Source organism: Dryas octopetala, chromosome 8 (genome assembly GCF_963921425.1).
Source record: "Dryas octopetala chromosome 8, drDryOcto1.1, whole genome shotgun sequence".
Taxonomy (NCBI): Eukaryota; Viridiplantae; Streptophyta; class Magnoliopsida; order Rosales; family Rosaceae; genus Dryas; species Dryas octopetala.
The window spans coordinates 18130357-18202445 of NC_141373.1; the positions used below are offsets into that span (position 1 = coordinate 18130357).

Here is a 72089-nt window from a genome sequence, read left to right on the forward strand (position 1 = left end):
TATTTTCTTTTAGTTTTGTGTTTCTGATTTGATTATAATTATGGATTGAGAATTTATTTATATGATTCAGATTTCGTTTTCTATTTCAATTATGTAGTTTATTATTCTATCTTGCATGTTAGTTATATGTTGATTTTCAGATATGTCATGCTTTAACAAATCGTTTATCCGTCTCTTGATGAATTAATTTGATGTTTGCATGTATCAGATTCTCATTATCTATTTGAATCCGTCACTATTTGTTTGCATCATTTGACTGGCCACCTTAGGGCAATTGCATCTAGTCTATTTGTTAGGTTTAGTTGTGGACTAATCAAAGACACTAAATCATAAGTAACAAGAAAATAAGGGATTATTCTTGGTAATAGTTTTGTAGGACCTCTACAAGGAAATAATCAAAACTTGTATGTTGTGCATGTTTGACGTTCTCATAGATCTTAATGACTCTTGCATGGGTAACAGCTGCCTTAGCTTAGTACTAGAGAACATGTAAGTTAACTGATTAGGGGAGGCCTAAGAAGCTCTTAATTTATGCCTTAGGAGAACAATTGCGAGAAAGTTATTAATCAAACCTTTTTAGCAATCAAACTTTAATATATTGTGTTTGAATTGATTTGTCATTAGCCTTGGATGGTTAGAGTATGCATATTTGATTTGATAGCTGAAAGCTTAACATTGCAAGATAGGATAATGTGTGTGTGCATGTGGTGTGGTGTGCGTGAGTTCTATCTTTCCCAAAACCCCCTGTTTAGTTATTCTATTGATTAATTGAATTGATTTGTTGTGTATTAACCATTCCCTATGAGATCAACCTCGTGCTTGTAGGCTTTGCTACTGATGCGATTCGTGCACTTGCGAGTATACTTAGAATGAGATATGTTTTTATTTTATTCTAAGAAAACAATCAACATATATCACATTACCATAAAAAATATAAGCATAAAATTCAAACTTACATATATAGACCGGATCAACTGATCAAGTGTGGGCTCGCACTTTTTTCAATGGTCAATTGATCGACATGGCATGGCGGCGATGTGAGAGTCTACACTGTGACATCCCCACTTGAACAGTTATATATGTTAGTTTGATATTATATATTGTTGATTTATTTATAACAGTTCAAACTTTAAAGTTTTGGGTTCGGCACAATCGTTGTGTAATATCCGAGTTTTTGTCTAGCAGTATATATATATATAGAGGAAATTACAGATTTGGTCCACTTATTTTATACCTAGTTCAATTTTGGTCCACGATTTTTTTTAAGTTCTGTTTTGGTCCACTAATTGTTTCATTTGTTCAATAAAGGTCCAGATTTGTGACTTTAAATCTTTTGGGTTGTGTTTTCTTCAATTATAATTGAAGTATAAGTTATATTTCATCATTTCTTAGTCATAAAAACAAATTTGGAGTATTATAATTTAAGAGAATTGAGATTTGGTGAAATTTGAAAAATTGACAGTTTTGGGTACCCTACTTTAGGGTCAATTATCTTGAGTTTTAGAACTCCAATTTGAATGATCTTTATATGGTTGTAAAGAAGAAATGCATAGCTTTAAAATAAGTATATATTTGCTGAATTTGGGTGAGATTTGATAGGGTAAAAAATAGGCCAAATTTGAGAAAACAAATCTGGACCTTTATTGAACAAGTGAAACAATTAGTGGACTAAAACAGAACTAAAAAAAGATTGTGGACCAAAATTGAACTAGGTATAAAATAACTGGACTAAATCTGTAATTTCCTCATATATATATATACAGGCTCCTTCTGTTGAGGTATACCTCAACTTATTTATGTTGAGGTATACTCTGTTAGGGCCCACACAAGCCGTTTTGTGTCGATCTGAACCGTTCGCAAGGATTATCTTCATTGATAGATCATTCTTACAAAAAATTAGTCAAATCAGAAATCATTTGCCTATCTAAATTTGATAAAACAAATGGATGGTTTCATTGAAAATATTTTGTTCATTCATTTATTTGATCAAAGTTAGATAGGCAAATGATTTCCGATTTAGCTAATTTTTTGCAAAGATGATCTATCAATGGAGATGTAAAAAATGAACGGTTCAGATCGACACAAAACGGCTTGTGTGGGCCCTAACAAAGTATACCTCAACATAAATAAGTTGAGGTATACCTCAACAGAAGGAGCATGTATATATATATATTGATGTTCGTTTGTCGATCAAATTTTTAGAAAGGTAATATGTTGTCAAATTATGAATTTGAACCTAATATTTAGATAAGAATTAATATAACTAATTACTCAAATCTCAAAGTGCATGCATATATGATTTCGGAGAAGTGGATGTTCGTGGTTATCTTAAATCAAGGTGCATGTAGACATATATCTTCTTTAAATCTTGCTTATATAAAATACATGTCTCTTTTATTGAAGAATTTCTTATTTAAAGCTCATTTCATATTGTAATTAGACGATCAATTCTATTTTTGAAGTTTCTATTCAAGAATCAATCTTGCAAAATTCTTAAATAAAGCAGAAACAATTTAACTGTTTAATTAAATAGTCATCATTTACTAATTTAATAATAGGTAAAATACAATTTGGGTTCCCATATCAAATGCATAAAAATAGCTGCACATATACATATATGTCATTGGAAAAATGAATTACTATTTTCAGAGTTGTCTTTTACTGCAACAACTTGTAGGAAAAAACCATGTCGGTGACTTGTAAGAGCCAGTTGCTGCTGCAGAACTTTGGGCTTAAAATGTAAGGAAGAAATAATAAAATAATAATAATGATGAATAATAATAAAAAAGAAGAGAGGAATACATAGTCATTTCGATATAATCCAACCTTTGCAGTTTGCTGCTTGGGTTAAAATACAAAGTATACTTTGTAATTGTAGTAAATAATTGTATCATATTGTACCGACTACCTCACACACAAGACAAACAAATGCCTGAAAATAGGAAAAAGGTTTGGTCATGCATTGTCATTTGAATTTTTCAGTTCCTGAAATGCAGAAAAACATATACATATGCTGCTATGCACACGTACATTAAATACACATAGCAATATGTACGTGTAGATCATCAAATATATATGTATATAAATTAAAGCTAGCTGGCTCGATCTGCTGGCCGACTTTTATTTATTTACAGCAGCTAAAGTTTACATGTAGACAAAAGGGTTTACTTCACATGGGTGGGCTTGTGGGCATGTGATGTACACTCACATATCTTCTGTCTAGCTTCCATGTGGTTTAACCCTTACATTTTATCTGTCACCAGCTAAGCAACCCAACCCCAATTGATTCTTTCATTTTTGCCGACACCCCCTCTCCTTCTCTCATATATATATTAGCCTCTCCACACTTGCTCTCGCGAGTGTGAAACGGCTCTTTTTATTGCGCAAACACCGATATTTTGATAAGCGTAATTCATTTAATAGGCTTCTCCTATTTCTATTCTCAAATCACAAATACAAACAAACCTAGTTATTCAACCCAAATGAAAGACCTAAAAAAAAAATTGAATATATGAAATTAAGCAAAAATTAATTAAGAAGAGATAATTAAGAGAAAATTAATTAAGGAGAGAGAGGCGGCAAACCAATTCTCATGAGCGGGAAAGTAAATTTGAAAAATAGATAACTGACCATTGGATTTAACCTGAAACAATCTCAGTCATTCGGACCCAGAGATAAATTTTAAGATTCTAAAACCGTTCTGATAATATATAATATATATATTTTTTTTTTTTCTATAAGCTTCTCCCTTTTTACCTTTTTTTTTTGTTTCCTTTTTATGAATGAATGAACAAAACATTATGCATCAAATATTAATTTTCAAGGAGCCCATCAAGAAGAATTTAGGACGCAAGTCACTCGGAAAATATCCTTCGCTGATTTATTTTGTTAATCTTGTGCTTATATTTAAAACGATAGATCTCACTTTAAAGTTTAAGTATTATACGTTTTGGATTTAAAGTTTAACAATTAAAATTTGTATTAGAAAATAATTATATAAAAGTTTAGACAACATAATTTTATACATAAGTACTAAATTAACACCAAAAAATTCGGATCCGCATACTAGTCACTCAACTTAATTCATGGAATTAATGGTTTTTTCTTTTTCAATCATTAATTATCCATGTGAGATGTAAGTAATTACTTGAATGTGACCCATCAACAAGGGGTAGCTAGCTAGGCTAAAATAATGTTCGAAAGAAAATGGCTAGCTCCTACTTTTATCACACATGAATATGATTATGGGTATTGTCACTTTTCATCCAAAGTTGTACCATGTCAAATTTGCTGTAATATGCTTAAAGAGAAAGTATTTAATTTAATGGTGAAAGAAACAATGCAACAGGTGTTACAATGATTAATTTGTATAGTGACCGCCGTTGTTCTTTACCAACAACATTTAATAATTAATTACTATATATTAGTCTTTCCATTAGAACCTTCCTTGTCCAACCCTATATTCATTATATTCCTTGAGAACCCTTTATAAGTATATAATAATTGCAACTTTTGAGCTTCGCCCTAAGTAAATTATTACTTAGAAAGATGATAGTGGAGTAAATTGGAAGCCATTGGAAGAATGCGCGCAACCATGTGCCAAAGACTACCATACACTTAATGGTGTTTTATGCATGCTCACTCACAGCTTTTAGAGTTGAGCAAAGCAACCAAATGCTGCAAACATTTATATTATTGGAACATGAAAGCATGTGCATGCAAATAACTATACAGATTGCTGTGGAAGATCCTAATAAAGGATTCCAACCGATTCTATATTTATTTTTCGAGTTAAATACAAAAATGATCCATGAATTTTATAATCAAATCTCAATTTGGTCTACTAATTATAAAAAGTGTCAATTTGGTCTACGAACTTTTCAAGTTGTACCAAAACAGTATAAACTTTCACTTTCAATGAAAAATTTAACTGAAAATGGTCATGTGCACAGCAAGTAACCACATTTTAAGGAACATTTCAGTCCGTTTATCACATTTTCATGTGACAAATTCCGTTAATTTTCGGATGAAAGTTAACATTGTACTGCTTTAGTACAACTTAGAAAATTCGTGGATCAAATTGACACTTTTTATAGTTAGTTGACCAAATTGAGAATCAGTGTAAAGTTCGTGGACCATTTTTGTTTTTAACCCTTATTTTTCCCTTTTTATTAAACTAGATGAAATTATTCTAATTTAGGACCTCAGCTCTAGGGTTAATTGCTCTTTATTATTATTATTATTATTATTATTTTTTTTTTTGAGAAATTGGAATCTTTCCTAATATTGAGAAAATAAATACTAGAGTAATAGCCAGTTGGTGGGTAAAATGCTATTAATTAAGCGCAAGACTTATAAGTTCTCACAACAATTATATATTTCTATAGAACAATTTTATTCCTCATTTTAACCAAAATGTTATTAGTTTTCATAAAATGCATGTTACGTGTTATATTATAGTCAATCATAATTATCCTATGGTAGTTGATGGACAACCCAGTTGGAAGGGTGTCACACCTCGAACCCCGAGTATGCGACAGAGACACCTCTCTTGAGTATCCCGAGAGATTGATACCAAACCACTGGTGTTAATCCCCCAAGACGCTCAGGAAAGGTTGAGCCTTTTGAGTTTAAATGGATCAGAGTATTCGTTACACAATATGATCTTTTAAGGAAATAGTAAGATTAAAATAAATACATAAATATAAAATAACCAACTCGTTCGGGTGAAATAGTTAAATCAACACCTCAGAAAAAAGGGAATTACCTAAGTATAAGTAAAACCCACAAGTTACAAAATGATTAAAAAAAAATTTCATTGTTCAAAATGGGTTCCCAATGTAAAACGCACATAAGAACACAAGAACCGCTACATAGACATTGAGTCACCCAACAAGAAAATCCAAGCTGTGCACCTGTCACACCCGAACCCCGGGTATGCGATAGAGGCACCTCTCTTGAATATCCCAAGATTAATACCAAACCGCTGACGTTAATCCCCCAAGACGCACAAGAGAGGTTGAGCCTAGCTTTTGTATTTACATGGAGCGGGTTGGATTAGAGTACTCATTACACAACATGATCTTTAAGAAAATAATAAGATCAAAATAAATAATAGATATAAAATAACCAACCCGCTATGGTGAAATAGTTAAATCAACATCACAGAAAGGGAATTACCAAAGTATAAGTAAAACCCACATAAGTTACAAAATGGTTAAAACCAAAATAACATTGTTCCAAAATGGGTTCCCATTATTAAACGCACATGGAAAAGTAAAAAGCACTGTGATAGCAAAAGACATGATAACAGAGACCTTGAGACACCCGACAAGAGAATCCAAGTTGCGCACCCCTTCAGTCAAGATCTCCTCCAAGATGCAAATCTGCATAAGTAATAGAGTAGAAACAAAACCAACAAAGAAAAAGTAGGGAATAAACATCTCATACGGTCATAGCTTCCCTCAGGAGACCTGCTAGGTTTGAAAACGTTTAAAAACATTTCCTTATGAAAGATTGATTTCCAAAATCCCGAAAACATTTTCAAAAAATTGATAACCCCTCAGCTACAGTAGTATAAGGTAAACATGCATAAAAAATCATAACTAATAGTAAATTAGATGGTCAATACACATTAGGTATAACTATGATTTCAGCTGTGAAAAACAGCGACCATAGCGAGAGTGCCCTGATAAACAGAGATAGGAACTCGCAATTGAGAAACTGTATCAACTGCCACTGAATCAGTTATGAGCCCTATCTTCACACAATTACACGATACATGTGACAACATGGCTAAGCACCCCATAACGTAAGTGATCAATTCTTCTAGAAGGTTTAGGGATTTGAACCCAAGGTCACCTACGAGGCTACCCTTACTCTCAGACCAAACACAATAAGCATAATAACATGTTATAACAGTTTAAAAACTACACATACACACACAAAGTCTATAGTCATGAATATAGGATAAATCCCCTTACCTAGAATTCAATGCTCTTCAAGTATTCTCTTCTACAAACCTTCCAAGTTTGCGCATGGTTTTATCTTGGCAAATCCTCTGTAACTAGACAATACGGCAACCTTAACCTCTTAATAACTCGGCAACAAACAAAATTGACAAAAAAAAAAAAAAACAAATTCTAAGTTAGGGACGATTAACAATAAGGGAAGATGGTATGATCTTTTCTTCAGTCATACGTCGCTCGTTTCTAGTCCTAAGTGGACTAAACTCTTTTCTTTAGAGTTTACTTAAGGGTTCACAAGTTTCAATTTTTATCTTAAACTCAAATCAATTGACTAATTGCTTTAACTCAAAACAAATCCTCAAAATAAATTAGATTAATCCAACTTAATTTATACAATTGAAACTTGCTAATCCTAACATGCCAATAACCTTTAAATAAACAAATAAGTCTCCAAAAATAAGGCTAGACATGCTTAATTAATAAATAAATCCTACTTAATTAATTTAAGCATATATCTTAAAATTATAGCGTAATAAATAAATAAAGCAGAAATAATAAAATACTTACCTGGTTGTAGACCTCCAAAGCTAGGGACTCCTCCTTACACTCCCAAAACTTTAAACTATGGGAAGTTTATTCCCTTTCGGTATGTCTCTTCTTAGAGAGACTCCTAAGGAACCAAGGAGTGAGTAATTATAACTTAATTTGGTGGTATAAGTGAAAATGAAGGACAATGGTCTATGTATAGGCACTAAAAGGTTGGAAAAAGTTGTAAATCTCTAATGTGAGACAAATTGCACTAGAAATGCTCAAAAGAAGTCTGAAAATCGAACTGGGTTGTGAAAAAACCCACGGGTGGCAAGCTTGTGAGACTAAATGGGCGGGCTGACCCAATTGGCAAGACACGCGGGTTGACAGGACCGTCCCCAGATTCCACGCTAGAACTCGGAGTGATCCTATGGAGTCCAACATGTAACGACCCGACCCAAATTTTCACTAGAAATTTAAATTTTTATTTAACTATGTTTTTAAGAGATTTTTTTAAGGTGTGGAATTGCATTTTAAAGATTATGAGATTTATTTGGAAAATAAAAAGGGTTTTGATTTAAATATTTATTTTTGTTTTAATTTAAGCTTGACCAAAAGTTGACTTTTAAAATAAATGGGTTTTCGACTTTGACCTTGAGTCCGTTAGATAGGTTTCGACCCCCCGAGTTCATAGACACGTAGCACGCTTCGATCCGAGTTACAGATTGAAAGATATGGGCGTTTGAAGCGAGGGGCAATTTCGTAAAATGACAAATTTGGGGTTTAAAAATCAGATTTTCTAGACTTCTCTCTCTCTCTCTCTAGAACTTTCTCTCTCTCTCTCTCTCTCTCTCTCTCTCTCTCTCCTTTATATATATCTCTCTCTCTCTCTCTCTCTCTCCTGTTTTCCTCCACTCCCGCACCCCTCCCTTGCGCCCACGACCCAGCAACCGACCACCACCATCACCCAGCTCGCCGTCGACCACCACTCGCCGACCTGACCTCTGGCTCCGGCGAGCTTTTCCCCCCCCAGACGCCGAACACCCCCCGGCCTTCTCTCTCCCCGAGTTCTCTCTCCCTTCTCTCTCCTCTGCGCGCGGCCAACCCAGCCAACCCAGCCACTTTTGGCGGCTGTTCCATCGACCCCGACCACCGGCGATCTCCCCCGTCGGCCGATCAGCTCGGCCCGACCCTCCTCCAGTCAGCCCAGCTCTCACACGCGCGAGAACGAGGCCAGAGGAAGCCCAGCCCGCCGCCACTGCTCGCCGGATTCCGGCCAAATCTCAGCCCATTTCATCCCTATTTTTGGTGAGATTTCTTCCTCTTCCTTTAGGTTTTCTTTTTCCTAATTGTTGTTGATTAATTTCGAGTATATAGGAAATTTGAAATTTCTGGGTTTTGAAGCCATTTCGGGTTGTTCTTTAATTTTCGGACTAGAGGGCTGTTTTTGTCGTTTTAATTAATAAATTCTATTCCTAGGAACCACAATTGTGGTTTAAGATTGAAAAATTGAGTGGGTTTGAGGAATTAGGCATTTCTTGGTTGAATTTGGAGTTGGGGCAGCCACTTTGGACGGCTCCTGCAGTGAGTCCGAACCCCCGCTGCCATTCGTGAACTAAGGACTAATTTGGGCATTTGTGGAGTGGGTTGTTGAGCATGGCTACGTGAATGTGATTGGAAAAGCCGAAGTTGTTTGTAAGTTTAATTTCGAACGTCGTAAACCGTCGAGTTAGAACGAGTGTCGGGCGTGATGTTAAGTTGAGCACACATCTACGTTTAAGTGTCTTGAGTCGGAACTAATTGTGTTTCGTTAAATTTCTATTTTATAGGCGAGACGACCGCGGCCCGAAACAATTCGGCGGAGGATCGGAGCTAGGATTCTCACTGTGAGTGGACTTTTATTTTTGAAAATGTTTATGGAAGTTATAATTTAATTTATACTTGTTTGAGAAATAAAAATCTTTGAGTTGGTTGTTTAATCCTTAATAAGTTATAAAAATCGTATCATTTTAATTATTCCGTGATGTTGATTTAATTTGGGATTTGACCAATGACAATGGATTTCGGATTTCAAAATGTGTTCATAAATAAGTTTTAAAACCTAGATTTACATGTTGATTTTTCTGAGTTGTTGGACTTTGGAAAAGAATCTAGTCTCTTGTTTCATTCACGTGGTTTATTTAATAATTTGGGTATTGTCGAAAGTTTGGATTTGTTTCATGGTTATTTGAAATAGTACACTTTGGCATTTTGATTTAAGTTTTGTTGGAAGGTTTCGAAAATATTTGCTTTCGATGAGAAAAGATTTATTATTTGGTTATGAAAAATGGTTTTCAAACCACCCTTTGCAGTACCCTCCATGTTATCAGATACATAGGTCTTTGGGACCCATCACGGCACACATATAGGCTTTGGGCCGTGTGTCGGGATGCTTCGCCCTTTGGGGGCTGCTCTGCGTGCACGTATGACCAGGATTGCCTGCACGTGCTGATTTATTCACACGTGTGTATGGCCATGATATTGCCTGCACGTGTTGGATTTCACTCCACGCGTGTGTATGGCCAGGATATTGCCTGCCTGTGCGAGAATTCCGCACAGGTGTATGGCTAGGTTATTCAGGGTATATAGCATGGTGGAAAATGAAATTGGTACCTTCAAGAGTGTTTTATGGATTTCAAGTGAGAAATATCTTTCGAGTTTTATAATGATTTCGATTTTATTATGATTTTGATAAATTAAATGATTGGCTTTTGAGAAAAGTGTTTTGAGTTATCTTTTCTTTGAGTTCCTTTAGTTTTTATAATATTCTTAAAGTTTGGAAATGATTTTAAAACTGGGGGATTTCAAAAGCAACGTGAGGTCTTAGAATTTAAATCTAGTTATAAAGGGTTTTCTGAAAAGATATTTACCTTTGATTTTCATTTTTATTAAACTGTCCACTCACTGAGTTATCTCACCATTTTCCTATTTTTGTTCAAATTGTTCCCCCCAGGTTGTAGCTTTGGTGGAGGTCGAGCCAAACGCGTCGAGGCATAGCATCCATTTCTCATTCCTGGACCCTGTAGGCGCCATGTTTTATTTTTGTAAAAACCTACTTTAAATGATTAGTGGCTCTGATAACAACTCCTAAGGTTTAAGTGGGTTTTCTTTTAAATTATTTTTATGACTTTGTTAATTTAAATGATTAGTGGCTCTGATAACAACTCCTAAGGTTTAAGTGGGTTTTCTTTGAAATCTGTTGGGTCCGAGACCCTTTATTTGCTTGTGGTAGAGGTGGCTGAAAGAGTTAGAAGTGCTTAACAGGTTTTGAAGTTTCTGGGTTAGTCCATTTTCAGGGGAGATTCTGCCGAATTTTCGGTAGGATTTTCCTTGATTTTGGATTCCCGCAGGACCTCTCCGGGTTTCAGGGTGGAATCCGGGTGCGGTTCTGTCACAACACCAACCGGGTGTTAGGCTAGCTAATCTCCACAGAAATCCCAAAATTTGTATCTGAATTTAAATAGAGCATAACTAAATAGAATTTTTACAACATCAATAAACATTAAAAAAAAAAGGGTAATATATAACATTGAGCCAACAATATTGATGAACGAATGGTAGGGAAAACTAGGGCTGCCCATCGGTCGGTTCGTATCGGTATTGGGGCTTACCAAACCAAAACCAAAAAATTCGGTATTTTTCGATTTCGGTATTTTTTGGTTTCGGTATTTTTTGGTTCGGTAATTTTTGGTAAATTTCAGTTTTCGGTTCGATTTCGGTAATTTTGGTATCGGATATTTTTGGTTCATTTTCGATTTACTTCGGTATATCCTCGGTTCATTTTCGGTTTACTTCGGTATATCTTCAGTTCATTTTCAGTTTAATTATAATAATACTAATTATTATATACTAATATAAATTAAAATTTAATCAAATATGATACATAAAATATAATGTTTGATGAATATATATTTGCACGAGAAATATTAGTAGTTTATTATAGTACTAGTATTTTACCCTAGTAATAATATATACTAGTATAATTAGTTTAATAATATGTATTAGTACATATCCTATTAATTTAGTATGTATATATACCGATAAATATGAGTGTATATATATATATGCATTATTTATCTAAAGATGAGATTTTTATTTTCCTAAAAATAATAACATTTACTTTATTAGAAAATGATTCTATATCTTAAATTCTTAACTCACACTTTTGATAATATTAATATGATAACATTATACAATTATATTTTTTTATAGTTGTTTAAGATATTAGTAATTTAATATTTATTATACCACTAACATAATAGTATTATATAAGCATATATAACTAAATTTCGGTAATTGTTTCAGTTTTTTCGGTAATAATCGATTCGGTATCTTTCGGTAATAATTTTCGGTAATCGGTCGGTTTACCAACTTTTTTCGGTTTTTACCAAAACCAAACCAACTTTTTTCGGATATTTTCGGTTTCGGATTTTCGATTTTCGAATTGTGAAAATCGGTATACCAAACCAAAAAAATTCGGTCGGTAGTCGATCGGTTCGGTAAAAACCAAACCAAAGGGCAGCCCTAGGGAAAACTGATGTCTCGACGTGGTGCGGTCCAACCTTAACAATCTCTAAAACCTGGGGGAAACCGTAAAAAATAAAAACGTGAGAATAATCTCTGTGAGTGGACAAAAAATAAACTTTAAGACAAACCCTTGAAAACCATTTGTAAAACTGCTCGTTTACTTGAACTCATTTCTTTAAAGATCCTCTAGTTTTAAAACCATTTTTTATATTCTATTACCATAATCATTCTTATTTGGACCAATTTAAAAAAAAATAAATAAATATTTTTAATATTACAGATTATTTAATGAACTTTTTTATAAGAGAGCATCTACAATGACTCATTGTATGCCTTTAACAAAAAGTTACAACTCCTTAACAAAAAGTTACTACTTATTGGCAAAAAATTACCATTTCTTGATAAATGTTATCACTTACTTGAGTGATCTATCAAAAAGTATTGGTAACTTTTTGTAAAAAAATGGTAATTTTTTGTTGAAGGCATACAATGACTGAAGTCATTGTAGAATTTCCTTTTTTATAATATCATAATAGTCGCTATTAACCAAAATGAAATTAAAAGAAACTATATATTAACAATCAAACCAAAAACAAAAGGAATTTACAAATCTTGCCACTGTGCTGATATGCTGCTGATATCAGCAATGTCCAATTTTAAAAGTTACATATAAGTCAATAACAACCACACATTGTTTTTAATTAATTGGTAACTGTCACACAATTACCGTTTTTTAATTGGTAACTATATGACAGTTACCGTTTTTTAATTGGTAACTGTGTGGCAGTTACCATTTTTTCATTTTTTTAATTGGTAACTATCACACAATTAACTTTTTTTAATTAATAATTATCACACAATTACTTTTTTTAATTGTTAACTGTCACATAGTTACCGTTTTTAAACTTGGTGACTATGTGAAAAGTCATTATTTTAAAAATTGAATCAAACTATTTTTGAAGGGCATGATAGTAATTTAACATGAGGAATAGTATAGAGCCACCCAAAGTGAACTGGCCACATTGACCATTATGTAATTAGTAAATATGTGCAAGTGATCATTATGAGAACCCAAATTAAATTTTGACTATTATGAAATTTTCAAATATTTTATTGATTTATTTGTAATTTGCTATTCTTATTTATTCAATTTCTTTTAAATAATTACATGTATATTTTTAACAAAATGAAATTATTGATATATTTGTCAGTTTTTGCTCATTATTTTTTATTTTTTTATTAATTAAAAACTATTGTCCATATGATTTGAACTTAGAATTTCTTCTCTGTGTTATCCACAAACTAATGGTCATTATTAATGAACAAAGTAAATTCTATTAAAGGTGTTGAGCAAAATTGATGTCATAATTCCATGGTTAACAAACCGATATACTATCAAGAAGAGAATTACCAGACCTACACCCCGTACTCGTAGGTGTGTGTACCATACACAATAGAGGTTCATTGAGGATGGGCCCCATGTGGGCCAAATCAAAAGCGCACCCAAAAAGCCCATATTGAGCAAGAAAGAGTGGAGGCCCCATGTGGCCCACAAACAACTAGTTAACAACAGTGGGAAAGAAAGGGAGAGTACTAAGAGAAAACAAACACCACGTTCTCACGTCCACTTCTTTGCTTCTTTTACCTCCTTTGTTACTCTCACTCATGTCCACTTCTTTGATGTTAGACCCAAATGGATAAACAAGATAAGCCTTTGCCAATACGCTTTAAAGTTGTAACATTTTGTGCATTATCTTCCAAACACAGCCCATGAACAAACAACAAAAACATACATTAATAATACCACTAATATGCACATAATGTGAAGCAGAGCAATCTTTGTTATGAATTGGAAATTGGCTAAAACACCCAATTCTTGAATTAAGAACAGTGTCAATCAAACCAATTTTTGCACTTTAATCTCAGTACCCAAACTCTATTGGGTTTCCTAAAGGGGCAAGCATTACCATTTCACACTTAAAGTTGGAATTCGACTCTTACCCTTTTTTTCTTTGAAACACGAAAAAATGGGTCCAAAAATTCGACTCTCACCTTCTTTCCCTTCTTTGGATCACAAAACCAGAGGTTCACTGCAAACACTGCCTCTAACTTCTAGTATCCAGAGGTTTACCATGATATTATTTTCATCTGCTATTTCTCATAGGGTCATACACCTTATTTTTCAAGGGGCCTCCTCACAATTTACTATTGGGGATGACATGAATCCAACTTAGCCCATAAAATAGCACCGAATTTTTAGCCAAAGTTTTTAAGGGAAAGGTCCATTTTCATCCCTCTTGCTCATAGCACCCCAACAGCAACAACATAAAGAGGTATTAAATTCAACCCATAGAGGAAGGGAATGAGAACTTACTACACACACATAAATACCAGCCAGTCTGAGAGAATTGAATATTATAAATTTATGTGATTTCTGGAGCTTGAATATCTAATATCTAACATTAAAGAACAAGAATTTCAAAACACCAAATGAAATTACAAGAAACTACCGAAATTCATGACAAAAAAAAAAAAAAAAACTACATGGAATTAATTGATTGATAATTTTCATTACAAATGTGTTTAGCCCATGTTATCTTAGTTATTTTTCATCCATTCAGAGCTTGGAACAAAATAGAGAGTTGTATGTATTTCTCATGAAAATGAATAAACCATGTATACAAATTATGGAAGGCACTTCTTGCTCCAATTGACTGTGGAGTGTGGACCCCTCTCCTGCTATCCTATGCAGATACCTATAGGTAGCATGAAAGCCAATAAACATTATAGAGTTAATAAACAACCGACTTTATTACTTGGGGAAAATGGAGTGGTGGAAATTGAATCTGCTATGTACAATTAAATTTTCCAATAAAGGAGGCCTGTACACAAAAACAGCTTGTTTCAGCTTTCACTGGTACCCTTCCATAACTGAGAGTATAAGACATGATTTCAGTTGCCTAAGGCAGACATCAATGCATGTCCACTGGGTAAAAACAATCCATGTAAATTGCACACCTTCAAGAAAAAGAACTTCAAATTCTGAGAAACCAAGTAAAAGCATCAAACAAAAGTGAAATTGGTTATTGGTTATTGGACAACCATACTAGTAGTAGTAGTACTCATGGAAAAAAATGACAATCAAGGAAATGTCAATCAATTGGAGATGGTTTTGCAAGTCCAATATTTGCATTTACCCTTCAACTTAATCTTCTCATTCATAACAACAATGTCTGTGAATAAATTTTAGGAAAGAAACAAGAATTAATTTTACAAGCTGATATCTCACCACATAATTCAATGAATTGGCACCATTTGAGCCAATAATACCTTTTACTATAGTGACAGAAAACTGATTAGGTTGTAAGAGTTGCTGCACCAACAGTATCAATAGAAGTAGTTGTGAAGATTAACACTCATTAATGTTCAGTTTGGACTTTTTTTAATCTAAGAACAGAAGATTCACACAGATTAAAAGTAACTTCCAGCCTTTGACTACAACTAGGGCAAAACATATTCAGAAGCAAGCCATCTCACATCTACTTACCAGTTACCACAACCATGATCTAGTTGATGTAGAACAAATGGCAGAACGGTTCATGCAACAACTCGACCGCCAGAAACCCAAGAAAAAAAACAAGCTTCAGCCCGGCCCAGTGTCAGAAATGGGCCCATGATATACCGATTCGAAGGGAACGAAGGGCCTATTTTGGCCAAATTCCTTCGTTGAGGGCTTCAAATAAGCAATTTAGTGTTTTTGAATAAATTTCCTAAATTGCACTTTATTTCCATTTTTATTTCCGTTTTGAATTTCAAACGTCTAGGGTTCTAAACGTATTTAAACAACCTTTTGGCTGTTTGTAAGTTTCAGTTTTTATTATTTTCAATCAGAAAAACTTTGAGATTTCTCTCATTTCTTTGGTGGATTCCAGATTCTTTCTTAGGGATTAACGCTGATTTTCCCTAATATATCTTAATTGCGTGTTACGCTGCGTCACTAGTAGACATAAGTAGTATACCCAGAATCGAGATTTCCATAACCTTTCCCTTGATACCAATATTTGGTAAATTTTTCATGAATGATTGTATGCGACAAGAATGGATCATATACACTAATGGAAGAAATAAAGGAGAATTCAAATAGCTTTTGGGATGGCATTAATGCCTACTTTCACTTTTTAGCTTCCACTTAGGACAGTATCCACTAATCTTACTTTATATTACCACTCAAAGCCATTGTCAATCATTAGCACTTGAAAAATACATATAACCACAAAGTGCCATTTATAGCAAAAACAAATTTTGGGTCATAACATGTCATAGCTGATCATCTGAAACAACCAGATGAAGCTGCAGTTACCAAGCAACCATCACATTGGTTATTAACTACTAATATGGTAACTGTATTAAAATTATATAACCAAATTCCCTATAGATACATAAACAAGTAACAAATGGAATCCTCTGTAATTCATTTCTACTACTAGAAAATATTGACATAAATAGTCCATTTTTCATTTTTTTTCTTTTCCATTATCCACAACTATTTTACAAGAAACTTAAGTTTGCTGCTTGTACCTACCATATAATCACTGGGGCATGGTCAATTAAAAATCAATCAACATTATACAGTCAATTAAAAATGGGTTGGTGAAAATTGAATCTCTCCTGTAACATTAAATTTCCAATAAAGGTGGCAGTACATAAAACCTTGTTTTCAGTCATCACTGGTACACTTCCATTACAGAGACAGGATTTCAGTTGCCTAAGGCTAACTTTAATACATGTCCACTGGTAAAAAGGTCATTGTAAATTGCATACCTTTAAGAAAAAAAAAAAAAAAAAAACTTCAAATTTGAGAAACCAAGTAAAATCAGCATGCACTCCAAGTTAGTGACAGTCACAATAACCAAAAGTGGAATTGAATAGTGGACAACCATACTAGGGTACCTATGGAAAAGATGCCAATTAAGGAAATGTCAACAATTGGAGACGGTTTTGCAAGCCCAAATTTGCATTTACCCTTCAACTTAATCTTCCCATTCATATCAATAATGTCTGTCAATAAATATCAGAGAAGAAACAAGGACTAATTTTACAGGCTGATATCTCACCACATAATTCTCAATGAATTGGCACCATTTGAACCAAGAATACCTGTTATTATAGTGACAGCAAGCTGATAAGGTTGAAGAGTTGTTGCAGCAACAGTGTCAATAGTAGTTGTGCAAATTAACACTCATTAATGTTCAGGAACTTTTTTTTGAACTAAGAACAGAGGATTCACACAAATTAAAGTAAGTTCCAGACCTTAATTACAACCAGGGCAGAACATTAACTCACATCTATTTACCACAACTATGATCTAATATGTGTGAATCCTCTGTTCCAGACCTTAACTCACATCTATTTACCACAACTATGATCTAATAAAATAAGTATTGTTCCCTGGGAATGAAATAAATAAAGGTTTATCCCATAGTATATATCTATAGACTTAGCCTTTAACATGTCTTGAGAATAATAACATATTAAACAATTCATGATGAATCTATTATTTGCTACCATGTATTAAAATCATTGGATAGGAGAGAAATGGCTGTTTAGATTGAGGAGAGAGAGAGAGAGAGAGAGAGAGAGAGAGAGAGAGAGAGAGAGAGAGAGAGAGAGAGAGAGAGATTTTCATAACTTTTCACTTAATAATTCCCAATATTTGGTATACACTAGTTGAAGAAAAAAAGGTGAATTCAAATATCTTTTTTGATGAAAGTAATGTCTACTATTCACTAACTTCTACCTAGGTCAGCCTCCACCGATCTAACTGTATATTACTAATCAAAGCCATTGCCAATAATTGACACATGAAAAATCCACATAACTACAAGTGCAATTTTATAGCAAAACAAATTTTAGTTCATAGTCGTAACATGTCATAGGTGACCATCCAAAACAACCAGATGATGCTGCTGTTGCCAACAAAAAACTCACATTAGCTATTAACCACTAACATGGTTATTACTGTATAAAAATTCTATACCCAAATTCAACCTTAGAAGCAGCCTATATCTATGATACAGTAGCCTTTCCAGAAATTTTACACCAAGTTTCATAATTCACAATTCCTGCTACTTTTCACCTGTGAGACCCTCTCACAGACTCTCTTAGTTATGGCCTACTACATCTTCTACAGCATCTTAGATGCTCTCTCTTGCACTACAATTTCCTATAGCTTCATGGACTAAGTAACAATATAAATCTTCCATAAATATGTTCTCCTACTAGCAAATATTGACAAAAATTGTCAAATTTTTCAGTTTTACTCTTTTCCATTATCAACATCTATTGTAAAATAAACTCAAATTTTGAAAAATAAAAACATCTATTGTACAAGGAATTTAAGTTTGTTTCTTGTACCTACGATATAGTCACTGGAGCATAACCATCAAAACAAGAATATGAAAAGAACACTCTGTTCATTAATTTTCTGATTTATGTGGATACGCAAAGCTAATGAAGGTGATATCCTTCAATATCAATCTCTCAAGATCTAAATCTAAGATCCAGAACAATTCATGGGAACTTAAATATAAAGCATAAAAGAGTTTCCAATCGTATGGCATTAAGAGCATGTGCAATGGAGACCAAATGGTAATTCAATTGACATTTATTAACAATTGGAAATAAAAATGGTTTGCAATGGAGTGTCGATAGGCAATAAATGAATTGAAATGGCAATGGGAGATCAAAAAATTGACTTGACAATTGCCAATTGATCTCCTAAATAAAGGAACCCACTATGAAAAAATGTGACAGGAGGAGGGAGAAAGTGGCAAATGGCTGCCCTGCTATGGGCCCCGCTAATTTGCTGCAACATTAGCACATGAATGTACTATATGAGTTAATTACACTTACACTCTCTGAGATTTATCGTTTTTTTATATACACCCCCTGAAATTTATCGTCTTTTCACATACACCCTCTGGGGTTTTAATAATTACACATACACCCCCTGAGGTTTCAAAACTGTTGCATATAACCCCCTAAAGTGAGACGAAAAATAATGATAAATTATGTAAAAAAGCATGCTAAGGGGTTAAATGGCCTAATAAGATTACTCAAAGTGTAAAATTCAACCTCAATACAAATATTTTCTTTTTTATTTATTTATTTTTTTCTCTTGTAGGGGTTATATGCAACAGTTTTGAAACGTCAGGGGATGTATGTGTAATTATTGAAACCCCGGGGGGTGTATGTGAAAAGACGATAAACCTCAGGGGGTGTAAGTGTAATTAACTCGTACTATATTGAGCCATCTTGTTTGTTGATGTTTCAGCTTTGTGAACATATTGGGGTATTAATATGAATTATTATTTTTTATTAAATTTGGATATTAATTTAAATTATTAAAAAATATTAAATAGTGGGTTCATTTTAAAGATCTCATTTGAGATAATTTCAATAATATAATTTTTAAAATAAACAAATTTATAAATTTTAATTTATAAGAAAATATACGAAAATATTAAAAAATATATAGCTATTGATTTATGCAGTTGACTTGAAACCATTGGAACAAAACAAGCTTGTGACAAGTCAATAATTGAAAAAAAGAAATCAAAAAAAGAAATCAATAGGCTTGTATTGAATTGCCTATTGATCTCAACCACTGCACATGCTCTCACGCAAGTAAATTTATTACCTAAAGTCATTAAGAGTATGTAAAAGCTAAAAACATATAACACCACATGGAAATAATTAAAATTAATAATATATACCGCAGAAGATCTATGGACGATAAATCTTTATGTCTTGATACCCTCTTATCATCTTCCCAATTAAAAGTGTCTTAGCAATGGGGCAGATCTTTATACCATTTGTTACTATCTTTTTGCATCAGAAATCCCATTTGCATGAATGTAGAACCCTGTTTGTCTTTGACAGTCTTCTGTTTTGCATCCTCTGGGAATTGTCATTTAAATGCAAGTAGGATTTGGTAAAATTCATGCACTGCATCGCAGGCATCTGATTGGCTCCAAAACATTCAAGACCATATGTTCAAATTACAAAGTTAGGATTGTGAGTCTTGTGACTACCAAGTTTTTAGAGTAACCAGCAGCTAGCAAGGGTTCAGTGATATAATTGGGCCAAAAGACGTTTTTGGTCCATGTACTATGGATGAGTTGCACTTTAGTCTCATCCTTTCAATTTGAATTTTTTAAGAACCGTGTTTCCATTAATGTCGCAATCAAGTTCAATCCGTCAAAATCATCTACTTAAGAGCCAATCAGGTGGTGCCACGTCGGCATTTTCCATCTCGATTTTGACAGATTCGACCTGATTGCGACATTAATAGAAACATGGTCTTACAAACGTGCAAATTGAAATGACGGGACTAAAGTGCTACTTACCCAAAGTACAGAGACCAAAAGTGACTTTACGCCTATAAAGGACTTTAAGAGAGGATGAACATTCTCTCCCAGATTTCTCATGCAGACTCAACGTCTCCCACTGAAACTCTGTGATTGTTAGATGTCTCCTATCAGATAGTGATGAATGCCATAGTTATCTGCTCCATGCGAGAATTCACAAGTAACATGTTGATGTATCCATAAAATAGACAGTAAAGCAATAAGTTACAGACCATGAGAGAAGCACCATTACATCATTGTACATGTAGTTCAATGCAAAAAATAGCAGTACAGCTTAGGCTCTAAGAAGAGGTTACGAAGGGACCCTTTGAAACATCTAGCGTGAATTTTCTGTCCTTGTACACAGCACATGAGAGAGAGAGAGAGAGAGAGAGAGAGAGAGAGAGAGAGAGAGAGAGAGAGAGAGAGAGAGAGAGAGTACCAATCTCTAGTAAAGCTGGAAATTCTTCATTTTCAGGCAGATTTTTGTCAAGTACAATTCATGCCCACCCCAACACTATTAAAAAGACGAGACATATCCCCCATAGAGCTGGCAATCCATCATGTTTAGGCAGATTATAGCCAGCTAGAAAATTATTCCCGGCACAAGATTGCCAAACCCAATCACAACTAATGTAGTAAGGGCCAACTTGAAACCAACACATAGTCCTCTTAATTTCAAGAACGTAGCAATCCAACATTTTCACATGATCCATGTCCCCAGTCCTAACTAGGACACATAATAAGCATATCGAATCATGGTTACACTAAGAAGGGGCCAAAACCACCAATCAAGTAACACGTAAAACTCATCATTAAAAAAAATATAATCCTTCTTTGAACAATTGACTTCTTTTTCTTCTCTTAAAAATCAATTTATAGCCTTACATAGCCATCATAAATCTCTTGCAACCTAAATTCTCTAATCCCCAGCTTAGTAGTCTTAGACCCTAGCCTATCCACACCATCCAGCTATCAAAATTCTATTCCTATTGTCATTCCTAATTACCAGGTGTTACATGTTAGGTATTGCATGACCTCTCACTTGATAATAGGGTAAAAATATGTGAGAAATCATATGCAAACCAGCCCCAATATCTCTTTCCTCAGCAAGATACAGATAGATTTCACTATTCTACTGATGACTATAGTGGCAATTGCAATGACAGATTACAGAAAGCAACTTCAAACAAAAATATCTATAGCCCTTAGATCACAAATGAAGGTAAACAGAAATACTGTATCAAATGCTACAGGCCTTTCAGCACCATGTGAAGATAAAGTGATTGCACCTTCACGCATGCAGCATCTGTTAACTCCAGTATTTTTAATGCAATGAACTCATCACCAAACCACCAAAACAAAGTAGAATTCAGGAGCAGAAATTAGAATATCTACTGAATCCTTAGGTGATGTACGGAAAGTTATATGTTGACTCAACTTCTATAAAAATTTCAATACAAGACCTGAAATTTCTACAGCTGCAACAAAATAAATAATAAACTATCAACAACTCCATTAGAGGCCCCTTAGTTATTCGCACTAACCAGCACTTCAAGATTCACATTCCTGTACCAAAAACAAAGTTCACATTCAACAATGGAATCTCAGGTTCTCCTTTTCTTCTTTTCCAGTTTAAAGTATTTTGAGCCTAAGAAAGCATTTCAGTAGTGTATCAATTGCTAATTTATGTCCCCAGTACCCACCCCTCCACTGGTTTGAGGATTCTCTTCATTCCTCATCCAGTCCAATCATGCACTGACCACTGCCGAGCCAAAAAGCCACAAATTTGGAGGGAGCTGCGCACCTGAGATGTGCAGTGGGTTATTTGACAGGACAACAACCGGAAGATCTTCACAGGGGTAACCACAGCCACCGCCTGCTCTGAAATTTGCACAGTTTTAGTTCTTAGTTTAGCAGCAAGTTTTTCTTGAGTTTCTCCATATTAATACAATGATAAATACAGAAAGAGCATGTAGGATTGGAAGTAACAGCAAATTCTTGACAAACAACTACCTTAACCTCTAGTAATAATCTGTTGAAGGAGCTTATTAAGAGGCTAACATTACTTATTAGCAAAATTCTTTAGAATTTACATACTGTCCGGCTCTAGTATCATCAGAATATAGTAGTTTATACATGCAAATTACTTGTGATTGTCATTATATAATATGCATATCGGTCTTAAAAATAAACATGAAAAACTTGAGATTGAAGAATCGAATATCATTTACATAGTAAGATCTTTTGAGAACATGACTCTTGTATTCTAGAAATAAAAATGGAAACATAAATATATATATATATATATATATATAGAGAGAGAGAGAGAGAGAGAGAGAGAGAGAGAGAGAGAGAGAGAGAGAGAGAGAGAGAGGAATATGCATCTAAAAAGGATGGACATGTAAATCCCCAGACTGCTTGGATCACTTATGGGATATGGAAGGGTTGTAATTCCTACTGAAGAAAAATAAAATGATATGTGAGAGGTCAGAGACTCAAAGTGAGCCCAGAGGGTGCAGAAACTCACACCACATATCTGAAGCATTCCAGTGCTTGTAAATCCTACATAGAGAAACCATATAGCTCTTGGCTTTCAAGATTGTAATGTACTCACTATGATGGTAAAGAAACTGGCTCATAGATTTCCACCTTAAATCAAAATGCTTGACAAGGTCGCACAGTTTTTAAATAAATGATGCAAAAAATTGTGATTCTGAAGCAAAGTATTCCTGGCTAAATCAACTAGAAGAAAACAAATTGTAAAAATCTAGTTCTGCAAGCTGAGAAAATAGTATGGAGAAGCAGTAGACAACTGCTTAAACATATAGCGTTAATTCCATTTAGAGAATAAAAGAGACCTATCAATCTCACAATGTCTAAAACCTTGAAGCATTCCCATCAGCATAACCAACCAGTTCTAGACTAGCAGAAGCATAACAAAGTATCATTTTTAGGTAACATGAGAAATAAAACAGCTTTAAGCCAGAAATTCATAATCCTTGACCTTAAATTAGGCCATGGACAAGAAGTATCTCTAAGTATGCAGCAACATGCACATGAGTAAGGAAAACAAAGCATGCTATAAAAGTTATTTCCAGCACCGAACATGACATGTGTACATATTTATGGATGGATTATAGGATGGGATGCAGAACTTGGTCGTGTGGGCCTCCTAATAACCATCGCACTCTTTTACTTATTAAGAAAAAATATATTACTTAGGACACAGACCCAAAATCATATAAATCACTAGTTTTTAAATAAAAAAAAAAAATTAAAATGACATTGAACATTTATAAGCTTCCAGTAAAAGATGGAATAATTCTGGCATCAAAATTAAAAGACAATTAAATAGAGTGCTGATGTTCATAAGCTAACACTATAAGACAGAAAACCAAACAATGATCCAACAAAGAAAAAGCTCAATAAATCACGCAAAACACCAACATACAATATGCTATTGAAATCTTGTTCATACAAAGTAAAAAGGAACATATTTTTGCCACAAAATATTTCAACCATAGGCAAATATCATTTAACCATAGGAAAAATAATGAAAACTAGATTAACTAGTCATTGATATTGCGACAATCCTAAGTTTTACAGAATACATCCAGTTAGGGTCACAATTCCCAGAAAGCTCCCCCAACCACTATGTGACACTTGAACCAACTGCAGCTTACCAATTTAAAAAGAAGCAATGTTGCTTGCAAGTCCCAATATTGCAATAAAGATTGATCCGAACAGCAACTTAACTAAGTCCAGCACCCATTTCCTTCTGTTTCAATTCTAATGCCATACGCTCATTCTCAAGCCTCATCCTCTCATTTTCCATCCTCAGCTTGTCCAGTTCACGGTCCCTCTTCTTGCTAAATCTTTGCCACTTGAAACGCTGTTTCTCCAATTCTAACATCTCAACTTGAATTTGTAGCTTCTGTTCTTCTAACTGAAGTGAACGAGATTCAATCCACTGCTTTTGCAACCAAGCAGTTTTTGTGCCATCAGGTATGGCTTGATTCATATCAGCTTGGGCACTTTGGGGATGAGAATAAGAACCTTTGTTACAGTCCTGGGAATTCAAAGAACCACCAAAGTTAAAATCTTCACGGCCTTGTCTCAACCTCTTTACTGGGTCCCCTAAAACCCCATAAATTCCCCTGTTATCTCCATGTGAAGCATTATTTTCGTCAAAGTCTTCATGCTCATCAGTTTCCATATCTTGTTCATCTTCATCAAGATCATCATGGTGGTGTCTCCTCAGATCATCATTGTCATGATCATCTCTACTTCTAAGAGCCAGCTGCAAGGAACGCTGCAATGCTGGATCATGAGGCAGATGCAAACGATTCCCATTATGGTAAGAACACATCTCCTCATAAAATAAGTGCTTCGAGCTTAATATTTTCCTAACATCATCTTTTTCTTTCTCTGTTAGGTAATCTATCACATCCAAAAGTGTAGGGTTCTCAACAACCTGGCAAGAAGTGCCCCTTCCAAGCATATCATTAAGTTTCTTATACCTTTTATTAAGGTCATTGAACTTGTCCTCACACTGCTGCGGAGAAACATGATAAGCCCTTTCTGCCATGACCTTGGAAACAGATTTCCACTTTCCCTTTTTCTGTAGAACAGAAGATTTCCTTCTTCCCCCACCACCACAATCTGAGCCTGTATCCTCGCCTATATAAGATACGGCAGTGATCAGAAGCCTCACCATCTTATCTGTCCACTTCACACGCTGCCATGGTGACCCCTTCTTCCCTCTATTTGCTTCAGCATGACCATCGATACCCTCTTCCGTATAACTTGGCTCGTCCTCATCGCTCCCTGAGTTCTTGCATCTCTCTCCCTTATTGTAATCAACCATGGAAATGGTTTGATCACAACTATGCAATGTTCCCATTTTGAGAGGAAAACCCTCGTGAATCGAGGGGTGGACCAAGGATCCTTGACGAGGATGAGGATGATGTTGCTGGTGTATGGTGTGTGGGTGCTGGGTTTGATGATGAGCCCTCATTGATCCTTGCAAATCAAGACCACCATAGGAAGCCCCACCAGGAATCATACCTCCTTGTGATAAATGCCCTTCCATTCCTTATTGTAAACAACAATTCAGATCAAGACCATGAAACTTTTACCACCCTAAAACCGAATTTTACATGTAAATCCAAGGTCTGTAGAGGCCATTTGCACAGACCTCATGCATTCATAGATAAAAATCAATCATGCTCATTGTCTATTTTCCCCTCCCAGAGCAATTTCAACCTCTTCTTCAGCCACCTGAAGCTATTTAGACCGTCAAGTATGCATGTCCAATTCCCCCAAACACCAAACCAAACAGAAACCCATTTCCTAAATTTCAATACCAAGCAAAAATTTCTACAAACTAAATCGAAACATTCAAAACCCACTAAGAAAACTACCCAGTTCACCCAAAATCAAAGGCAATAAGTTCCCAAAAATAAAATCATTCCTCAAAGATCAACAACACAGAAGCAAAGCAACTTATCTGCACGAAAAACCCACAAAGCTGAAAACCTTCCCGTAATCAAGCCGAGATTCCTGGGCGAAAGATCACGAAAAACACCTTCTTCTATCTGGCTCAGATGCTACATAATAAAAGAAGGGTTTGGCTCTATGTAACGCTATAGCCTATAGCCAAGTATAAAAAAGACCAATACCAATTTTCCTTTTTCCTCTTTCTCTTTTTTTGTCAAAATCGACTGACGTGGCCTTTTATATAATAAAGTTTTTATATTTTAAAATTTCTCTCTGTAAATTTCTTTTTTCTTGTGGTAACTGTAAATTTAGTATTATATATATTTTTTTTAGAATTTAGTATGATATTAATGTGTAAGTTTGTGAATGTATATGGAAGAAGCCAACAAAGGGCTTTAGCAGGTTCAATGTATAGGAAGATTCCGTGGGTCCTTAGTGACTCAAATGTGATAACCCGTACAGTCAGAGTCCCTAAACAAAAAATAATTGCACTAAAGTCTAAAGTAAAGCAAACTTATTTAGGTAGGTACCATTTGAAAATGAGTGGAAATAATATGATGTTCCGTGACACAATTTGGGAACCTTTTAGTATACTTTAATCATAAAAGGACATTGGCCAAAAAAAAATCATAAAAGGACATTTTGGACCAAGTTCACGTATGTTCTACCTTTACATTATTTAGTGGGGACACATGGGAGGGCTGGGGTCCATTATTTGTATATCTCTTACAATGCTACTATTATTTAGTAAAGTTTTTTTCTTTATCACAATATTCATATTGATTATTTAAAAAACTATAAACTATTAATTGATGATGCTCTTGCATTTGGATACTGGATTACCGGTCGAAAATATGTTGTATCCAAGTGCAAGAGTGTCAATTAATAATTTTTAGGAAGATTTAGAATCCAATTCATTTTATGAGTTTTTTTTTAGGCTAAAACCGATAATGATTTAAATTTTTTAATCGACGTCCTTTTATTATTTTTTTTTTTGACGAATTTATATTATATTTTAACTCTGAAATTTTGGGCTCTATATCCTAAGCGGGGAAATACCCTTCAAATTAGAAGAGGACTTTATTATGAATTAAAAGAATTGTCTTATAAATTTTAAAACACTCATGATCTCTATCTAAAAACTATTTTTCTAAAAGATTCAAGCCTAATTATTTCTAATTTTTAAATAATAAATATAAAGTTCAATTAGATTAAGGTATGTAAGATGTTTAAAGGATAACCTGAAGTTATTTGATTTATGTATGTGCTAATTTCTAGAAAGAATTTGGTTATAACTATTTTTTTTTATTGCATAATAGCAGAATAAAAATAATAAGAAAGAAGGTCAAGGAAAAGGTATATTGGAAAAGATAGCTAGTATTCCTCTCGGATATTTTTACACCTAACCATCCATTTTTCAAAATTGTTAATCGCTTTCAAGTTTCAACCCTGAAAACTCGGTGCTTGCCGAGTTATCATTCAAAATATAAAAGTATAAACTTGTTACAGTAGTAACCATTGTACGCTCTCAATAACAAGTTATGTAATTAGCATAAGAGAATAAGAATTATATGTTCATCCCTTCTTTTCTTCAGCAGCGTAGAGTGCTTTGATTTCCTCAACATCATCATAGCTGCCAAGAAATATTGGAGACCGCTCGTGTATGTTCTTTGGAACCAGGTCAAGGGACTGCCAAAAGAAGATCCATGTTATAATCACTTCGCAATCAAGTTGATCCCCAGTTCAATTAACATGAAAAAAATCTTATTAGACAAACTTTAAGAGACTTTAAGCAACAGAAATGTTCTCTTATCAGGCATTGGACACATTATGTTGCTGACTATCAATATGAGCCATTAATCATGCGGATGATTCAAATTGATAGTCTGATATTAACATAATATATCGTACTGTCTGGCAAAATAATACTACCCTTCAAGTAATTACCATTAACCAATTTAATGGTTCGATAATTCCCATAGGAAATGGATGGAGGTTCGTCGAAATTTGCAGTTATGAGAATGTATGGAAACTTTTGTACGACATAAATTCTTCTGTTGCCACAAAGCTTCATGATAGTGTAGAGAATAGCACCAGATTTTGTGGCATGAATAAGCATAATAACAATAAGAAATGTACTGTATGACATACCCGTTCCTTGCCAGTGAAGGACTGACCTCCTGCCTGTTCCATCAAGAACGACATTGGGAAGACTTCGTAGAGAACACTAATTACAACAGGTTAAAACAAACTTTGTCACTGAAGTCCATACAAGTTAAACCTGAAACTATAGAATATGATGCAAAGTTCCAATAAAAGTTTCAAACAACATTTAAAGCTATAATTGTGATCAACATACCGCAGTTTCCCATTCGGACTCTTCTTATCAGCGGGGTATAAAAAGATACCCCCATAAAGCAATGTCCGATGAACATCAGCTACCATGCTGTCAATCATGATGTTAAATCATAATATTATTGAAAGAAAGCTAAAAGAATAATGATGGTAAATCTATAGCATCTTATTGAAAGAAACAGAGCAATATCCTATGCCAAACGCAAGGTCAAAAGAGCAACCAAATCATTGTTGAAATAAAGCTAAATAATTGAGCTAGAAAGAAGCTTTCAGTTCAGTGTTCTACCAATTTCAGCTTGAGATTGAAAAGTATGAAGCTAGTAAGACAATGACTGAATTTAGACTTATCGAAGTTGTGACAAATGCAGTCCAGGGATAAGAATCAACACACAATAGTGGCATACAGAAACACCAAATTGTTTAATCTAAATACCTTCCAATGTATCTTAGAGACTTTGGTGAGCCATCTTTCGGGAATTTGCACTTCTCCACATACCTGGAAGTCAGAGAGGTCAGAAATCTGCAGTGATGGACCTTAGAGATATGAAATTATTGATTAAGCTTAACATACTTGGCTGTCGGACCATCCCAATTCTTAGCATTCCCTTCATTCACTGAATAGATCTTTCCTTTCTTTGGAATCTGGGCAAAGAAGTAGACATGAAATGAATGATAGACAACTCCAAATAAAGAAAAGTTGCTAATCCCAAGGATAATATATGTCCCCTAACACATTCTCAAGCTATATTTCTCTGATCCTCTCACACACAAGACAAAGACATCACTTAAGTCAATTGTAAAAACGTTATTATATATACATAAACAGGCCGGTTCAATTGCAGACTGTGAGTGAACATTCAAACCCTTGGCACTGGGCGTTAGAACGTTCACTTACAGTCCCCAACGGGGACGTCCACACTGAACATTTTCGTATACATATATACATATACATGAATCGGAGAATAGACGAAAGGGCAGGAGGTTATAAACTAATGCTCATGCATATTAGAGTAATACTCACAATTAAAGAGATTGAATTCCTTATATGTGTGCAACTTATTACAGCAGGAGGTCTATTTTTTGAAAAATTGTCAGGAAAATGAAAAAGGAAAAGAAAATGTACTTTAAGTTCAATGGATAAACTGATCACTAATAAGAGTTCTCCAAGTTTACCCTTGAGTTTTGAGTGGCAAGCAATTACAGAATACGGTATGGATTATGTTGCAGGAGGAGTATTTTAAAAAGAGATTACCTTGATGTCTGGGTGAGTTAGTATGAACTCCCCAAGAGATGGATCAAGGGTGAACCCATGAACTCCACTTCCAGTGCTTAGCACAAACTGTAAAATCATTACTCAAAAAAATCCAATACATAATGGAAGAAACAATTTATTCTCAATTGAAAATGGAATAGCCAGCAATCAGAAAATCATAAAGGGGGTGTGTCCACTACACAAAATCCATGTATCTAAACTAGAAGAAAGGTGTTGTTAGATATACCGTGCAAGAGCTTCCATACATGCAGTAGCCTGCTGCAACCATGTTCTTTCCAGGTTGCAAGACATCATCTAGATCAGGTTCACCGCCATCTTTTACCACATAAATCCCAAAAATCTAGATGAAAGAGAAGACAAAATGTTTCCCACCACAACATTGAGTTATTCTGGAACAAATAATTTCTTTACATACATATGTCAGTACAGACTTTCAATGGAACAACATAAAGGATTGCATATTTTAGTATGAAGAATTATACCGTTCCAATAGAAACACCACAATCAATGTTAGATGAACCATCCAGTGGATCGAATACAACACAGTACCTGGCCCCAGTATAAGTTTAGAGCATTATTCACACGGAGAACCAATAGTTAAATGTCCGAAAAATCAATAAAAAAATTGTCATTGCAACAAGCTCTATTAACCAGCATAAAGCATAGACAATTACTTTCCACGCTTGGATGGCTCCACAAATATCGCCTCTTCATCTTCCTCTGAAACAAGGATACACTGCCATAAAACCCCAAATTGTTAACAGAATATTGGTCCTTCAAATTCATTTTTATAACTCTAAAGAAAACAAAATGTGATGGCTTACAGTTCGGCCACTGCTTATCAGAGCCTTAACAAAAACTTCATTTGAAAGCACATCCAGTTTCTTTTGCTCTTCACCCTTTAACCAAAACAGCAAATAATTCCACATTATAGAATAACCCCTCATAATATATTTAATATAAAGTTATAAACAGTTAGCACTTGAATGGTAGACCATTCAGTATCACTCACTTACCTGAACATTGGTTTCTCCAGCAAGCCCAATAAGTTTGGCCAGACCCGCCTGCCCAAGTCAAAAAACTCATATAAAAAACCCATCTCATAGCGCCAATGAATAGCCCATAGCAGCTCAAAACAGACAAAGTCTTGCATTTAAAAGCTACAATTGCCAAATTAACATAGGGAAACCTTCAATTCCTTAACCAAAGAAATAAAAAACAAGACCCAATTTGGCTTCTAATATAATGTTGCAGAAAATATGAACAAGTGTCTTGTGTAACATGCTATAAGACCTTATTGACAGCAGAGCAGACAAACTTGCAACCAAGAACAATATGACTGAGCAAGATGGTGAAGTCTCCGCGTGACTCAGGGTATTTGGACTGCTCATTCAGCACGAACCTCGTGATGGTCATCAAGTCAGTGCGGTAAGCATCGGCTTCGTGATCCATTTTTGCCTCTATTCCCACAACGCAAAACCACCGTCGCTCAAACTTGAGAGAGAAACAAAGAAGAAACAGAGAATTGTGAAAAAGGTTTGTTGGGTTTGGTTTGGAATTTGGATTAGGAGATGGTGGTGGTGCTCGATTCGAGGCTTTGATGGATTGGGCTAATCTGGTACTAATGGAAGTTTCGGAGACACGTGGAGGGCTTGGGAAGGGGGAGTGAGCTCGTGGTTGTCACTAAGATAACGCCTCTCGTCGTTTTCTTCTCTGATTCGGCGGTTACCAGGTTTTTGTCATCTGAGACGGGTTGTAGATTTCAAGGACATTTTTTCAGTTATATTCCAAGGGAATCTTTTGCTAAGATATCCTTTTCTTTTTATGTTTTTTGTGTTTTGGCCACATCATTATCTTCTTCTTCTAAATCTTCTACACCCAAGTAAAATATTCATAATTTCCAAAAAGTAATACCTTTTCTTTGACCACCCAAAAAACAAAAAGTAACACCTTAAAGCTTCTGTAAGTCTTCATTATTAGAATCTTCCGAACCTTATATTGTCGTAAGGTATTGCCTTGGCCCTTTTTCTTTACTTTTGCATTTGTCAAATTTTTAATCTAGTTCGTATGATTCCCGCCCAAAGAAAAATTAGACTCAAGTATATTTACATCCACCAATTATAGAGTTCATTTCAAATTAGTCCACAAATTATAAAATATTTTAAATTTTTCCATTAACTATAGGGTTCATTTCAAGTTGGTCCACGAACTATAAAACATTTCAAATTTCGACATTAACTATAAGGTTCATGAACTAAAAAACACATACAAAATGGTTGACAAAACCCGATTGACAAAAAAACCGAACCGAACCGGATTATTTATATATATATTTATTTATTATAAAAAGTTATATATTTTGAATAAAAAAAATATAAGGTATTTTTGAAACATGTTGGGTTTGAACCCATGACCACTTGATGGGAGTGAAAGTGTGAATTCTCACTACACTATTTAGTTACTTGTGATATTTAAGTACATGCAATATATTTATAGGCATACTGATACTTGAAATATAATAATTTATAAAATTATAATTGGTATTCTACATCGTAACCTTATACACTAAACCATAAAGTCTGAAACCTTATACCTTAAAAATTAACCCTATACTCTAATAATTTTAGTATATAAATTATAAATTATAGTTTTGGACTTTTAGTAATATTTTTACAATATAGAAAATATAAATTATATAAAATATAAACTAGTAATATTTTTAGACATTTTGCAATGATAATATTTAAATAGAAACCGAAAATAATATCTTAAAAAAAAGGAATGATATATAAAATATATTTAATTTTATAAATTATTATATTTCAAGTATCAGTAAGCCTATAAATATATTGCATGTACTTGAATTTCATAAGTGGTTAAGTGGTGTAGAGGGAATTTATACTTTTACTCTCCTCACAAGGTCATGGGTTTGAACCCCAGCATGTGCAAAAAAACACCTTACATCTTTTTTATTCAATATATATAACTTTTATATAATATAAAATATATAAATAATCCGGTTTGGTTCGATTTTTTTGTCAACCCAATTTTGTCTACCATTCTGTATGTTTTTGGTTAGTTCGTGGACCAACTTGAAATGAACCTTATAGTTAATGGGGAAATTTGAAATGTTTTATAGTTCGTGGACCAACTTGAAATGAACCCTATAGTTAATGGAAAAAATTTGAAATATTTTATAATTCGTGGACCAACTTGAAATGGACCCTATAGTTGGTGGATGTAAATATAGTTGAGCCAAAAATTTATATTCAATCTTTCTATTTTCTGCTTTTTTCGAAAAAGAGTAGATGAATATATAAAATGTAAAAAATCTAATTAGTTGTTAGTTATTAGAGATGTCAGTTTTGTGGTTAGTGTGATAGTGGGATATATAGAGTTTAACTACTCTTATTCATATTAAGAGGAAGCGCACGCTCAGTTTTCAATTTTATTGTTCTTTTACTATTTTATCTTCGGAGGCGGAACCGTATCATTTTATTTTTGACACAAATTTTCAATAAGGTCTATTCTATATAAGATTTCAACGATCTGAATCGTCTATTTTTTAGGGATTCATTAAAGGATCATCTTTGCAAAAAATTAGATAAATAAAAAATCATGTACCTTAAAGATTAAATAGTCAACATTTCATATGTTTATTTTGTTGACCATTTAATTTTTGTAGGTAAATAATTTTTGATGTACCTAATTTTTTGCAAGAATAATCCTTTAATGGAAACCTAAAAATTAGACGGTTCGGATCGTTAAAATCCTATATAGAGTGTTCCCCATTGAAAACTTGTGTCAAAAATAGAATGTAACGGATCCGTCCCCTAAAAAAAAGAAGTAACTTGGACAAAAAGAAAGGAAGTGACTTAGACAAATTTTTTTTGTTGATAACCTCAGACCAATTAATCGAATATTGATTAATACGTAATCGATCAAACACTACTTGAAAATGAAAATGACTTTTCTGCTCAGAAATGAAATGTTCCAAATGTTCCTGTAAATTCTTGCTCCCATCGAACCATTTGTATCTATATGCATTAGGATCCCATTTCATGGATCTCTCAGTTCGAGAAATAAAAATAAGCGGATCGAACCATTTCTTCTGACTCTTTTTCAAATTTGATAAATGTTGGTTGATCGTATGTTTCATTATAGTTCTATGATTCAGAGTATCATTTCCGATTTGATCCATTTGAATTCCACATTCGAAGTTGCGATCGGATCTATTCATTAAAAAGAATTGATTCAATACATTTCTTATGTACCCATAGGTGCTATATTGGAAATTTAGGGGACGGATCAGTGACATTCTATTTTTGACACAATTTTTTACACAAGTTTTCAATGGGGCACACTCCATATAGGATTTCAACGATCTGAATTGTCTATTCTTTAGGTCTCCAATAAAGAATCATTCTTGCAAAAAATTAGGTAAATCAGAAATTATTTACCTACGAAGATTAAATGGTCAACAAAATAAATACTTGAAATGTTAACAATTTAATCTTATATGCTAAATGGTTTCCGATTTACCTAATTTTTTGCAAAGATGATCCTTTAATGAAGAGCTAAAAAAAAGATGGTTCGGATCGTTGAAATCCTATATGGAGTGGGCCCCATTAAAAACTTGTGTCAAAAATATGATGTCATGAATCATTCTATATATATATATATATATATATATATATATGAGAGTTTATGAATCATCTATCAACCTAGAAGGCATTTAATGTGTAACAATTTTAAAATGAGAACATTCATCATAGGGTAATTTCATTAAATAGCCCTTTTTACTACAACAATATCTTTTCTAACCATTCCCCCACATTTATCTTTTATAACTCTTTGTCCCATTTTTGGACAAAACTATCTCTCTCCATCTTCATCCCACCCAAGCTCTCTCTCTCTCTCCCTCCCCTAGCTTTAGATTTCATTGATGAAGATCTGAACCAAAACCAGCACCACTCAAACCCCCAGCACCACTCAAACCTGACTTAGCCTGATTTCCTTGTCGGCAGCAGCGCGACCCTTGATTTGAAGCTTGTTGGGTATTGGGCCAAATTACCCTTGATTCGAAGGTTGATGCTTTTGCATCCGGATTTGGTTGCTAGGTATTGGCTCATTTTTGAATTTGCTTGATGCTTGGGCTACCATGGGCCCCACAGATCACAGATCTGTCACCAAGTTCTCATATTACATCTCCTTTCAATTTTTTTTCTCTCTTTTTTTTCCTTTAAAATTTTGTGGGTTTTGAATGTAATCGGAAAAAAAAATTTATCAAGAACATTGAATTCATTATTGAGCAACAAACAGAAAAAAGCTTGGATTGAGACTTGGAAACTTCAATAAATTTAGATTTTTCTGTCAAATTTTTCATTTTGCTGTTTCAGATATGAAATTTTGATCTGGGTTTGTTGTTTCAGATATGAAATTTGATCGTCATTGACACATGGTCGACACATGGTCAACAAATTGTCGACAAATGGTCGACATATGATCGACACATAGTGCTACAGAGTGTCGACATGGCGACAATGTGGAGACGAGAAGGGCATTTTTGTTCGAAAATGGGCCAAAGAGCTATAAAAGATAAAGATGGGAGGGAAGGGCTAGAAAATATATTGTTGTATTAAAAAAGGCTATTTAATGAAATTTTCCTTCATTGTAGTGTTTTGGTCGGAAATGTCGCTAGTCACGTGTTAAGCTAGGATTCGATCCATGTTCTTTGTTCTTTTTGGGATTAGGCGTTCCACCAAGTAATGATCGTATATACTTGGACAAGTGCAAAAATGATAACAAAGAAATAAAAGTAAAATAAAATGAAATCAAACAATTGTTTAGCTAAGAGAAACCAACTTGGCTATGGTACTTGATCTTGCCTAGGCATTTCAGGACTTTGAGAATGAACAACCAAGATATAAATAAAATAGCAATGTATTCTAAAAGAAAGCTTTAATGAAAAATTGCAATAAAATAAATTCAAAGGACAAGATAAGTTTTTGAAATACCTAAAGTACAAGAAAATTGCATACATATGAGGAAATACAACTAAAAGAAGCTTGAAAAGCTAAACATATTAAAGGAAGATTTGAGAAATAAAAGCTACTGGGTTGAATTTGTGAGCAAGATGCTTGTTGGGATCACGTGAGAATTTCACATTGCGTGAGAATTCAAAGGACAAGATGAGTTGTTGAAATACCTAAAGTATAAGAAAATTGCATACATATGAGGAAATACAACTAAAAGAAGCTTGAAAAGCTAAACATATGAAATTAAAGGAAGATTTGAGAAATAAAAGCTACTGCGCTGAATTTGTGAGCAAGATACTTGCTAGAATCATGTGAGAATTTCATATTGCGTGAGTTTTTGTGGGATTATGTTGGAGGTTGATTGTTGGTCCTTTTCAATTGTCGGTCCTTTTCAATTGTCTTGTCTCTTCTTTTTTATATTCAGCCTTTTACTTTGTCTCAGGATTTGGTAGCTATGTGTGTGGCTGAGAATGACTTGCTTTTGGGAATAGGTAGATAGGTGTAAATGAGTGGTTTTAGTGGTGGATAAATGTAGAATGAGATAAGATTGATGAGTTACTTTTGAGATTGCAAGCATGATCATCCGAGAGACAAATAACCATGGTCAGCCGAGAGGTAAATAACCATGACCAGCCGAGAGGCCATAGACATGGCCATATCCCCGAGATTGCAAGCATGGTCATGCGAGAGATAAATAACCATGGCCAGCTGAGAGGCAAATAATCATGGCTAGTTGAGAGGCCATGGACATGGCCATCCGGGGACATAGCCATTCGGAGACATGGCAGGGCATGCAATTCGAGGACATGGACATTGGAGACATGACCATCCAGGGACAAGGCCATCCGGCGACATGGCCATCCGGGGACATGGACATCCGTGGACATGGAGATCCAGGGACATGGTGTAATACCTTGGATTTTTTCAATCTTCTCGTGTGTTGACACATGTTTTTTGAAATTCTTTTGTACTTAGAAGCTTAAGGTTTTTTAAAGGAAATAGAGTTTTCTTTTTCTTTTGTGTAACTAACTTGTACCATTAGAGGTTTTAGAGTTGAGCTCTAATACCATTGAATGTGAATTTGGTGATTATGAAGTTGAAATTAAATTTTGAGAATTAAATTAATTGGAGATGAATTTTTCGTAATTTTTCTAGAAAAAAATATGTTGTTTTGAGGCTATAGGAAATTAGGATTAATTACTACGTGTCCGTAGGAATTTTCGGGGAATTATTTGGAGTCCCGAGCTGACTGAACTGACACGCGACGCGTGGCGCTACACGATTGGTCCGGAAGCGTTGATACAGCGCTGAACGGGTGATATGCTCATGAATTCAAACTCTTTTATATCCCTTTTATTTGGTTTTTGTAATGAATAAAAGTTTTGAATTTTATATAGTTTTTGTGTTTTTGGCTTCCAAGTAAAAAAATGTGAAATTCCACAATTTATTATCCTAAATTGATTTTGACATGAATCCAATTGGAGATGGAAGCTAGTACCTTGAAGTTTGCCTAGGTTTAATTTCGTGACATTTGAAGACTTCTAAGGTGTTTATTTTGAATTTCAAAGTTAGCCCAGAATTGCACCTGAGAAGAACTAAGTCAGCTGCATTATGTGGAGCATAACTTTTTAGTCTAATCTTGAATTGCGGCATATGATATATGGTTGGAAAGAAGACATCTAGAGATTTCCATTGATATATAAAACGCAAAATTCTGGATTGGTTAAGGCTTCTAAATTGCGCTCCAAAGACAGCTCAGAAATCCTGTCAGCAAAAGGACAAATGGTAAAAAAGGCATCTTTCTATTTTGGGTAAAAGATAGCACATGCTTTCTATCCTCCTCTATGTCCGGCCATTCCTAGCTAAGGCTCTTCCCAACATTGTAAAGGCTCCAAATAAGGCAAATGGGGCATTTACCTACCTCTACAACCCTCAAGGATCAACTCTAGGAAGATAAAATAGAATATTCTCATTTTTGAACTTACCTAACCTTATCACTTCATTTCCTCTCATCCTAGCCACACATCACACTCATCACCATACACAAAAACCATCATCCATTCACCACAACACATTCTCTCTTAGTGTGGCCAAAATCCCTCTCTCCATTCTCTCTAACTTCACTCATCTCTCAATACTCATCCATTCCATCATCTCCTTTCCAACGCCCAAAACCCTAGCCCCTCTCTCTCTCTCTCTCTCTCTCTCTCTCTCCCCTATTTTTAACCTCACATCTTCATGATCTCCATCATTTTTTTTCTCTATCTTTCTTCCATCATCTCTTTTTCTCATAGAGGACAAACACCATCACAATCCATCAACCATCCATTCGATCACCAAATTTCAAAACTCATCATCACCATCATTGCAAGAAGAGCTTGGAGACAGTTGGGACATGAAGCCACTTTGAGCATCCTTGGAGGTGTGACAACACCTTGGAGGCTTGGTTTCATCATCTAGTCTTCTCCTTTTACTTTTGCTTTCATTTATGTTCCATATTGTAATATTGTTTGTACTTTATATAGCTAGGTAGTAGTTTCTTGATTTGAGGATAGGGATGTAGCCCTAGCCCAACCATGTAATGACTTTGTGATTTGTGATATAAATGTCCTTTTGGATATATATGCTCTTATGATAACTTAAAGATCATGATTTGTATGTGTGAATTTACCACTTGTGCATATGAGAAATGTTGTCACATAGAACTTAGAGATTGGTAACCTTTTGTTTCTAAAGCATGTTGCATAAGAGTATGGTAATTTAAAAGTATCTTAGTTAGATTGTTTTAATTGCTTGAATTTCTCATCCTTAGAACTTTATGCACCTACAGTTTGCTATGACATGAATCTTAGGTAATTAGCTATCACCTTGGTTGAGGTAGTTTATAACATGAATGTGGATGTACCTTAATTCACCTTGGCCGAGGGTTAGAAGGGAATCTAATTTATCCAATTTGACATAATCACTAATTGCATTGTTTGTTACATGAGAGGGTTAGTGTGAAACCCATATAACCCCAAATCCTTCATCATCATTGAATTTAACTTATACTTGAATTTTCTTGCATTTCCATTTGTTAACTTCGAATTCTAGTGTTACTTATCATCAATCAACCAAACAACTGAACACTACACATTTTTGCATATACCATTATATTTAGTCTTGGCTTTGCATAGTACATAGTAGGTTGTTTGTTAGTTTTATAATCTTAAAATCAATTTAGCTTGTAGCTGAAGTCTCAATCCAATCTCTTCGGTATGACAACCCCTTACTTTCATTTCCATACTAAAACTTGACAACCTTGCACTTGAGGTAGATAAATAACAAGTTTTTGGCGCCGATACCAGGGATTGGAGTTCTATGACTTTAATTCCAAGTTTGGGTTAGGGTTAATTTTTTTTAGTATTTATAAAAAAATTTCAGATTTTTGTTTTAGTTTTAAGTTTGTTTTTCTTTTGTTAGAAAACGTAGTGTCTTTTTCTGCATTAAACTGCTTTGTTTGGTAGCTGTTTTGTTTTGCAAATTTGATCTGCGTGGCGTTCTTCGTTTTTTCATCCTAAATCTAACCATATAAAGAACGTCAGAATCATACAAGTGGTTTAAAAGTTATAAGCTAAAAACAGAGTAGAGGTCAGAAACTGTATTTTCTTGATTTTCTTTCTTTATCTTTGTGACTTATATATAGTGTTCTCTGCTCTTGTGATAGGTGTATGAGTGGGAATCTCACAACTTCAAGCTCACACATTACTTTGAGAAGTGAGAAGGAACTAGTAGAGTTTATAAGGAGTAGATCAAGATCAAAAAGTATAAGGAAGAAAAGGGAAAGAGCACCTTCAGGGAAAGCAAAAATGGGGGATGCACATCCACACTTCCCACCAGAAGAAGATGATGCAAGGCCTTTGAGGGAATACACACTCCTTCATTTGGCCAATCATCCTACTTGCATTGTGCTTTCACTTTGTGCCAATTCATTATATAAATTAGATTCTCTCCTAACCCACGACCAATGTGAATTAGGGCACATCAACATTCATATTATAAACTACCCCAACCAAATGATAGCTAACTACCTAAGATTCATGTCATAGAAAACCCTAGGTGCATAAAGTTCTAAGGATGATAAATCTAAGCAATTAAAACAATCCAACCAATGTGTTTTTAAATTACAACACTCTTATGCAACATGTTTTAGAATCTAAAGGTTACCAATCTCTAATTTCTACATAACAACATTTGTCATATGCACAAGTGGTAAATTCACACATACAAGTCATGATCTTTAAACAAGCAAAAGAGCATATATATCCAAAAAGACATTTATATCACAAATCACAAAGTCATTACATGGTTGTGATATGGCTACATTTCTAGCCCCAAATCAAGAAAATACTCCCTAACCATATAAAGTACACTACTTGAAAAATCTTGATATACATCACTAGCCTGTTATCAGTTTTTAATTGATGTTATAAAAACTGTTATATCACTTTTTTTTTTTTTTTTTATGCAATATAATCTAATAACACATCACCAACATTTTGGGTGTCATATATATTGTAACACATGTTAGGTTAAAAAGAGTTAAAAAGTGATGTATAAAGGGTGTACTGATGTCTTAGGTTGACGTAAAAAAAAAAAGCGTTAAGTTTTCCACTAACAAAATTTTTTTTTTTTTTTGTCAAACTCTAAGTTACACACCCGAGTTTTCAAGTTTTGCACTCTCACTCCAGACACACTAGCTCACATACCTGCGCGCAGACACACTCACTTCAGACCCTAGCTTTGCCGTCAAAGCCTAATGGTATCCTTGCCATCGGCTTCATCAATCTCGGCCTGGTGCGTGCGACATTGAAAGCATCAGAAGTTAATGGTTTCGGCGCCCACTGGATTTTCCCCAAAAGGTATGGTTAAGGCTTCATATGCGCGCAACTTAGGGCTTCGTTTCGTCTAGCTAGATCTTTCTCTCCCTTTTATTTTGCTCCATTTACTGAGATTAGGGTTTGAAGTTTTATTAATTTGAGTTTTTTTTTCATCTGGGTTCTTGCTAAAATTATCTGGCATTTTCTTCATATATGTGGGGGATTTTATCAAATTACGTTGGGTTTTTCTTCATATATGTGAAAATCCATAGAGCTCAGGTATTTTCTCATCTGCGTTTTTCAAGGGTTTTATATATTCAATGCAATATCCGTTCATCTGGGTCATTTTTGAATGATTTTGATATCACTATGTGTAAGGATTAATTAAATTTACATGTTAATACAAATAGGAACAATATTTTCTAAGGGTTTTGACTGATTGAATATGTGTATGATGTTACAGAGATTTAGAGGGAAGAGGTACAATGTGCATTCAAAGTTTGCCTGTTGATTCTATGCTTTCAGTATGGATTCTTCTACTATATTGTATATATGGTTCTAATAATTATGCTTGAGATCTGTTTACATATAGTTGGCTCTCTATACACTTTCTGATGCTTGAAATAGATAGCTTGTTTATTCATTATATCAAGATTATTATATAACTAAGTAGTGTTATATGAAGAGTGATTTTGTCCTATTTGAATGACATTAAAGCTGAAAGTAGAGAATTCATAATATGTTTTAATGACAGAGGACCAACTTTGAGTGGATATATGCTTCCTTTTTAATAAGTTTGATGCAAATTCCATGTTTAATATGAAATATATGCGTGCATTGGTGTTGAAGTCTGTGCTTAGTTGATGTTGTGGTGGGAATTTGTGAATTTGGTGTTGTTTGCTATAGTTTTTGGCTATTTTACATAACATGTTTTAATCATAGGGGCAACAAGGTTAGTATGTATCACAAGTTCCAAGTTTTATTTTTTAGTAGCTGTATAGTTTCTCTTATAATTTAAATTTCTGTTTCCTTGTGTGAAGTTGATAACTTTGAGATCAATGGATAAATCATGGGTGGTTGCTGATAGAAGAAGTTTGGAGTATGAGGTGGGAGTCGAAAATTTCTTGAGTTTTGCCTTAGGAAATGCTACCAATCCTAAATACATACATTGTCCTTGTAAGAAATGTATGAACTTGAAAAAGTATAATGTTAGGGTGATAAGGGAGCATCTCTACTTTAATGGTTTCGATCAGATATACAAAAATTGGATATGGCACGGTGAACCATCTACTTGTGCAAGTGGAACCTTAAATACTAATGCAGAAAATGGTTTATTTGAAGGTGAAATTGTAGATTTGTGTGAAGGGGCGTTTGACAATTTCTACAATGATTCGGATGGGTTTAGGACTTTTGTTGAGGAGGGCGATATACCATTATATGTTGGGTGTGATAAGTTCAGCAAGTTATCAGCTTAGGTTGTTCAATTTGAAGGCGAGACATGGGTTGAGTGACATTGGGTTCTCTGATTTCTTGGTTGCTTTTGCTGATATGCTTCCAAAGAGTAATGTGCTACCATTATCGATGTATGAATTAAAGAAAATATTGTCAGCTTTAGGAATGGAGTATGAAAAGATACATGCGTGCCCAAATGATTGTATATTGTATATGAATGAATATGTAGATGATACTAACTGCCCTAATTGTGAGTGCTCTAGGTGGAAGGTAAACAAGGACGTAGTTGAGAAGGAAAGGGTGCCGGCAAAAGTAATGTGGTACTTCCTCCCTATTCCAAGGTTTAAATGAATGTTTAAATCTTGTGAGACATCCAAGAACCTAACTTGACATACCGATCATAGAGTGAGTGACGGCATAATGCATTATCCAGCCGATAGTCCATCTTGGAAGTTAGTTGACCATAAGTGGCCAGAATTTGCAAGTGAGCCTAGAAATCTAAGGCTTGCACTTTCAGGTGATGGGATCAATCCACATGGTAACCAATCTAGCCGATATAGCTGTTGGCCCATCATTTTAGTCACTTATAACCTTCCTCCTTGGCTGTGCATGACGAGGAAGTTTATGATGTTAACTTTGTTAATTTCTGGACCCAAGCAGTCAGGGAATGATATAGACGTGTATTTTGCCCTATTGGTTGATGATTTAAAGGCATTGTGGATGAGAATTGATGAAGTGTATGATGGGTTCAAAAAAGAGGCTTTCACTTTAAAGGCGGTGCTTTAATGGACAATCAACAACTTTGCTGCATATGGTAATTTGTTTGGGTGCACTGTTAAAGGGTATAAGGCATACCCTATTTGTGGAGAAAACACAGATGGTGTTAGGTTGAAACATGGTAGGAAAATTTGTTTCCAAGGTCATCGAAGATTCTTACCACGCCTCCACCCATACCAGAAACAAGCAGCTGCCTTTAATAACAAGGAGGAAGATTGTGATGCTCCTATACCTTTAAGTGGATAGGAGGTCTTAAAAAAGGTGACTGGACTAAATTGTAACTTTGGGAAAAAACATGCAAGCAGCAGCTTGGGTGGTGAAGGCCTTACTCCATGTTGGAAAACAAGATCAATATTCTTTTATCTTGAATATTGAAAGTCTTTACATGTTTGGCATTGTCTTGATGTGATGCACATTGAGAAGAACGTGTGTGAGAGTATTATTGGAACTCTACTAAACATTCCCGGTAAGATAAAGGATGGGGTGGCTGCCCGTTTAGACTTTGTGGAAATGAGAGTCATACTTGAATTGGCACCACAAGTTGGAACCAAAAGAACATTCTTGCATGCTGCCTCATATACAATGTCTAAGAATGAGAAACGATCATTTTGCATGTCTTTGTTTAGTATGAAGATACCAAAAGGTTACTCTTCAAATGTTAGAAACTTAGTATCCATGCAAGAGTTGAAAATCTTTGGTCTTAAGTCCCTTGATTGCCATACTTTGATGCACCAATTGCTACCAATCGCCATACGTTCAGTGCTGGCCAAGAATGTGAGGTATGCGATAACAAGGTTGTGTTTATACTTTAATGCTCTTTGCAATAAAGTGGTTGATGTTGAGAGTTTGGATAAAGAAGAAGCCGAACTAGTGAAGACTTTGTGTTTGTTGGAGAAGGTTTCCCACCTTCATTCTTCGATATAACGGTTCACTTAACCATGCACCTTATTAAAGAGGTTCGCTTGTGTGGTCCAGTGTATTATAGATGGATGTATCCATTTGAAAAAGGCCTGAAGGTGTTAAAGGGTTATGTACGGAACCGTGCTATGCCGGAGGGAAGTATAGCTGAAAATTATATTGGCGAGGAAGCTGTGCAGTTTTGCAGCAAGTATTTATCCCATTGTAATGCAATTGAAATTCCTACTCCGCCATTGGGAGGTCCGAACATGAGCAGACCTATTTCTAGAGGTAAGGTACATTATGTACCCCGCAATGAGTAGGAGCAAGCACACCTATTAGTCTTGGAGAATTCTGCTGAAATTGATCTCTATGCCCAATAAGTTTATCTAATTCTCACTTCAACATATTAATTTATCAAAATCTTGAATTAATTGCATCTGCTTATACCCTATTTTAGGCAATTTTGTTTGCAGATTACATAAGACTGAGTTGCATGAATTTTATTCAAGTAAGAAAAAGAGTGAAAAATGGCTTCTTGAAGAGCACAACCGAAAATTCATCTACTGGTTACGTGACAATGTAATATTGTGTAAGTCTTAGAAAGCACAAACTTAGAAAAACATGTCTAATTATATAAACTTTATGACCATGCAGGTGGCAGCTGAGATAAATCATGAGGTGAGGGAGATAAAACCCACTTTGAGGCTACTGGCCCAAGGGCCACCTATGAGTGTGATCAAGTACCAGGGTTATGAGATTGGGGGCTAACATTATCACACAAAGGCGTGTGATAATGTGCGTGTTGTCCAAAACAGTGGGGTAAACTGGTGGCGAGGACAATGTAGGTGGCGAGCGCAAAGGACAAGAACCCTGTCTACACAGACATGTGTTTTTATGGGGTTATCCAAGAGATTTGGGAAATTGACTGTAGTGATTTTAAGGTTCCTTTGTTCAAGTGTGACTGTGTAGAAAATAATAAGGGCATAAAAAAGGATGATTTGGGGTTTCTTTTGGTTAACCTTAGTAGGATAGGTCATAAAAGAGACGTGTTTGCTTTGGCTTCCCAAATGAAATAAGTTTTCTATGTAGATGGCCCATCTAACAGTAGATGGTTAGTAGTTCTTGCAGCCCAAAACAGATTTTATATTGATTGTGCTAGTCAAGATGAGTTAGGGGACACGGTTATGGACCATGAAGCCTTTATTAGTGGTATTCCACCTATTGAAGAATTTGATGATATAATGGGCGAGGATGAGAACACTTATAAGAGAGAAAATTGTGTGGGCATCTGGATAACTCATTCATCGAAAAAAAAAATGCTTAAATCTAGTGCTTAGGGTGTTCTGTTTTTCAAGTGAGATTGGTTTGTAATGTTGAACATTTTAATTGAGTTGCAGATTTCCTAAGTGTTAATGTGGTTGGTTATTTTGATTGCATTATAGACTCAATTATTTGATTTCTATTTGATTGGTTATTTTAATATTTATATATTGTCATGTTTGATTATTTAATTTGCTAAGTGTTTGAGAATGATGGTTAAATCAGTGTTAGGGATTCGTGATGGCTACCCCAAGAAAGAAATTTGCAATTTCTAAGGCCAAGGCAGCAGCAACACCGAAGACTACACGGAAGCATATGGTCAATAATTCCCCAGCATCAAAGATTAAGAAAGCAATGGCTGCACTTAAGATTAAGAAATCCAAGCTACAGGCTGCCTCGAGTTCAAAGGCAAGTATGGATAAGAAACTCTCATCCAAGGCTGCCTCGAGTTCAAAGGCTACTTTTACTTCTGATGGATATAGCAAGGTTTCTAGAGGTGTTACCATGATACACTGTGTGATTGTGAACAAAGCATTGGGCAAGAAGTTGAAGGTGGAGTATGACAGATTTGGCACACCAATCGGAGACAAACGCCAGACGTTGGCTTCCTACATTGGGGTTAGGGCAAGGAGCACAATGCCCATAACTTTCTCTACCTGGCCAAGCGTTGACAAAGACCTCATAAAAAAAATCTGGGAAGATGTTGAGGTGCATGAATTATAACTGGTTTTATTATTCTAACTGGTCTTATTATTCTAACTTGTTTTATTGTTTGTAATTTTTTTATTATTCAAACTTTTTTTATGCTTTCAACTTAATTTATTATTATAATAGTTTTGTGTGGTATCTTCAAGAGTTAAATATGGATTTTAAGTGAGAACTACTTTTCGAGTTTTATAATGATTTCGATTTTATTATTTTTATGATTTTGTTAAATTAAATGATTTGCTATTGGGAAATGTGTTTTGAATTATCTTTTCCTTGAGTTCCATTAGTTTTATAATACTCTTAAGCTTGAAAATTGTTTTAAAACTGGGGGATTTCAGAGAGTGACGTGAGGTCTTGGTGCTAAATGTGGTTTTGAAGGATTTTCTGAAAAAGAAAGTTTACTTTTATTTTCGTTTTTATTAAACTGTCCACTCACTGAGTTTGTCTCACATTTTACCTTGTTTTGTCTTAAATTGTCCCCCCAGGTAGTAGCTTTGGTGGAGGTCGAGCCAATCACGTCGAGGCAGTTACATCCCTATTCCTTCTCGGACTAGTAGGCGTCATTTTATTTTTCGGTGTAAAATTTTTTTGTAGTAGATTAGAGGCTCTGATGACCACTTTAAATTTTAAGTTGGATTTCTGTAAAATTGTTGGGTCTGAAACCCTATTTGGTTGTGGTAGAGGTGGTTGATGATTTAGAAGTGCTTTTTAACAGGTCTAGAGATTTCTGGGTTAGTTCATTTTCAGGGGAGGTTCTGCCGAATTTTTGGTATGATTTTCCTTGAATTTGGATTCCCGCAGGACCTCTCCGGGTTTCAGGGTGGAATTCGGGGGCGGTCCTGACAACTTGGTATCAGAGCATTAGGTTTTAGATTCCTCAATTCTGCACTGAATGTGCATCCCCATTATTGATAAGAGTTTGGTTTTCTTATAGGTATTATGCCTCCTCGACGACGTGGCCGACCACCGGGGACCCACCATAGGGTAGCAGAAGGTGTCGATGAGACGACACAAGGTTTCGAGCAGTCTATTGATAGGCTAGCCGAGGCAGTGACTACTGCCGTTCGTACAAGGGCGTTTCCATAGGGAGAGTACAGCATTGAGCGTGCCCGTAAGCTCGGGGCCTCAAATTTTTCGGGTACTTCGGATCCCAGTGTGGCTAACGAGTGGATGATACAACTCGAGAGGATCTTTGAGGTTATGGGATGCCCCGATGACTGGAAGTTAGTCTTGGCTACTTTCCTGCTTGTGGGTGACTCTTATCACTGGTGGGATTCCGAGCGTTTAGGACTCACCGCGGCGGAGATCACTTGGGACAGATTTAGGAGAGTCTTTTACGAGAAGTACTATCCGCGGGTTTATTGTGATGAGAAGAGAGCCGAATTCCTGAGGCTTAGACAGGGATCTATGTCAGTAGCAGAGTATGAGAGGAAATTCACTGAGCTTTCCAGGTTTTGCCCAGCGCTTGTGGTAGACGAGGCAGATAGATGCTCGAGATTTGAGGAGGGTCTGAGAGACTCTATTCGCACAGTGGTTACCGCAGCTAACCACTCTACCTTTAGTTCTTTGAGGGATGCTGCTATGAGGGTCGAAAGGTCTTTATCTGATCGGAGTAAAGGCGAGGCGAGGCGAGGCGTCGTCATTTTCAGAGTACCTCGATGGGTGGCCCCAGTCAGAGACCATCCAAGAAAGGCAGTTTCAGTTCAGGTTCTTCAGGAAGTGGTGGTTTCAGAGGAGCTAGACATGGCTCAGTGGATAGCCGAGGTTCTGGACACAGTCATAGTTTTGATTATCAGTCAGCGGGTAGCTCAGCTCGTAGCACAGCACGTTTGAGTGGATCTTAGGGTAGTCGGATTCGTGGGACAGGTCGTCCTCTGTGTAGTTCTTGTGGCAGATATCACGATGGGATGTGTCATATGGGCAGCCCTGGGTGTTATCATTGTGGACAGACGGGCCATTTTATGAGAGAGTGCCCGATGCTACAACCGGGTGATGGAGGATCTTCGGGATCGGCCCCCCATCAGGGACAGACTTCAAGGGCCCAGAGTCAGGGACAGAGAGCAGTGGAGACTGCGGGTGCTACGTCTAGTAGTGGTGCCCAGTCCAGCCATGGCAGTAGAGGTGGAGGACAACAGAGGGGCCAGCCAGGACGCCGTAGAGCCCAGGGCAGAGTTTTCGCCATGACGCAGCAGGACGCTTTGGCTTCACCGGACGTCATCATGGGTACGTTATCTATCTTTGGGCATAATGCAATATTTTTGATAGACCCTGGGACACACACACACTCTTGCGTGTCACGTATTATCGTTTTGATTGTCGATAAGAGATAAACTTTCTCGATTGGTGGGTTAGAGTGGTTTTCAAATGATTTAAAGGTTTTAAAATGGATTTATTTCATAATAGTTTTATCCCTAAAAACTTTATCTAGGGTTTGGCGTTCTATCACATTTTTAAGTTTTTATTTTTGAGGCGTACTTAATTTATTTAGGTTCGTTGTGGAGTGATATTTTTAGTTTAAATGTCTTTGGTTTTCTCAAACGGAAGGAAATGTCAAAATTCATGCAAATTTCAACTTATGGTTGTTGAAAGGAGGTTTGATTCGATGGGCGATAAGAATTTTACAACTACAATTCACTTAAATTAAGGTTTTCTACTAAATTTCGAGGACGAAATTTTTGTAAGGGGGGAAGGTTGTAATGACCCGACCCAAATTTTCACTGGAAATTTAAATTTTTATTTGACTATGGTTTTGAGAGGTTTTTAAAAGATGTTGAATTGTATTTTAAAGATTTTAGAATTTATTTGGAAAATAAAAAGGGTTTGGATTTAAAATTTTTATTTTTATTTTTGTTTGGGCTTGACCCAAAGTTGACTTTTAAAATAAATGAGATTTCGATTTTGACTTCGGGTCCGTTAGATAGGTTTCGACTCCACGATTTCATAGACACGTAGCACGCGTCGATCCGAGTTACAGTTTAAAAGATATGGGCGTTTGAAGCGAGGGGCAATTTCGTAAAATGGACAAATTGGGTTTAAAAAATCAGATTTTTTTTAGAACTTTCTCTCTCTCTCTAGAATCTTCTCCCTCTCTCTTTTTATTATCTCTCTCTTTCTCTCTCTCTCTCTCTCTCTCTCTCTCTCTCTCTCCCGCACTCTCACTTCTCCCTCTCTCCCCGAGCTCACTCACCTCCCCCTCTCTTCTCTCACCGGCGCGGCCAGCTCCGGCCTACTCCTCGGCGACCAGAGGCCGGCGACGAGTCCCTCTCGTCGTCACCGACCCCACAGACCCCCCAGTTTTCTCTCTCTCCGTGACTCCCTCTTCTCCCTCCCCCACTGCGCGCGATCAGCTCAACCCAACCCGGCCAATTCCGGCCATTACCCGACCAGCCCAGGCCACCGGCAAGCCTTCCCGACGCCGACCACCTCTCCCAGCCATTTCTCCAGCCAGCCCAGCTCCCACACGCGCGAAATCAGGGCCAGAGGAAGCCCAGCCCGCCGCCTCTCCCTTGCCGGATTGCGGCCAAATCCCAGCCCCTTTCATCCCAATTTTTGGTGAGATTTCTTCCCCTTCCTTTGGGCTTTCATTTTCCTAAATTAATGTGGATTAATTTCGAGTATATGGGAATTTGAAATATCTGGGTTTTTGAAGCCATTTCGGGTTTGTTTTGAAATCTGGTTTTGGGGATTATTTTTGGACAATTGTTGGACATTATTCACCTATATAACTCCAATTGAAGATATTAAGTTAAAGTTTGTGAAATTATGAGTTTTTGTTGAAGTTTGAGTTAGGGATTTGGGGTCATTTTGGGTTTTTATTGGGTTTTTGGATTTGGAGGCTTTTATGGTGTTATCTTGAACCAATTTAGTCCCTAAGAGACTTAATAGTTGTCTAGGATTGAGAAAATTAATGGGTTTGGTTGAAATTAAATAAAATTGGTTGAATTTGGAGTTGGGGCAGCCACTTTGGACGGTTCCTGCAGTGAGTCCGAACCCCCGCTGCCATTCGTGAATAAAGGATTAATTTTGGGCAATTGTGGAGTGAGTTATTGATCTTGGTTAGGACGTTTTTGGTTAGACTGAGCCGGGGAACTTTCGGAGTGTTTATGTAGGAGTTTTGGGTCTACGAGTGGAGGTTGGGAATCGTCGAGCTAGAATGGGAGTCGGGTGGGACGCTTAGGTTTTATTCACACTCTAAACGTCGTTGAATCGAGACTAATTTCATATTTTATCGTTTCTGTTATAGGCGAGACGACCGAGGTTCGTGACGATCCGGCGGAGGATCGAAGCTAGGGCTATCATTGTGAGTGGACTCTTGTCTCTTTAAATGATTTATGAAATTCGTGATTTATTCTAGTTATATAAATTTTAATTGTGAAATTGAAGTTTGAATGGGCTTTTGTTTTTCTAAAGAATTCATGAAAATTTCATCAATCATTTCACACTAAATACTTTGGGAATTTTATCTTGGGATTTGATCATTGGTATTAAATGTTGGATTTCAAATGTTATTTCAAATAAGTTTTATTGCTGGATGTTTGGAAGGAAATTAGTTTCTTATTTTTATTCATATGGATTATTTCATATTTTAGCCTATGGTCAAAGATTTGATTGGTTTTATGTGTTTCGAATGAGATTTATTAAGGACTATTTTACTAGTTGTGTTTATGCATTGTGGATTGAGGACTTAAAGTTTATGGGAACGATAAAGATATTTTCTATCCGTGAGAAAATGATTTTCTGATTTGGTTATGGAAAAATGGTTTTCAAACCACCCTTATAGTACCCTCCAGGTTATCAGATAAATAGGTCTTTGGGACCCATCACGGCACACATATAGGCTTTGGGCCGTGTGTCGGGATGCTTCGCCCTTTGGGGGCTGCTCTGCGTGCACGTATGACCAGGATTTGCCTGCACGTGATGATTTTATTCACACGTGTGTATGGCCAGGATATTGCCTACACGTGTTGGATTTACTCCACGCGTGTGTATGGCCAGGATATTGCTTGCCTGTGCGATGCAGGAATTCCGCACAGGTGTATGGCCAGGTTATTCAGGGTATATAGCATGGTGGAAGACGAAATTGGTATCTTCAAGAGTTAAATATGGATTTTAAGTGAGAACTACTTTTTGAGTTTTATAATGATTTTGATTTTATTATTTTTATGATTTCGTTAAATTAAATGATTTGCTATTGGGAAATGTGTTTTGAATTATCTTTTCCTTGAGTTCCATTAGTTTTATAATACTCTTAAGCTTGAAAATTGTTTTAAAACTGGGGGATTTCAGAGAGTGACGTGAGGTCTTGGTGCTAAATGTGGTTTTGAAGGATTTTCTGAAAAAGAAAGTTTACTTTTATTTTCGTTTCTATTAAACTGTCCACTCACTGAGTTTGTCTCACATTTTACCTTGTTTTGTCTTAAATTGTCCCCCCAGGTAGTAGCTTTGGTGGAGGTCGAGCCAATCACGTCGAGGCGGTTACATCCTTATTCCTTCTCGGACCAGTAGGCGTCATTTTATTTTTCGGTGTAAAATTTTTTTGTAGTAGATTAGAGGCTCTGATGACCACTTTAAATTTTAAGTTGGATTTCTGTAAAATTGTTGGGTCTGAGACCCTATTTGGTTGTGGTAGAGGTGGTTGATGATTTAGAAGTGCTTTTTAACAGGTCTAGAGATTTCTGGGTTAGTCCATTTTCAGGGGAGGTTCTGCCGAATTTTCGGTAGGATTTTCCTTGAATTTGGATTCCCGCAGGAGCTCTCCGGGTTTCAGGGTGGAATCCGGGGGCGGTCCTGACACAATAAGCCCCAAATCCGAAAACCCAAGATAATCCCGAAATGGCTAAAATTCCCAAAATTTCAAATTTCCAATTACTCAAAATTAATCAACCTAAGCTTAAGAGAATGAAAGCCCAATGAAAGAGGAACGAAACCCACCTAAAAAGAATTCGAACGGTGGCCGGAATTGCCGAAGAGAAGGGCAGCGGCTGGATGGCTTTCTGGCGAGTTTTTCCGATGTGCAGGGGAGCTGGGTTGGGTTGGAGGAAGTCTGAGCTGAGCTGGTTGGCGTCGGGGGAGGCTCGCCGGAGCCTTAGGTCGCCGAAAAAGTGACCGGACGTGGCTGGGTGGCTGAGGCAGATGCGTGCAGGGGTGGGTTGCAGGCTGTGTGTTGTGGCCCTCGTCGAAGTGGTGGTTGGCTGGCGAAGGGGGGCTGGTCTGGGGGGTTGGCGCCGACTCGCCGGTGGTCTTGGGTCGTCGGGAAGGTGGCCGGAGCTGGCCGCGCCGGTGAGAGAAAGGAAGGGGAGTGGGCTCGGGAAAGAGAGGGAGTAGTGAGAGAGTGCGGGAGTGAAAGAAATAAAAAGGGAGAGAGAGAAGCTTGTAGAGAATTCTAGAAAGAGAGAAATCAGAAAATTTTCTGATTTTGGGTATTTAAAAACCCACTTTTATAAATTTACAAAATTGCCCCTCACTTCACATGTCCGTATCTTTCAAACCGTAACTCGAATCGACGCGTGCTACGTGTCTATGAAATCGTGGGCTCGAAACCTATCTAACGGACCCAAAGTCAAAATTGAAAACTCATTTATTTAAAAAGTTGACTTTGGGTCAAGCCCAAATTTAAAACAAAAATAAAAATAAAAATTTTAAATCCAAACCCTTTTTATTTACCAAATAAATCCCAAAATCTTTAAAATATAATTCAACGTCCTTTAAACAAACCTCTTAAAAACATAGTTAAATAAAAATTTAAATTTCTAGTGAAAATTTGGGTCGGGTCGTTACACGCTGACTCCGGGAAGTCAGAGTCAATAATGCTGGCAGTAATGCGGAGTGTAATCCTTCCCGTGGACATGAAAAAAGGGATGGCATTGATCGACGCCCAAATCAGCTACCAGAAGGCGGCTGCACTCTACGGAGGTAACCTTCTTACCCTTCTGTTTACACCGTAATTTGGTGTTGGGCCAAAAATATGGCCAAGCCCAAATTCAACAATGCCCAATGATCAGGTTCAGTTCATATTTAAATGTTGGCCCAACTCATGAGCCTAACCCTTGAGGAAGTCGCCACGTGTTGATCAATTGAATGTGTCAAGTGGACAAAATTGTGATGTGTATTTTCTAGCAGATCAAACAAAATTCTTCCTCGACAAGCCTCGCATAGCGAAGCAACAACATTTAGGAGTTTCCTTGTGTAACACCCTGAATTTCGGCTTTCTTAATTTTGTTACTTAAGCCTCTAACCTTATTCTTAAGGTTTGTTTAAAAGAATTAAAGTTTTCATTAACTTTGTTTTAACTAACTTGGACCTTTTGGTTGTGGTTTTGGAGTTTAGTTGATTGAAAGTGAATTCTTGAAGAAGGAAATTCAAGAGTTTGGTGATTATTTTATTTGTTTTTATTTTTCGAAATTAAATTATGAGATGAAGAATTTTCATAATTTTTCTTGAAGTTTTTTGATTATTTTAAGGCTATATGAAATTAGTCCTCATCAATACGAGTTCGTCGGATTTTTTGGGAAATTATTTGGAGTTCCGAGCTATTTTTGGTGAAATTTCGAAGTTGGAGAAAATAGAAAGAAATAAGAAATTCGAAATTTAAGTTTTGCTGCTAACTAGGACTGACACACAAACGCGTGTCGCCGCGTGATTCTCCTGCTCGAGCTGACGCGGCGACAGCTGGCACCACACAAGCGCTAAGTTTTTGACGGGGGCGAGCTCACGCAAGCTCCCGTGTGTGTCTCACCAATCCTCACCCACGTTTTAATCTCAGTCATCCGCCTTCATTTAAGTGATTCAATCTCAGCCATCCATTTTTTATTAATGAACTGGTTAGCATCTCTCTCTCTCTCTCTCCTGACCCGCGTGTCTCATCATGGGTCGACCCGGATCCATTTTGTGAGACAAAATGGATGATATGGTAGGGTCATGCTTACCCAGTTCAAATTTTTCAGTTTTTTCCCTTGTTTTTGACACTTTTGAACATCTTATCCACATTGGAAACTCACTACTTCTTCCCACCTCCTTGTGCTTATAAATAAGGACCCTTGTACCTCATTTTCACTTGCACCACCTAATAGAGTTTGAGAGCTTCTCACTCTAACTTTGGTTTCACTTTCTCTCTCTAGAAAGATTATTATTCTTTCTATTATTGAGCAAACTCATATTTTTGAGAAGCTCCCTTCTAATAAAATATTTTGAGGTCTTCTCTTGGTGGAGAAGACCCAAGTTTGGAGAAGTGCCTTAGAAGTGGAGTCTAGCTTTGGAGGTCTACAACTGGGCAAGTATTTTATTTATTTTTCAGCCTTATGTATTTTTCTTAGGCTTTAATATTAGGTTGCATGCTTAGATTAATTAAGTATGATTTATTTATTAATTAAACATGCCTATGATTATTTTAGAGACTTAATTGCTTAATTTATTTGGTTAATTAAGCATCATTAGTTGTAACTTTAATTTGGAAATTAATTGAAGGTTATTAACTTGTAGAGATTAAATTAGATTTAAGCTATTATTCAAGCTTGATTAATTAATAGAATATTTTGGAGAAATACTAATTAATTAAATACTTGAATAATACTTAGGTTTGATTTATTCTAATCTAAATTAATTTGTGGAATTGCTTTAAACCAAAGTAATTAGTCAAGTGATTTGACTTTGAAGTTGACTTGAAATTTAGAAACCCTAAACAGTAGAGTTTAGTCCACTTAGGAATAGAGACTTTACGGACGTATGACCTAAAAGGATGAGTCATAACAAGATTGTGTTGAACTTAACTTTTGACTAAGTTGTCGTATTGTCAGACACTAGAAACACCAGTTACCGAAAGATTTCTTTGTGACGTGACAAGAAGGCGATTGATTCGAGACGGATGAGAATGCATAGGCTATGTAAGAGAATATGTGAAGAACATTGGATTCAAGGTAGAGGGATTTATCCTACATTCCTGACTATAGATCATGTGTGTGTTTATGTTTTTAAATTATTATAACATGCTATATTTGTATGATTGGTCTGAGAGTTTGGGTAGCGTTGTACGTGACCTTGGGTTCAAATTCCTAAACCTTCTAAAAGAATTGGTCTGTATATTAAGAGGAGTTTAGCCAAGCTAATACATGGCTACATGAGCTTGTGCGAAACGTATGGACCCATGATTGATCAGGTGGCAATAAATACGGTTTCTCAATTGCGAGTTCCTATTTCTGTTTACCAGGATACTCTTACTATGAATGCTATTCTCTTTTATTATAGCTGACCATAGTCGTACCTAACGTATATCGATCATCTGTATTATTGTTATTTATGAATTTTTATGCATGTTTGTCATATTGCTGTATAACCGAGTCATTAATGTCTTAAAAAGAATTTTAAAGGAAATATTTGGAGAACTTGTTTTTGATGATTTAATAATCCAACGAAAAAGGATCTTTGGAGAACTTGTTTTTGCCATATTTGGAGAACTTGGAGAATTTGGAGAATTTTAAAGGAAATATTTGGAGAATTTTAAAGGAAATATTTGGAGAACTTGTTTTTGTCATATTGATGTTTTCGCTGGACAGCCAGACAAAGTATCTCTCTTGTCAGAAATCAGAGCCATCAACGAATGAAATGAGATTGATTGAGTCTTGACACAGGTCCCAAGAACACGAATGGTAGCCCCAAATAATTGCATGAGCAGGAAATCAATTAGAGAACAAGTATCAAGAAAAATATATGTGAAATTGACACTATTTTTAACAAGTTCCAAAGAGTAGCTTCCACCGCCAAACCAACGAGAGTTGGTAGCTGCAAGTTCTAATGTCTAGTGACACAAATGGAGAGTTCACACTTAAAGAGTTCAAGTATAAAAAAGAAGGAATCCAGCATGAAAAAGGATCCACAATCAACACAACAAAAGACAAGTCTTGAAATCAAGATTCAACCTCTCAGTTCTCAACTTCTCCAATTTCTACAAAATCTTCATCTTCATCTTCTCAACCTCGCAAGCTCTCAATTCCTCAATCAATTACTTCAAAGGCTTTAAGTATTTGATTATGTCGTGTTCTTGAGTTTTAGAATTTTTTGTTTGTAGCTCTCCTGATGTTTTCTCATTGGTATTGATTTTCCTTTAAATTTCAATAATTAAGTTTCATGTATTTACCATGAGGTTCATTGTTAGGTTTTCCACAATGCAGCCTGAATCTGATCCCCAAACTCATTTTTTGGGTATAAAATGGGTATAGTTCAGCCACAATGGGCCGGAATGTGATTCCCATAATTTTTTGAGATTCAAAAGCTATCCCAAATTTTGGGTATAGACTATACCCAAAACCAAATTAAATGGCTAGCCCACCAACAAATAAAAGCTATTAAATGGCTGGCCCATCACCAAATTAAATAGCTGGCCCTCAACAAATAAATGAGTTAAATATTAATATCCTCATATTTGGATCTCAACACCATTGTGTTGGTGATCCCCAAAATCTATATTTTTACACTTTTTGATACCCAAAATTGATTTGGGCATTGGGTATTTGGGGATCACCATTGTAGAAGGCCTTAAAACTATTATTGTATCTCGTTTTCAAGATAACCAAATCCAAATATATTAAATTATTAATACATTATAGAAATTATATAAAAAATCCAAACCCCAATCCAAATCCCAAACCGAACCCAATACATTATATAAATTATATAACTTAATAAACATATTAATAATTTATTGGAGTAAACAAATGAAAAACCTATTAAATATGTTATGATTTACAAACTAGACAAATAAACTAGTCTGCTCAGTTAGTTGAGAGTTGAAGCTTCTTCAGTGAGGTCTCATGTTCGAATCAAAACATAGCCAAAATTCTATATTTTTTTATTGACAATATATATGTGTGTAAATGGGCTTTAAACCGGGCTTCGGACGGGCCGTGGGCTTCAAGGGGATGGCCCAAGCCCAGTCCAAAGGATTTTCGGGCTAAGCCATCCCAAATTTTGGGCCTGATCAGACTTCGGGCCCAATGGGCCGGATGGGCTTCGGACTTTGAGCTTTTTGGTGAGGCCTACATATTAGAATGCTTTATGCAATTTCGTAGAACTTTAAAGGAATTGGGAAATAATAAAAGGAGTAGGACCGCAAGTTTTGGAAAGCTCTATAGGAACATATTAATATTATTCAACATAAATTAATCAGTACAATCTAACGTACCAAACGAGCTCTATAAGTTCTTATTTCACTACTGCACCAAAAGAGTGTTCATATATATCAACAAGGCATATATGAAAAAAAACATATTGGCAGTTTAAATTGACTAAATTTAATAAAGGGTTTTTTTCAAATTTAATACTTAAACTTTAAACTATATTCCAACTTCATAGTTAAACTTTTATTTGATCCAATTGAATACCTAAATTTTAATTTTTTTTTGTCCAAAGAGTACCTAATCTAATTTCCATCCGATCTATTATCTGAACCCAGGGGAAAATATGTCCAAAATCATCTTATTTCTCCTCTGCCCCTACCCAACCACGCCGGCACCATCTCTTCCTTCTTTCTTCTGTTAACCTCCAGTGCAACCTACATGCCACCTCCTTCTTCATTTTTTTTTTTTTTTCTTCTGTTAACCTCAACAGAAACTCAGCAACCACTCCCTTCTGTCGGTTACACTCAGCCCTTTACTTCACTCTCACACTCTGCACTCCAATGGCGACATTTCTCTCCAATTCTCTTCCTCCTTCACTGCTCTTCTTCTTCTTCTTCTCATTATGCAATTTTGCAGCTCAGGCCGTATCGCAGAGCAGCGATCAGATGGTGAAGACCTTCATTTTCCAAGTCGACAGGCACTCTAAGCCGTCGATTTTCCCGACCCACTACCACTGGTACACATCGGAGTTCGCCGACCCACACCATCCCATACAAACCCAAGAATTTGTTTCCCTCATTCAGATCCCATCTTCTTTCTTCTTGTTCTTTTTTTTTTTTTTTTTTTTTTTTTTCTTCAGATCCCACCTCTCTTCTTATTCTACAAAACCCCATTCCCCACCCCACGTCTTCAGATCCTTCCTAGGCTGCACTGAATTTTATTTTATGCATTCATCTAATTAGTTTTTCTTTAAATTTTTCCATCCTCTCGAAGGTCAAAATGTAAATAATTGAGGATGGATGTCTCCCTAAGGCTGAAATTTAAAACAGGAGAGAGAGAGAGAGAGAGAGAGAGAGAGAGAGAGAGAGAGAGAGAGACATCTAAATTGCCATGTCAAGTCTTTGTTTGTCTAATTTTTTTAACTTGTAAATCTGTGGAGAGATAATTACAGGTGACTCCCACTGCACCAACTTTGAAACTGTATTTTATGGCCTAGAGTTGTTTTAGGCACTCTTTTATAACATCAGATGTCATGCATGCTATCAATATATTTGTATTCATTTCATAAAGTTTGTCAGCTTGAAATCAGTTTGAAATTTGGATGAGATAATTTGCACCATGGATCACACAAGTTAAAAAACACATTAAATTTTGTCTTCTGATTATACATTCAAGAGAAGCAAACATCTACTAAAATAACCATATTCAGTTCAATTTTGTCATTATTAGGTCACTATATTAAATCCATAACAGCATGTAAATGCAACCAACTCACAGAATCTTGTTTTTATTCTAATTCAACACCTCTCAACAAAATTTGAACAATGTTGGTGAGAACAAAACTTGTCCAACATCAGAGCACAAGTTCAAAAATCATATCCACTGTAAAAGAGTAACAATTAAAGGATGACAAGACCCTAAAACTGCCACTCAGTTACTTAAGCTTTCCGAATAACTTTGGTGCAACCTACATTCCAGAAGGCCATGATCAGCATATGAGCCAGAACAAAATTTTATCCACAGTATAAGAAATATAATGAAGACTTACACATTTGTCAACACAAGATATGTAGTCAAAGTACTGGCCTGTACAATGCTTGTTACCACTGTCATCACCTTCAATCCTCTTAACACATGCCTACAATAAATAGTTGAATAATTTCAGTACAATTATCAAACTGTCCAAAAAACCAAATGTGAAATCCCCTCTTTTTGTGTCCTTTGAAGTACACATATGAATACCAAAACCAAGACCTCTACCTATTATAGCATTCCATTTTCTTTCTAGTTTTTGAAATAAGGAGAAATAAATAGAAAAAAAAAAAGGTTCAAAAATTAATCTTGTTACTCAAAATGCATTACTGAGGGCATGAAACCACTTCAATTATGGCAGAAGGGAAAGGGGTGCAAAATAGTAGAAATCAAAACAAGAGGAAGACATTTTATACATATATTTTTTAAAGTTGAGCTATAATTAATGCTCAGCAGAAATAACTGCCTCATCATCTCCTCTTTGTAAGCAAGAATTAGACCAGTCTATTAAATCTAGCATAATAGTTAAAGTAGCTAGAGACTTCCCAATGTTGGCAATCATTATGATGAATTCAAACTAATGTATTCAATGCAATAACCATGGCATTTCATTGCTCGTATGGATACATGCAGTGTAATAAGTACCTGCAATGTAAGATTCAATTTGCACAAGAAGTCCAAATGTCAACAAAGTTCAAATGTTATAAATTTTGAAAGGACTTCATAGGCTATGTAATCTTGATTTCTAGACAAGAGTTGGACTCAAAGAACACCATAAATACTTCATAGTCTATGCACAATCACAATATAAAACAGCTCTGTTGTCCTTCCCTCAACAGGCTCCGTCAATAGTGGATAAAAATAGATCCTTAATGTATGCTGATTGTAAATTCAATTCTCCATCACATACACTCTAGTTTATCTTTTCACTCTTTTTGCAACTCACCACATCATCTCAACTAGGGGTGGGCACGGTCCAGTACAGTCCAGTGCTCACCCCAAACTGTAAACTGAACTGTGGAGCTAATCCAGTCCAGTCCGGTACCAGAGAACTGAAAATTTTGGCTCAGAACTGGACCAAACTGAACTGGAACAGTTCCAGTTCAGTCCAGTTCACTGTTTGGGACTGGGCCTTAGCCCAATTAAATTTTTGGGCCAAAATAATTTTAAAACATGTTTTTTTTTATAGTTTTTAATAACAACTCACAGTATTTTTTTTTAACAACAAATCAAAACATTTTTTTTAACAACAAATCAACCATTTGTTCAAATCACAATTCACAACAAATCACAACAATTCAACATTTAACAATTAACATATAAGAAATCAAGTCATCAACATTCAACCATTACATTTTTTGTACCATTCCACAACCTACAAGATATCAACCACTAACCATTTCACAACTTTAAAGACTCAAAGTGACAAACCATTTCATCACTCATCAAGTGCAAGTGCAAGTAAATTAAAAAATAACCTAATAACTTACTAACCATACACCATTGTCCAAGTGCAAATGCAAGTAAATTAAAAGATAAAAACCAACCAAAGCTAAAGAAGTACAAACCAAATACAAATTACAAACCAACCTAATACAAATTACAAAGTACAAACCAATTAAATACAAATTGAGTTACATAACTAAAAATAACACAAATGAAAATACCCTAGCCAATCATCAACCCCCTGCCACCAGCCAATTGTCTTCAAATAACTCCTGTCAAAAACCAATTGTCTTCAAATAACTCCTATCAACAACCAATTGTCATCAAACACTATAAATAAATAACTAAGCAACTAAGCAACTAAGCAACTAAACAATAGAATTCAACTTAACAAATTGGGGCTCCATCTCTCCTAACAATTTAACAGACAGATTAACAATCAAAATTATCAAACCCAACAAGTAAATCAGTAAATCAATACACCCAGCAAGTTCCAATTTTCCCAGCAAGTTCCAATTTTCCCAACAAGTAAACCCAACAAGTTTCAATTTTCCCAAACAACAAGTAAATTAGTCAATCAAAATTATCAAACCCAAATTCAAGTAAATCAGAAAATCCAACCCTAAATCCCCAAATCAAACCCTAAACCTAACCCAAAATCAAACCCTAGTTTAGTAAATTAGACAGAATGAGATACTGAGATATGAGAGATGAGAGGTGAGAGAACTTACAGTCGGGTCGAGAGGCGAGATCAAGAGCCGAGTCGAGAGGCGACGGCGAGAGGCGACGGCGAGAGGAAGATCGCGATGGACTGATCACGAGAGGAAGATCGCGACGGCGATGGCGACACACTGAGACGATCGTGGGTTTGAGACACTGAGATGTGAGAGTGAGAGGGGAGAGTGACTGACTGAGACACTGAGACGTGAGAGAGTGACTGCGAGTTGGCGACGGCGACGGCGACGGGAAGAGAGGAAGATGGCGAGGGCGAGAGGCGAGCTGCGAGCTGCGAGACTGAGAGTGATAGATGAAGGATGAGAGGCGAGCTGCGAGACTGAGAGGTGAGAGACCCAGGGACTGAGAGGTGAGACCGTGAGAGGCTGAGAGCTGATGAGATTGGAGATCGAAAGAGGGCGGCGCGACGCGAGCTTAGGGTTTGGAATTGAGTGAGTGACTGTCTGAAATTCTGAATGAGTGAATGAGTTTTGTTATATTGGAGATTGACTAAATTGACTAGATGAGTGCGTGAGTGGTTGTTTCATTTGGGGGTATTGGGGTAATATTTGATCAATTGACTAAATTAGTCTAATTGAGTAATTGGGGTTTCAAACTTTTAATTGAGTGATTACTGATTAGTGACTTCAGTGTTTGAGTTTTGTAATTAAATTGGGGTTTTAATTTTTTAAACACTTAAGTCACTTGGTTTTAATTTTTATTGGGGTTTCAATTGTGGTTATATAGTTATACTTATATAGTTGATTAGTTATATATATTATATATGTATAGAGTAATTAATATAATTTAGGATACATGGTTATAGTTGACTATGAGTCTAATTGGGGTTTCATTGGGGTTTCAATTGGGTATATAGTTACATATGTTATATACTTATATACTTATTACTTATATATAATATATGCATAGAGTAATTAACTAATTAATATATTTTAGGGGGGGTATATAGTTATAATTTTATTAGGGTATAGGGTTATAGACTTATAGTTGACTATGAGTCTAATTGGGGTTTCAATTAGGTTTATATACTTATATAATTATATATGTTATATACTTATTACTTATATATAATATATGTATAGAGTAATTAACTAATTAATATAGTTTAGGGTATATGGTTATAATGTATTAGGATATAGGGTTATAGTTGACTATGAGTCTAATTGGGGTTTCAATTGGGTATATAGTTATATATGTTATATACTTATATACTTATATACTTGTTACTTATATATAATATATGCATAGAGTAATTAACTAATTAATATATTTTAGGGGGGGTATATAGTTATAATTTTATTAGGGTATAGGGTATAGACTTATAGTTGACTATGAGTCTAATTGGGGTTTCATTGGGGTTTCAATTGGGTTTATATACTTATATAATTATATATGTTATATACTTATATACTTATTACTTATATATAATATATGTATAGAGTAATTAACTAATTAATATAGTTTAGGGTATATGGTTATAATGTATTAGGATATAGGGTTATAGTTGACTATGAGTCTAATTGGGGTTTCAATTGGGTATATAGTTATATATGTTATATACTTATATACTTATTACTTATATATAATATATGTATAGAGTAATTAACTAATTAATATAGTTTAGGGTATATAGTTATAATTGTATTAGGGTATAGGGTTATAGACTTATAGTTGACTATGAGTCTAATTGGGGTTTCATTGGGATTTCAATTGGGTTTATATGCTTATATAGTTATTAGTTATATATGTTATATACTTATTGGGTTTATATGCTTATATGTTATATAACTATATACTATACCATAGAACTATAATAATTTTAGTATATAGGGTTTAGTGTATATATAAAGAATATATTAATTGTATTATAAAAGGTGTAACTAAAATTATATACTAAAACATTATTATATATATATAATATAGGCCATAGGGTTATATAAAATATATTTTAGAGTCTAAAATATAGCTAGGTTAATATTAATTTTATTATCTAAAATGTGTAAAATGTGTGTAAACATGTTTGTAAAAATGTGTATAAAAATGTTTAAAAAGTGTATAAAATTGTATAAAAATTAAATATGTATAAAAATTAAAAATATATATTAATTATCCGGTCCAGTCCAGTCCAGTCCAGTTCTGTGAAGTGCAAAACTGGACCGGAATTGGATTGGACCGGTCCAGTCCAGTTCGGTCCCGGTGTTGACCAGTTTTGGTCAAAGCGGTTTTTTACGGTTTTTTTCCCCCCAGTTCGGTCCGGTCCACCCGGTTCCCGGTTTAAACGCCCACCCCTAATCTCAACCAACCCCATGTGAAGCTTATTGTTTAGAAATACAGTAATTCCTTCTTATAAGACCACTGGGTCCCTAATATTAAAAGGGTAAAAATAATCAATCCCATTAAAATTATGTCAAAGAACTTGCTTAATCCCTTTATTACGATATCCTGAATCTGGATATTCTGAGACTCTTATTTCGTGCTATGACCATTGCACAATTAATTTCTGTAATGTTCGCATGATATAGTTCCAAGTTAATAACTTAATATTACTAAGTTTCACATTTGTGATAAATATGATGGCCAAATTTCTTCCACTCAAGGAAAAAAAAATAAGAGAAATACGAAGCTCTCTCTCTTCAATTGGAGATTTCATTCTGGAAGCTTTGTAATTCTCATCACTTGAAGAGTAAGAAGCATGGATGTGGATACAAGACATAGGAGCAACACAATACCAATAAGTTGATATGTCGGGAAAATAAAATATGAACAGCTAAAAATAAGCTATTAATTAAATAAGTAACATATGATCCAGTTGTAAGTTCACATTAGTACTGTTCACATTAGTACAAATTCCTGATATCTTCTTGGTACTAGAAATTATAACGGCCAGATTTTTTGACAGGCCTCTAGGAACTAATACAGAATTACATCACCTGATAATCAAGCAGAGGCGTCACACATCTAGGCTGGCAAGAGTCCTCAAGATACTTCTTTTGTTCAGCAAGTTCCTCATCCGCCCTTAATAGAGTAAATAGAAGGATAGATAGATAAGAGAGAGATCCATGAAGAAATCAACATAATTGTATAAAGTGCAACGGATGACATTTACAAACACATTCTTGCAACTACAACAATGCCTATTCAAATATTGCTAATAAGCAATACATTGATAAGGACAAGTAAACAACAATCCTACCAAACCAAAGTGATTTAAAAAACAAATGGGTCTCTCCGTTTTGTACATAGGAAATCCTGAAAGAAAGGTCAACACCCTAAGATTTGTAGGACAACCCAATATGAAAATTTGGTGTTTCTTGACCACTCAATTTCTGTTAGACTGTTTGGTTAACAGCTTAGTGTTCCGGGTTTTTTAGTTAATTACTCTGTTAATAAGTCCTATTCTTTAGGGACTAGTTGTTTGTGTTTGTGACGGTTTCCTCTTAGGCTGTTACCACGTTTTAGGTTGTTGCAAACGTGGGTTGTTATTTGATTTTATCTCTTTGTAAAAGGCTTTATAAGCCTGCAGTTTGTTATCAATAATAGTACTTTTTCATTCGAGCTTGTGTGTTATAGCTTCTTTGAGTGTACCCAACAATTGGTATCAGAGCTCCATCACAGGGGGCCTGATTGTGAGTGTGTGTGGAAAGAAACCGCAGTTTTCTTTCAGAGCAAGGGAGTAAAGCAGAATGGCAGAGAGCAGTGGTTTTGTGCAGCCGGCCATTCCCAAATTTGACGGACATTACGATCATTGGGCAATGTTGATGGAGAATTTTCTCCGTTCCAAGGAATATTGGGATCTCATAGAGAATGGGATTTCGGTGGTATCGATCGAGGACCAGGGAGAAGCACAACGCAATTTGATCGAGGGGCAGAAGCTGAAGGACTTAAAGGTAACGAATTACCTTTTTCAAGCTATAGATCGGAATATCATGGAGACTATACTCGACAGAGACACATCAAAGAGTATTTGGGACTCCATGAAACAGAAATACCAAGGCTCTACCAAGGTGAAGAAGGCAAAGTTGCAAGCACTTCGGAGGGACTTTGAGACTCTCCCCATGAAGGAGGGCGAGACTGTTGATAATTTCTTTGCTCGTACTCTCACTATAGCCAACAAAATGAAGGCTCTTGGTGAGACAATGAGCCAAACCATCATCAATGAGAAAGTTTTGAGGTCCATGACTTCAAAATATGATTATGTGGTTTGCTCGATCAATTGAAGAATCCAATGATTTGAACACACTGACCATTGATGAGTTGCAGAGCAATTTGCTGGTCCATGAACAAAGAATGAATGGCCATCGAGGAGAGGAGAAGAGGTCGAGGGGCGTTCAGAGGAGGAAGAAGAGGTCGTGGCAGACAACCTTTCAACAAAGCCATTATCGAGTGCTTTAAGTGTCACAAATTAGGACACTTTCAGTATGAGTGTCCCAGTTGGGAGAAGGGAGCCAACTATGCAGAACTAGATGAAGGAAAAGAGATGCTATTAATGTCCTATGTAGAGCTTAACCATGCTAAAAGAGAAGAGATCTAGTTCCTCGATTCAGGATGCAGTAATCATATGAGTGGAAATAAAGAATGGTTCTCGGATTTGGATGTTCAATTCAGGCAAACTGTGAAACTAGGCAACAACTCAAGGATGGCAGTTGTGGGCAAAGGAAACGTTTGAATGCAAGTGAATGGAATCACTCAGGTAATCTCTGAGGTCTATTACATTCCTGAGTTGAAAAAGGCAGCTTCAAGAAAAAGGTGTGGCAATTCTGATTCAACATGGGGAGTGCAAAGTTTTTCATCCTAGTAAGGGTCTAATTATTCAGTCCAAGATGAGCGCGAACAGGATGTTTGTTGTGCTTGCAGCAATGGTGCCTAAAACTACAACTTGTTTTCAGGTTGTGACAGAGAATGAGAGTTATTTATGGCACTGCAAATTCGGACACTTGAGCTTCAAAGGGTTGAGAACCCTTCAATACAAAAAGATGGTCAGTGGTTTGCCTTCTCTTACAACTCCTGCAAAGTTATGCACAGTGTGTTTGGTTGGAAAGCAGCACAGGGAATCCATTCCAAAAAGAAGTCTATGGAGGGCATCACAGAAACTGGAGCTGGTACATGCCGACATATGTGGCCCCATAAAGCCTGCATCAAACAGCAACAAGAGGTATTTCTTGAGTTTTATCGATGACTTTAGTCGTAAGACTTGGATTTACTTGTTGCATGAAAAATCAGAGACTTTTACCATGTTTAGAAGTTTTAAAGCTTGCGTTGAAAAGGAATCAGGTGCCTACCTTAAATGTTTGAGGACTGACAGAGGTGGTGAGTTCACCTCAAATGAGTTTGGGGAGTTTTGTAAGGCAAATGGCATGACCAGGCAATTAACCACAACCTATACTCCTCAGCAAAACGGAGTTGCTGAGAGGAAGAATAGGACTGTGATGAATTTGGTGCGTTGTATGCTCACTGAGAAGCAGGTTCCAAAAGCTTTCTGGCCAGAAGCTGTGAGATGGTGTGTGCATGTTCTCAACAGGTGTCCTACTTTAACTGTGCAAAATAGAACTCCAGAGGAAACATGGAGTGGTATGAAGCCCACAGTAGAATATTTCAGAGTTTTTGGTTGCTTAGCTCATGTGCACGTACCAGACCAGAAAAGAATCAAGTTGGATGACAAAAGCATTCAGTGTGTTTTATTGGGAGTGAGCGATGAGTCGAAAGCTTATAGATTGTTTGATCCGGTCTCTAAGAAGATAATTGTTAGTAGGGACGTTGTTTTTGAGGAGAACAATGGCTAGAATTGGGACATGAGCAGAGAAGAAATGATTTCGGATGTGTTAGAGTAGGGTGATAGTGAAGAAGAAGACGATGTAGCTGAAAATGAAGGGGAACCTGGAGCAGAAGTTAACGAAAATGAAGAAGCTGGCTCAAATGACACAAACGAAGCAAACGAAGCTAGTTCAAGCGGCACAAGCTCACCTTCCAGTGAGTCACATGATGAGAATTCCTCGGGTCCAGTTGAAGGGAGGGCAAGACGAGTTCCACTTTGGATGCAAGATTATGAAACCGAAGAGGGTCTGTCAGAAGAAGAAGACTTGAGAGCCATGATGATTCACACAGAAGCTGATCCCATTACATTCGAGGAAGCCGTGAAGAGTAAGAAATGGAGAGATGCTATGAATGCAGAGATTGAGGCTATTGAACGTAATAAAACATGAGATTTGACTATTCTACCTGAAGAAGTGAAGACCATTGGAGTTAAATGGGTTTTTAAAACAAAACTCAATGAAAGTGGTGAGATAGACAAGTGCAAGGCCAGACTTGTGGCAAAGGGTTATGCACAACAATATAGGATTGATTACACAGAAGTTTATGCTCCAGTTGCAAGACTAGATACCATACGTTTGGTAGTTGCTCTAGCAACTCAAGAAGGTTGAAGTATTTTTCAGCTTGATGTGAAGAGCGCATTTCTGCATGGTGAGCTCAATGAGGAAGTGTTTGTCCAACAGCCTCAGGGATATGAGAAGAAGGGAGAGGAACACAAGGTTTATAAGCTGAATAAGGCGCTGTATGGTCTCAAACAAGATCCACGAGCTTGGTACAGCAAAATTGAGACCTATTTTGCTAAAGAAGGCTTCGAAAAGTGTCATTGTGAACACACCCTATTTACAAAGTCGAAGGAAGAAGGTAAGCTCTTAATTGTTAGTCTTTATGTAGATGATTTAATTTTTACTGGGAATGACAGGGGTATGTGTGAAGAGTTTAAGAAGTCAATGATGTTAGAGTTTGACATGTCAGACTTGGGAAAGATGAGATATTTTCTGGGGGTTGAAGTAATACAAAATTCTGATGGGATTTATGTGTGTCAAATAAAGTATGCTCATGAAGTTTTAGAAAGATTTGGCATGGACAAAAGCAACTTGGTGAAGAACCCCATAGTTTCAGGTTGCAAATTGTCAAAAGACGAGAAGGGAGCTAAGGTTGATGCAAGTGTGCTTAAGCAGGTGGTTGGCAGTCTTATGTATTTAACTGCAACCAGACCTGATTTGATGTATGGTGTGAGTCTTATCAGCAGGTTCATGTCGTGTCCTACAGAGCAACACTGGTTGGCAGTGAAAAGATTACTTAGATACTTGAAAGGAACGACTGATCTGGGAATTTTCTACAAGAAAGGAGGCTGTAAGCAACTCACAGCCTATTCAGATAGTGATTTTGCTGGAGATATAGATGATCGCAAGAGTACTTCAGGGTGTGTATTCATGTTTAGTTCTCGAGCGGTGTCATGGTCATCCAAAAAAAACAGCCTGTGGTTAGCTTATCCACCACTGAAGCCGAGTATATTGCTGCTGCCTCATGCGCCTGTCAGTGTGTTTGGTTAAGAAGAGTTTTAGAGAAGCTTGGTCATGTGCCGGAGAAGTGTACTACAATTTTGTGTGATAACAGTTCAAGTATAAAACTCTCCAAGAATCCTGTTCTTCATGGCAGAAGCAAGCACATTGACATCAGGTTTCATTTTCTTCGTGAATTGGTAAGAGATGGTGTGGTTGATTTGAGTTATTGTAATACTCAAGACCAGGCTGCTGACATTATGACAAAGCCGCTCAGGTTGGAGGTATTTTTGAAGCTTCGAAGATTGCTGGGCGTGTGTGAAGTTCCTAATATAAACTGAATGCATTCTACATACAGTTTAAGGGAGGGAATGTTAGACTGTTTGGTTAACAGCTTAGTGTTCCGGGTTTTTTAGTTAATTACTCTGTTAATAAGTCCTATTCTTTAGGGACTAGTTGTTTGTGTTTTTGACGATTTCCTCTTAGTCTGTTACCACGTTTTAGGTTGTTGCAAACGTGGGTTGTTATTTGATTTTATCTCTTTGTAAAAGGCTTTATAAGCCTGCAGTTTGTTATCAATAATAGTACTTTTTCATTCAAGCTTGTGTGTTATAGCTTCTTTGAGTGTACCCAACAATTTCTCCATCCATGCGTAATATCATGTAAATAAGAAAAAGCAAGAAGCACATCAAGTCTCAAAATATGAGCTCTAATCAAGACATAGTACTAAATTAAAATGATATATTAAGAAAATAAAAAAATAAAAAAAATACAGACAAACCCAAGTCCCAGATACTCACATAGAAATGAACCAAAAAGCTGTCAGATTTCCTGCATAGAAATAAGAAAAAGAAATCGATAAAAAAAGTGGAAATTGTAACTTTTTTTTTTTTTTTTTTTTTATGAACGTATAATTTTAGGGGAGAAAAGAAGAAGGGTACCTCCTGAATCGAAGAGAAAGATCGAGTGCTGAATTTGTAATCGAATCCCAGAAGAGAGAGAGAGACCGCGAAAGGAAATGAAACTTTTAAACAACTAGGACACCCGAGCCTTTTTGTTTTGGGCCTGGGTCAAGCGTTCAGGCATCCAGCTTGTACCAGATGAATTATAATTGATACAATACCACGTTCTATAATTAGTTTATGTATAAGAGGAAATTACAGATTTGATCTACTTATTTTATATCTAATTTAATTTTGTTCTATGATCCTTTTTAAGTTCTGTTTTGGTTACTAATTGTTTCATTTGTTCAATAAAGGTTCAGATTTGTGACTTTAAATCTTTTAGGTTGTGTTTTCTTCAATTATAATTGAAGTATAAGTTATATTTCATCATTTATTAGTCATAAAAACAAATTTGGAATATTAGAATCTAAAAGAATTGAGATTATGTGAAGTTTGAAAAATTGACAGTTTCGGGTACCCTACTTTGGGGTCAATTATCTTGTTTTAGAACTCCAATTTGAATGATCTTTATATGGTTGTAAAGAAGAAATGCATAGCTTTAAAACAAGTATATGTTTGCTGAATTTGGGTGAGATTTGATAGGGTAAAAGACAGACCAAATTTTAAAATAAATATGGACCTTTATTGAACAAGTGGAACAATTAGTGGACCAAAACAGAACTTAAAAAAAATTGTGAACCAAAATTGAACTAGGTATAAAATAACTGGACTAAATCTGTAACTTTCTCTATGTATTATAATAGAGTAATATTATTTGGATCAAATTAAATGACCAAATGAGAGGATCAAGTGAGGTGTCAACTTGGGGGTGGTCTTTATCTTCATATCTACCTATGTGACACCTCACTTGATCTCTCTCATTTGGTCATTTAATTTGGTTCAAATAACATTACTCATTATAATATGAGTGAATGTTATTAATAATATACCCTATAAATATAAACATATCATTTAATAATATTCTTACACGTTTAATTAGTTATACCACATGATGATATATCGGTTATATCCAATAATTTTTCAATAACCACCATTTATCTATCAAACTCAAAAGTCAAAAGTTATGGCCCCTACTTTTTGGTTATTGTTGTAATTCTTATTTTCCAGAAATCCTTGCTTTATTTTGGACTTTTTTATAGTGGAGAAAAGACCCAAAAATATGAACAATACTTCTCTGAGTCTTTGGAGGAGCTCCTCCGACTCACAAGAACATGTCCTTTTTAGTTTGACTTTTTTCATTCTAAACAAATAAAAAATTAATTCATAAATTAAATGAAAAGATAAAAAAAGATATGCATCATGAGGAGGGGTTGGAGAAGCTCCTCCAACTAGGGACTGAGGAAAGTATTGTTACAAAAATATTCCAAAAACTTTCTAGTTTCTTCGACTAATTTCCCTTCTTCATGCAAAACCCATTTCACTCTTGTATCTCATCACAGTTTGACCAATCAAGAGAGAGAGAGAGAGAGAGAGAGAGAAAGAGAAAGAGGTAAGGGGAGGAGTGAAAGTGACAGCAGAGTATACGACGTCATAAAGTAATTTGTTACAGTAAGCTGTAGGCCAAATTTGCGTCACTGAGAATTGAAATTTGCTTTGAGAAGCTTTGCTGAGCAAAGCTCTACTCTCTGTTGAAAACCCATTTGTGTTTTTTCCTTCTTTTGGGCTAATTCAGAGTATTGGAGTCAAACCCACAGGTTCAGAGTTCGGAAGAAGCGAAAAATTATGGTAATTTTTGCTCTAACTTCTTTGCATTTTGTTCTACGGTGTTTGGTAACTGAGAAAATAAACGACTTTTTAGAAGAAAATATGGGTCTTTTTCTTGTTTGGAAATTTTAAGGAGGAGGAAAATGTTGTACATTTAGGTTTATTTTCTAGTTTGTTTTCACTCAGTATCTTGGTAAGCAAATTGACCATTGAGTTGTTGGAATATTAATCAAAAATATGGATTTGATAACAAGAAATTTCAATAATAGATAATAATAATAATACAATAAAATATATACACACTTTAAATAAGTAAAAGGAAAAATAGACACAAAGAAATACTAACTAATTGTGATTAAGGCTTGCAAATTGCAATGTCCTAAAGACAGAATTTCGCCCCTGCACTTGTGCTTGCAATTCCTTTGGCGTTCGTCCTCCCAGGATACAACAATCAATAATTCTAAATTAAAACACTACAACTTTGAACTCTAGCAAACCAATTATATATTTGTACTCTCTTTAGTAAATGATAGGAGGACAAGAATAGAGTGACAAGAAACTAAAAAATTACTTAATCCATAATACAGAGCATCATGGGTTTATATAGAACCCAAGAGATGCTTGCGAAAGAACACGACTAAACACTAAACAATACACATGGTGGTTGTTGACAAAGAAAGATGCAACTTTTGCATCAGACATATCCTTGTGAAGAAGCACAACCAACTACTGCAATATGTGGCACTGCTTGGCAAAAGGAAAGTGACTGCATCATTTGAATATTGCAATTGTTGGATTGTCAACAACACTTTTCAATTTTCATGCAATATTAGAAATTAAATATTATAATATAAAATAAATATTATAACATATAATTTCCAACAATCCCCCACGTGAATGAAAAATTGACAGGAAATAAAGAGTACTTGCAGACAAGAGATGCATTTGAAGAGGTGTCTTTTGAACTTGAACCTTTCATAGTGAGGACCTATCGGATTTACTTGGTGAATTAGTAAACTTAAGTCTTGAACTGTTCACCGTTAGTGTAACACCAAGACAATAAGACTCACACATCTCTTATCCTAATATATTATGGTTCATACGGTTGTGTTCGTTTTGGTCCTGAACAATTCCCGGATTCATGAGAGCTATAGAGAATTTATCCATATCATTCGCATAGAAGCGACCCACTTCTACTCTCACATAGGTGACACTAATTAAGAATACTCTGCTATATTCCTCTTGATACAAGATTTTAGCATCATTAAATATAAATATATACCTTCATCAACAACATGCAAATAACACACTTTTCATCATAGAAATGGGATAATGTGTTAAAAACTTGTGAATCATACCCAACTAGTTTGCCTATTAAACCTAGGCCATGGGATCTCTAATCAACTAGGTTAGGT

The 72089-nt window shown here is 35.6% G+C and overlaps 3 protein-coding genes, 2 long non-coding RNA genes and 1 pseudogene across 8 annotated transcripts; 2 read left to right on the forward strand and 4 right to left on the reverse strand.

The window, feature by feature from the left end:
• The first annotated feature begins 8467 nt into the window (after positions 1-8467).
• On the forward strand, positions 8468-10598 carry LOC147277733 (uncharacterized). Its single transcript, XR_015124071.1, has 3 exons — positions 8468-8804; positions 9326-9382; positions 10489-10598. It is a non-coding gene; the product is annotated as an uncharacterized LOC147277733 (long non-coding RNA).
• Positions 10599-21336: 10738 nt separating this feature from the next.
• On the reverse strand, positions 21337-26099 carry LOC147277734 (uncharacterized). 4 transcript variants are annotated; one of them, XM_086253755.1, is made up of 3 exons: positions 24157-26099; positions 22177-22277; positions 21339-22039 (listed from the first exon to the last, which is right to left on the reverse strand). In XM_086253755.1, exon 1 carries the CDS (start codon positions 25563-25565, stop codon positions 24225-24227), a length of 1341 nt encoding a protein of 446 aa, XP_086109881.1. In that variant the 5' UTR covers positions 25566-26099; the 3' UTR covers positions 21339-22039; positions 22177-22277; positions 24157-24224. The 4 variants fall into 4 exon arrangements, with proteins under 4 accessions (XP_086109878.1, XP_086109881.1, XP_086109879.1 ...); XM_086253753.1 differs by having other exon boundaries at positions 22177-22354; XM_086253754.1 differs by lacking the exon at positions 22177-22277 and adding an exon at positions 22278-22354 and having other exon boundaries at positions 21340-22039.
• A 1314-nt stretch (positions 26100-27413) lies between these two features.
• On the reverse strand, positions 27414-31340 carry FBP (Inositol monophosphatase family protein). Its single transcript, XM_086253488.1, has 12 exons — positions 30894-31340; positions 30617-30664; positions 30425-30499; positions 30275-30336; positions 30083-30149; positions 29827-29940; positions 29580-29666; positions 28899-28969; positions 28761-28823; positions 28332-28418; positions 28124-28199; positions 27414-27661 (listed from the first exon to the last, which is right to left on the reverse strand). The coding sequence occupies exons 1-12, from the start codon at positions 31050-31052 to the stop codon at positions 27548-27550; spliced, it is 1023 nt and encodes a 340-aa protein (XP_086109614.1). The 5' UTR covers positions 31053-31340; the 3' UTR covers positions 27414-27547.
• A 26913-nt stretch (positions 31341-58253) lies between these two features.
• LOC147277736 (cytochrome b-c1 complex subunit 6-1, mitochondrial-like) lies at positions 58254-63809 on the reverse strand. Its single transcript, XM_086255706.1, has 4 exons — positions 63802-63809; positions 63626-63710; positions 58531-58620; positions 58254-58449 (listed from the first exon to the last, which is right to left on the reverse strand). Exons 1-4 carry the CDS (start codon positions 63807-63809, stop codon positions 58417-58419), a joined length of 216 nt encoding a protein of 71 aa, XP_086111832.1. The 3' UTR covers positions 58254-58416.
• Positions 60025-61135, reverse strand: LOC147277737 (uncharacterized). Its single transcript, XR_015123991.1, has 2 exons — positions 60692-61135; positions 60025-60232 (listed from the first exon to the last, which is right to left on the reverse strand). It is a non-coding gene; the product is annotated as an uncharacterized LOC147277737 (long non-coding RNA).
• Positions 63810-67582: 3773 nt separating the features above from the next.
• LOC147277738 (secreted RxLR effector protein 161 pseudogene) overlaps positions 67583-72089 on the forward strand; it is a 7918-nt pseudogene continuing 3411 nt past the window's right edge.

Bases quoted from the DNA above. Each gene is read 5' to 3' on its own strand.
- LOC147277734 (XM_086253752.1), bottom strand. From the start codon at position 25,565: ATGGAAGGGCATTTATCACAAGGAGGTATGATTCCTGGTGGGGCTTCC.
- LOC147277736 (XM_086255706.1), bottom strand. The intron at 58,621-63,625 runs GTGATGTAATTC...TATTTATTGTAG, and splicing joins CGCCTCTGCTTGATTATCAG to GCATGTGTTAAGAGGATTGA. The intron at 58,450-58,530 runs GTAAGTCTTCAT...TCTGGAATGTAG, and splicing joins TATCTTGTGTTGACAAATGT to GTTGCACCAAAGTTATTCGG.
- FBP (XM_086253488.1), bottom strand. From the start codon at position 31,052: ATGGATCACGAAGCCGATGCTTACCGCACTGACTTGATGACCATCACG. The intron at 30,665-30,893 runs GTCTTATAGCAT...TGACTTGGGCAG, and splicing joins TCTGCTCTGCTGTCAATAAG to GCGGGTCTGGCCAAACTTAT. The intron at 28,419-28,760 runs GTATTTAGATTA...CATGATTGACAG, and splicing joins TCTCTAAGATACATTGGAAG to CATGGTAGCTGATGTTCATC.